Source organism: Zingiber officinale, chromosome 6B (assembly GCF_018446385.1).
Source record: "Zingiber officinale cultivar Zhangliang chromosome 6B, Zo_v1.1, whole genome shotgun sequence".
Lineage (NCBI taxonomy): Eukaryota > Viridiplantae > Streptophyta > Magnoliopsida > Zingiberales > Zingiberaceae > Zingiber > Zingiber officinale.
Window position 1 is genome coordinate 40179016 of NC_055996.1, and position 72089 is coordinate 40251104.

At 35.3% G+C, this 72089-nt stretch overlaps 1 protein-coding gene and 1 long non-coding RNA gene across 11 annotated transcripts; one reads left to right on the forward strand and one right to left on the reverse strand.

Moving 5' to 3' along the window:
- The first annotated feature begins 7389 nt into the window (after positions 1-7389).
- On the forward strand, positions 7390-14215 carry LOC121992369. 5 transcript variants are annotated; one of them, XR_006114864.1, is made up of 3 exons: positions 7390-9130; positions 9332-9983; positions 13841-14215. It is a non-coding gene; the product is annotated as an uncharacterized LOC121992369 (long non-coding RNA). The 5 variants fall into 5 exon arrangements; XR_006114862.1 differs by lacking the exon at positions 13841-14215 and adding an exon at positions 13291-13734; XR_006114863.1 differs by lacking the exon at positions 13841-14215 and having other exon boundaries at positions 7390-7921; positions 8975-9130; positions 9332-11346.
- A 10018-nt stretch (positions 14216-24233) lies between these two features.
- Positions 24234-49269, reverse strand: LOC121992370 (lysine-specific demethylase JMJ25-like). 6 transcript variants are annotated; one of them, XR_006114867.1, is made up of 16 exons: positions 48953-49269; positions 48651-48812; positions 48416-48549; positions 48050-48149; positions 47823-47955; positions 47683-47746; positions 46876-47599; positions 46159-46488; positions 45424-45702; positions 45271-45343; positions 45071-45156; positions 44833-44952; positions 44627-44727; positions 29549-29872; positions 29320-29446; positions 24234-24519 (listed from the first exon to the last, which is right to left on the reverse strand). XR_006114867.1 is itself a non-coding variant. In XM_042546688.1 (14 exons), the coding sequence occupies exons 1-13, from the start codon at positions 49181-49183 to the stop codon at positions 44662-44664; spliced, it is 2502 nt and encodes an 833-aa protein (XP_042402622.1). In that variant the 5' UTR covers positions 49184-49269; the 3' UTR covers positions 24234-24519; positions 44627-44661. The 6 variants fall into 6 exon arrangements, 2 of the variants coding, with proteins under 2 accessions (XP_042402622.1, XP_042402623.1); XR_006114865.1 differs by having other exon boundaries at positions 29549-31636; XR_006114866.1 differs by having other exon boundaries at positions 29320-29469; positions 29549-31636.
- Between the last annotated feature and the right edge of the window lie 22820 nt (positions 49270-72089).

Genomic DNA, 72089 nt, shown 5'->3' on the forward strand with positions numbered 1-72089 from the left:
CCTTCTTATATAAGTCAATCCAGGTGCCTCTATGCCATTGAGGTGCCTAGATTAGAGTTGATTTGATCCAAGCTAATGGCAGCTTATCTACTTCCAGGCACCTCTATCCCTTTGAGGCGCCTAGGTCACTAACGTGGGGAATGCTGAGTGGAGCTCCTCCTGGTGAACTCTATCTCATCCTAGGTGCCTCAATCCCTTTGAAGCGCCTGGCTTTGACCTACACTAATAGCTAGAAGCTTCCACCTCATCCTACTCTTTGCGCCTAGGTGATAGAGGTGCTTGAATACCTTTCAGGCGCCTATATCAGCTTGAGGTGCTTGGATCCTTCCAGGCACCTAGATCAGCATTTTCAAGCTAAGAGTATTCTACATCATAGAGTTAGCATCGAAAAATAATATAATATGAAATAATGTTATTTGACAACCATAGACTGTCTAGACCTGACATTAGGATTTTCCGTGAAATCCTAGGCCAGACTGATACCTACTATTCCCTCAATGGGGAACACGTTCTCAACTACTCCTCTCAGGAGAGTTTACCTGTTGCCAAATATTTGTTTCGACTTTTACTCAGCATCTGATCTTGACCTTCAGGACATCTGCAAGACATCTAATTCTCGACTCACCTAAACTTCTGTCTAGTGCGCGCAACCCATTAAAAGATTTCTATAATTAGGCTCTTTGACTATATTATATTCGTAATGCTTCAATTGCATCTCCAATTGCTCTTTTTTATCTCTTGTAAAATCTTGGGTATAAAACTTTCAATTAATTTACATATATATTACAACTCTAAAAACAAAAAAAAGTTGAATTCCTTTGAGGGGTGGTTACACGGAACGTCAATCCCTCAACCATGGAAAATTTGTCAAGGTGGCCTATCAATGTTAAGTTGGTTAGGTTAGATTCAGTAGGGGTAGTTTTCAGCATCAACTAGAGTAAAATTATTTTAATTGTTCATAATTTAAAGTAAGAATGATAAGATTATATTTCTTTATAATGTTATTATTTGATTTTTAAAAAAATAAGCTGAGAGATTTTATTATCTGTTGGAAATTTAATTCATTAGAGAAAAAGATGATAATGTTCACCCCAGGTGACCAGTATCGCTAGCCTGGAAATTTCATTCATGTAAGAAAAATAGGAGGATGACTCAAGTGCTTATGCTTAGAATAATTGCCATAGCAACATGTTCAATCGATCAAAAGCTCAAAGCAATGCATAGCACAACATCATTTAAGAGAGAGAGAGAGAAAAAAGGAACGAGTGAACAACCCCACTCTCTTCGCATCTCACACTCTATTCCCATCATCCTATAAACATGTTCACTTTATCGAGGGCGAGGAGCACCATCATGATTCATGTGCATTGTGCCCCATTCTCAACTTTTGCTGAGCTTTTTCCCTGGTGTATCTCTAGCGAAAATTGCATCTTGAGAATGACTACTTTGTTAGCAAGGCATTCCAAGGAAGGCACTACGCCATTGTTATTGTTATTTATAGCAGAGGATGTGGAACCATCTCTGCTTCCTGGGGTCATATCTCTTCCTTTGGCCCTGCTAGCAGAATCCACCACCATCAATGTTGATGTGCTTGTCTTGATTGTCTTCAAGGTTGATAAACTAGGGTCGTGGTCCCCCTGGTTGATGCCTAAATCCTCCCCTGACTTCACCTATGACACGCCACGTCGATGTCATGCTCACTTATTGCATATGTAGATTGAACATCTTTAGACTAGTACCTATTGAAATACATAATACAAAAGCACATAGACATAGGAAAGAAAGAATAGAGAGACAAGTAAAGAGATGACAATTGCTTTTTTTTTTTATGATTGTCGTAGGAAAATAAGCTTATTTATACATATTGCCATGATAATATATGAAAAATAAAAAGATAAACATGATAATATATTATCATAAATGTGGTAATATATTATCGTAAATATGTTAATAATAAATATAGAAATAATGATAAATATGGTTGAAATTGCAATCCAAACATGGTAAGTCATCAGTAATTGAAACCAATTCCTGATTAATATCCTCAACTGCTATTTTGTCATCATCACTATCTTTGTTGTCATCACCCCTTGACAAACTCAACAAGAAGATATTGAACGTTGAGTTTGGTTGCTAATTTACTAAAACATCTTCTCTGACTAAATGATGAATCAAATTCTCCAAAACAATTACCACCAATAGAGAAAGAGCAAGAGAAAGCTATATATTTGTTGCTGCTAAATTTTTGGAAGAGAGCGGTGAACTTGGTGACTTTGTAAAAAGAAAAGAGTCAAAATTGCAATTTTGGTGGCTGTGGAATATGCTGCAGCAGAGGAAAGGAAGAAAAATATGTTGTTGTGTGTTGAGCAAAACTTGGAAAAAAAAAAGCTTGCTATTTGGCCTGTATGAAGGAAAGACTTTTACAAAGAGGCTATTGTTGAAGAGGAGGAGAGGAGAAGGAGAAGAGATGGAGAGGAAGATAAAAAGAGGGATGAAGTTTGATGTCCTTAAAATTAAGAAGTAAAATGATGTTGCTCTTGCTATGTGAAAAAAACAATAAGAGAAAGAATAAAGATGATGGATTGAAGTTCACTTTTGTTGGATTTCTTGAGAGAAGGAAGAAGAAGATAGGAAGGAGAAGAAAAGAGGGAAGGAAGAGGGAGGGGCTTTAGAGCAACTTGTTGAGGAAGAGGAGAGAAGAGGATTGTTGCTGGATTTTTTTTTTTTTAGAAGAAAACTCATAAGAAAAAGAAAGAGGCGGCTAACAAGAAAAAATTGTTATAGGGTGGAAAAGAGGAAATAGGGAAAGGAGTATTTTTTTAAAAGAAAAATTAAAAAAAAAAGTAAGAAGGATTTTAATGTTTCCTCATATTAGAATTGGTCCCATTACGGAATCCTGAGCCAATGTCCTTTTGCATCATATCAGGTTCATGATATGACAAAGCTTCCATACAAATATCATACTCTGGTGGACTATGATGAATTACTCCAGAATCCGAGTGTCATCCTGGTTGGGGTTCCAGGAATAGATAAAAATGTATTAGGAGGAATGGAAAGAGAAAATGCTCCCAATTGAGATGATTGAGATGTAGATTGCCAAGAGAAGGGTGGAGATTGATTTGATAATGCAGTACCTCATGGAAATTTTGAATCAAACCTTTTATAACACTATTGAGCATAATAACCATAGTTGAGGCAAATCTGGCAACATCCTTGACCCCGGCCTCAGCCTCGACCCCAGCCTCGACCTTGACCTCTACTTCCTCCATTATGATTTTGATAATCATGTTGCTGATGAGACTAATTGTGATGATCAGATTGTGAGATTTGCTAGTCACGTGTGTCAACAATGATAGGATTTCTAACCTCCTTTGAGACTATATTTGTAGAAGTCTTTCATGAGAGGATAACATATTATGAAGTGTTTCAAGCGACACTTGATCCATGCTAGTTGTAACACTAGGAACAAAACTATAATATTGAAGATCTAACCCTACAAGAATATGCATTAATAGTTCTGGATCAGAGATCAAATGTCCAATTGTAGCTAAGTTGTTGGCGATGGTCTTGACTGATTGCATATAATCATTGATAGAGATATCTCCACGTTGAATAGGTTGTAGTTGTAGACGAAGTTGGAGAACTCGTGCTTGAGAGTGGGATGCAAAACTTGATGAGAGGTGTTGAGCCCCACAAGCATAGGAAGTGTAGACCAAGTAATTGATGAGATTAATAAAGTCAATAATAATTGATCCTTCTTAAACCACATAACATAAAATGGATCATCTTTTTCAGGTTGGGATGAAGTACCATCAACATGACCAAGTCATGAACATAAAGTATAAGAAGAAATTGTAATTTCCAAGGTAAATAGTTACCACGATCAAGTTTAACAAATAAAGAAGGAATCGTATAAATAGGAAAAGAAGTATTTTGCGATGGTGGAGGGATCTCAGTAGATTTTGAAAAAGACATATCGGACATTTTGTTTTAAAACAAAGTTGATGACAAACTCAATTTGGATCATGGCAGTTGATATTGAAGAAGACTTGCAGCTGCAAAAACTATGATTATGTCTTCTTGTTTGAAAATAATCAGGAGAAGTTGGCTCCTCGTGCCACTATTTCTTTTCCCACACCCAGAAATAGGTCCAAAGCTAACTCTTGGATATTGCAATACAGTGTCACGCCCCGAGGGTAAGGTTGTCCAATCAAAAATCAGACAACACCTCTCCTGTAACAGTAACAATTGGAACCAGTATACATCAACACTCAACATAAGAAAATAATCATCAGTCGATACAGTTGGAGTTACACACAACCACGTAGTTTATAAACAGCCCACACAGCTGGAAGTAAAACATAACCATGCAGTTTATAAATAGTTCGCACGGCTGGAAGTAAACACACCAGAAATCACAAAAAATACGAATATAAGACCAACAAAGTCATTAACCAAAATACATGCAACCACCAGACTAGACTCTAAACCCACATCAACTTATTAGAAAGCAAATACGCAAAATCAATAAACCACTCAAACAGTAATAAGACTAAAAGGAAAACTGTCCTCGAATGTGTAGTGGGACTGGCAGCCAGGACTCTCCAAGCATCCTTGATTCATCTACCTGCTACCTCGCGAAAGAAAAACCATCTTGTGGGGGTGGTGAGTGTTGGGACTCAGCGGGTAAAAGAAAGATAGTGCATAAACATAATATACAAATAGAGAGTGAGTCAACAGCATATATAATCTCATAAGGAAAATAGCAGATACTACAGTAAAATCACAATAAATGTTCGAACCTGTAACCATATCCTAGGCTAGTAATACAAAATCAGGAGTAATATAAATCAGCTACTGAACTATTTATCACTACGAAGGTATCATGTGAGGTAAAAATATTCTATCAATAAATAAACTGGGGTGAAGTACAAGCAATCCATATACCTATAGCTCCACAAGTATAAATGTAACACATGGCACAACGAACAACTATAGACACAAGGAAGCAACAACAAAGAAACAACAGCATAGGTAGGTTTAATAATAATAAAAGCGTATGCACTGATGGTCACTCCCTCCCACCCCTCTACACCATGATCCCTGTGTGGTCGAGAGGTTGGGTCAGTAATGAAACTGTACAAAACTCCAGCTACCACTCTCTCGAGTGGCCGAGTAGACAATTGCATAGTAGCTAACTAGCTACATCTGCGACAAGGGTCCCTGCTTCTCGCAACTTCAGCTTTCTCTACTCATGAGTGAGCGAGTGGGGCATAACAGGACAAGCAACATCTGCTCCAACTACCACTCTCTCGAGTGGTCGAGCGTGTGGCCCTAGTCAACGACTCTCTCGACCGCAAGGAAGAATTTGTCGTTGACATGCATGTAATGATATGATGTGCAAAATACAACAGTCATCATATACATATAAAAAGGAATCAAGTATGCTACATGAAGTCAACATGCTCAATACGATACATAAATAAACAACAAGCAAGGCATACAAGGTTGGTATCTAATATCTGCTACACATCATAGATGACAACAAGAGACTGTATGGATATAGAAATGAATATCTCAAAGGTTTGAGTGGAAGTATCAAGCACAGGAAATATTACGAGTGGAGTCAAGGTAAAGCAGTCCTTATCCAAAAATAGCTCATGCACCAAGTTTCAAAGAACTAAAGAGAGTCAAAGTAAGAAGTACCCGCCTTTAATATAGGTCGAGCGTCCAAACTTATCCACCCGTCAAGTGACTCGTTGTAAGTCAAAGTCCAGTAACAAAACATATAATTAAGCTATACCCCATGTATCCAATAATAATCTTGAACTCCTATTTAGGACCCAAATTCTGTCATTAACTCAATTAACTATAAGCCTCGGATCTAACCTAACCCTAGATTAAATCCAACATTTCATCTTAATCGTTTCAAACAACCACCTGGATTAATTATCCCTAATCATACTAGCAACAAATTCAGTTTTAGGCCAAAACACAAATCAAATCTCCAACATCTTACCCTTACTGTGAGGTCTCCCTTGTTGACCCACGACCGGGAAGAGTGGCTGCTGAAGAATACTTGCTAACCGGAGGTAACTCCTACCGAAGGTCTAGGGTCGGTGCCGCTGTGAATTCACTGCAAAACAATCCCTAGTTAGCGTACCCCTTGTTACTAGAATCTGAACACCAAATCACTACAACCCTAGGATCCAAAATGAAGTGCCTTACCAAATCTTGGTGTCCACAGCTTCCTCTTCGGCTGGAACCCACTTCAACGAAACCTAGTGACTGACGAAGGAAGAAATCGCCAGGGAACTCGGTATTAGGGCACGACAGAATGTGATGGAAAGGTGTCGCGTTGGCCGCTGGCTCGTTGTATCGGCGGTGGTGTGGAATCTCTGGTGCTCACGTGAGGAGGAGAGGTCGGCGGTGTCTGTGGTGCCCGTGCAAGGGAGCAGGGTCGGCGGCTATGGTGTTCGCGTGAGCAGAAGAGGCCGGCGGCTATGGTGCTCGCGTGAGGGAGCGAGATCGGCAGCTGGGGTGCGGGAACTCGCGAGAGGGAGAGGGAAGAATTGGCGATGAATTTGGGGAGAAAGGGTTCGGTGAAGGAGGAGAGGGCAGCTTCGCAAGAAGAGAAGGGAAGGAATTCAGCGATGTGTGAGCTTGGGCATGGACAATGCTTTTATAACTTAGGGATTTTTCTATTAAACTCTAGATCAATTTCTCAATCAACTCTCACATCCGGGTGCCCCAAATAGGTTTTTTCTCAAGCCAATAAATGCATCTTCTCAAAACACGTCACATGAGCTCCAATTAAATTCTAGAAAATTTTTAAAATTTCTAAAAATTTCGTTAAGACTATTTGTCTATTAAATCTTATTATTTAATTATTATATAATATGATATTTTACATGCAGTGGTGACCAAAATGTTGTTACATGATAACCATCATTTTGTCATGATAATTAGGCTCCTATATTTGTGCTTTTTTTATCTCTCTTGTACTTAAATTAGCGATTATATCATATTACATGAGTTAGATTCATTTCTGGGCTTAAATGCAATTTATCTCATATTCGTCATATTTTGTCTAAAGATTTGAATATGGTTTTGTAGGAGCTCAAGCCAAACCACGAACAGAATCAGATTGATTCAAATTGAGCTCAAAGCTAGGGCTAAAGATGAAAAATCATTATGGAGAGATCTAAGTAGTTCATTAAAAATCTGAAAAGATTTGAGTCATCCATCAAACTCAAAGGAGAATAGATCATCATCATCGATCAAGATCTAAAGCATTTGTTCCAGATTTGAAGTGATTCCAGTCGTTGATCTAGAGAGCTATTCTGGCTATTGATGTATATCTGATCAATCCTAGACTTTGTTTCAGATTTGAGATGATCAGATGGCTAAGATTCATTGAGAAGTTACACTAACCCATTTTGATAGCATAGCTTTGCCACTTCTCCCGATCGCGCTTCCTCCACAGCACCACCGACATCGACGCCGCACCTCCTCCACCATCGCCTCACCACCAACCGCTAGCAGCGCTATATCCACCCTCACCACCGCTGGCCAACGGCCACCATATCTCCATCGTCGGTACACCGAGGAAAGGGGCTTCCCTCCCTCCGGTCATCGCCAATCGCCTCATCCATCAAGGTAAGGGCCTTCCCTACCTAATCTTCTTCTCTCCATCTTCTTCTTCGCCAACCATCAGCTGCAATCCATCTGCTTCATCCACCTCCACATCGCCCCATCATCCACTAGAGAGGAGTGGGGCTTCCCTTCCTCAACTAGCGGCTTCTCCTCCACTGATCGGAAACTTTCCATCATCCATTCGAGTAGCTCACAACATCAAATCTGAAGCTCCAACAGATCATCTCACATTTGAACTCCATTATAGCCATCCAAAGCAAGATTGGTACATTTTGTTTAATGTTTCAGTTGATCATCTATTTCTTTGATGTATTTGATTACTTGCTTGAGTTCATGTTTTAATGCTGGTATAAATTCATTGTTGGTTGAATTGTAATAGATTTAACTCCACATGTTTCAGATTTCATATACATAAGGTTTGATTGGATGATGCTCACAAGATATTTGATGGAATGTTTCTTTAAGAAGTTATACTTTAGTTTGGAAATTCCTTTAGTTAGTCGTTTGCATTGTTTTGTTAGTTTTAAATCCATTATGTTTGTGTCCTTCATTTGAATACAATTAGGTTAGATTAGCTTAGGTTTTGCTATAGGTTCTAGGTTTCATTTCATAGATGTTTTCTTGATGTTACTTTTAATTCGTATGCAATTGTAGTTTAAGTTAGGTTAGGTTTTATTATTTGCATTGTCTTACATTCATTAGGATTATATTTCATTACTTGCATTGTTTTTCATTGCTTATTCTTAGAACCCAAAATCCAAACCCCCATTTAACATCAAAATACTAAGCAATAACATATGATCCTAGATTTGCCATACATTTGTCTACATTCCTTGTGAGAGACAACTTGAGTCATCTCTATACTATACTAGTGTAGAGGGGTTCGATATTCATTTGAATTGTAACTGTGTAGTATGACATACACGGTCTATCAATTTTGTCGTCGTTGCCGGGGAGTATAGTGGGATAATTTTAAGATTATTTTTTATTTTTACATAATTTTTTTTAAAAAAAATTTGTTGTTGAGTGCTTAAATGTTTAGATATCCATGTGTTTGATCTTATATATTCCTGTGTATCTTATTTGCTAGTGTTTCAGTGTAAGAAAGAAAATTTCTTTAACTATGGATTCATATTATCAGTATTTTAAAGGTAGGATTGAGAGTCAATACTATCAGCCTAAGCAACCTCATTATTATTAGCCTCAGACTCATTATTATCAGCCAAAACCTCAATACTATCCTCCTATGGAGCAGCAGAACAGCTGAGTCATTTTTAAATACATATAATTCTAATTGGATGGATAATTTATATTTCAGGTTTGAGGGTGTACAAAGCCAGTTCACTGAATCATATCCAGTATATCAGAGCCCATAGGGATTTCAAGATGATCCTATGCCTACTTGGTCATATTCAATCCAGCAGATCAAGCCAAGGAACATTTCAAGGGTTCAGTGAAGAAGTTCTGTAGGATCGTAAGGAATTTAGATATCTCCACAATTACATATTGTCAATTCCACTCAGAGACCATTCCTGATGGGATTGACATGCCTGAGGAGATGAATTGTAGAGATTGTAACATTCTGATGTTACTACTCTATAGGACTCCTCTAGTCTTTTATGTTGTGATGATATAGTTGTTGTTGATCCTAACTTTTCTAATATTGTTGTTGCAGATATTGTAAATGATGCATGCGTTGTTGATGATGAAAGTGTAGGGACTTGCACAGTGAAAGGAATGCCCCAAGAATCACCTCTTTTAGTTGCACCAACACCTGAACTAGATGTTGATGAGGAGAGTGTAGGGACTTGCGCTATAGAGGCAAAGACCCAAGAATCACTTCCTTCGGTTATACCAGCACCTGAGCCAAAGCCCTTACCTAACCAGAAGGAGTCCACAGTCAATATTTTAGAGATTCTAGGTACATTTCATCACGGCAAGGTTAATATCTCTTGTGATCTTTTAGAAAATTCTATGGAGGTTCCTAAGATTGATTGTATTGGATGTGACTCATTTCTCTATCCATTCTTTGTAGAGTCTATTGTGGTTCCATCTCTTTCTTATCTCACATGCGTGTGGGAGGTGTGTTCTTTCCCTAGCCTTGCAGGTTTTCATAGGCTCCCAGATTGGATACTTCTACTAAACTGCTTCCAACCGCTAGGAACTAAAGAGAAAATGGTAGAGGAAGCGACAATCACTTCAGCTCAGAATATTCCACAACCGAGTTGGATCTACACCTCAACCGACTCCAACTACTAGGAAGGACCATTCCACTGCCGGCGTGGCTCCTACTTTTGAATCTCTTACAACGTCGGGAATAAAGAGGAGTTCGTTCCTTTCTTTTCTTTTCCTTGCTTATCTTTATTTTTACACTTATACGGTTGTTTGCTTTCATACCTCATTTTCCTACTCTACATTTTTTTTTTGTTTTCCATTTAGGCACTTTGTTTGGTTTTGTTTTGAAATAATTCCCTATGCATTCCTATGTAATACCTTGAGAATCTTAAAAACTAATTAAATTTGATTGTCGAGTTGTGGCGATATTTTTTTCATGATTGAATCTTTTACTTGCATTTAGTAATTTGTATGTGATGGATTCTATTTTGATTGATTGATTGTAATTGACAAATTAACTAGTGAGGACCACTTTCAAACCTATTATTGATCTTTTCTTTTGTGTGATGGTACTCATGGCAAATAATACTCTAGAACTTGCTTTGTTTCTTTTTGAAACCATAGTAACATATGCCTACATGAAAACGATGAAAGATATTTTTCATTCTTGTTTCCTCTTAATTTCCAATTTCTTTCTCCACAAAACATTTCCATCTAGCATTCAAATCTTTGATCACCTTTGCTTGCTTTATTTCCTTGAGAGTTTGGATGATGACTTGACGAGTTATTTTGCTAAGACGGTCAAAAATTTAAGTGTGGGGGGAAGAAACGAGTGGTTCGCATTTGCTAGAAAATTTTGAGGATTTTGGAGGTTTTCATGAGTGCAGATTTCTGTTTTTTGAGACTACTGTTATCAGATGTGGCTGGAAGTAATCATTCACAGTAGCTTGCAATTGGAGAGTGATGGGGAAAAAAAGAGAAGAAAATAACCGAGAAAAAAAAACTGGAATTGTCAAAGATTGTTGATGAGTTGGGGAGTGTCAATGAGAAGTTGGTGTTGAGAAAAAAAAAATATTGAGAAGAGTTTAAAAGGAAGGATGGCTGGGTTTCTGCAGGACCTAATCCAATTCGTCATTTGTTGAAATTTTCAGAATGTTAGGGATTTGATGTAAGGCATTGAGTCCGGAAATTGCTAAATCTGAATTCTGGAATTGAAATGCAATAGTTCATGCCTCAAAACACTTGCATTGTGCCAATTTTAAATATTGATTATGCCCAGCAGTGACTCAAATTCAAACTCCTACTATTGCAGTGCTACATGAGCTTTTTGTCCGAACTAAATTCTTCATTGAAATAAAGTTGGAATTTCCGTGGATCTTCAATTCTGAAACTCTGAATTGGATTATGGATTACTGAATTGTAGTTCTTTGAGAATTGGATTGGAATATGATCTTAGAAGCTGCAGCTGAAGCAATGGTGATTTTTCTCTTTGTGTCCTGTTAGCCTAGTATCAGTTGATATCATCTTTAAAAACTTAACTCTTCATGACCTAGCTGTTGGAATAGAAGTTAGAAACTGAAATCTGAAAACCATAATTCAGGAAATCAGTTTCATTCCTGAATTTTCTATGGCATAATTTCTGAAGTTGGTTTCTTGAATTCATAAGTGCAAGATGAATTCAAATTTGGGAAGCTTCCATGCTGCTGTTGTCATCATCACTACAATGTTTAAAAAACAACAGGATAAGTAAACTGTAATGCAGAAATTGTTAGTTTTGATGTGTGTGAATTGTGAAAAGCAGAAAACTCTGCTTGTCAAAGCGTGAATCGGATTTCTGTGACTTCAGTGAAGCTAAATTCTGAAATGTATAGCTGCACATCTGAAATGGTTGAAGCTTTGATGGATTCTGAGAATTCCAGAACTTGACAAGGAAAAAACAAAATGTATGGAACTAATCTATTGCATGCCAAGTCCTTACATAGTTTTGCTCACAAGTGAAGTTTCTATCCTAATAGTTATTTGTTGTCCTCTTCTCACCATGTCCCATGCTATTCAGGAAGTGTCGAATACATAAATCCAAATTCTGAAACTGATGTCCAGGGAACTTAAAAGTCTGGTCAGTGAAAAAAAAAAATGGTTAATATCACTGGTACCTGATCAGAGTTTATGCAGAGGATTACATGAGAGAAACAAAAAAAATCTCAAGGAACTAGTTGGTGCCAAATTGTACTGGGATTTCTGGACAGCAACAATAAGAATTCAGCTCCCTATCATGACAGTACTAAAGGAGAGCCTTGGTTAAGCTGAAATTTTCATAACTTAAGCTGGAACTACCTTAACTCTTAATCCGAAACTTAAGTCCAAGGATCTGTTTTCTGCAAAGGCTGAGAAGAGTTGAGCTTTGCATCAATTTGAAAAAAACAATTGCTAACAGAAGAACAGGAGCAATTTCAGGAATTAAGTTTTCAGAATCTTATTCAGCACAATTGAAAGTCTAAACCTGATCTCTGGAATTCTGCCATCAAGTAAAGTTGTTGACAGCTTCAATGCTTTAAGATCCTACTGAATTTGAGTCTCTGAAATCAGAATTGACAGGAAATCAAGAACCAGAATTTAAACTTGTTGAAAACTGCCAGAAATCAGATGGTCAGGGAGTTTAAACTGTGGATCCGATTGGAATTTCTATGTGCCAAATCTGTTTCAAGGATTTGTGCCAAGAATCTGTGAAATGCAGGAACCAGAAAAAATAGGAACTAGTATGTGCCAAATCTAAATGGTGTGTCTGAACAACAGCAAATTTTGAAATGCAGAAATTTTGTTGAAACTAAATTCTGGAAATGTTTAGCTGGATTTAATACCTTGAGTTCGATACTTCACTGCACATTTTAACTAGAGATACTCAACTGCTGGAAATGATGAGACACATAACAATGGAATCAGATTATCTAAATAAGGAATAGGGAATTGATTTATTACTTGGCACACTATAGCTACACACTGGAACTCTAAAATCTGATCAGCTGCTTAATCTGAAATTTGAAGTAACAGGAGTTTAGAATTCAGCCCAATTCTGGAGTTCTTGTGTATGAGTTTTGAATTTATAAATTGCAGGACTGATCTCAAAATAATGGTAAGGAAGAGTATCAAATGGAAGAGGAGCTGACTTCTTTGCTTTTCAAGTGTTCCTGATCTACTAGGATTTATTCTTAGATGCACATTGAAGTGGATAACTCATCAAGTTTATTCTTCCAATACTCTCACTTTTACTTTTTGAATTTCTTTCTCCTAACATTTTGTTTGCTTCATTTCGATTCTCTTTAACTACATTTCGATTCACAATGGTAGAAAATGAGCAAGCTTATGGTAGTGAAGTATTGTGAGTAGCTTTTGAGTGGAACTCTATCTTTACACATATTTTTGAGAGCTAGAAATGAAATATTACCTTGTGAAGCTCTTTTCATGGTTAGTCTATTAAAGTTGTTTGATGTCACCATGCTTGTTGACTAGTGTAATGTTTAGATTCATTGTAGCAAAAGGTGGAATCTACTACCCCAACTGCCCCACACGGCCGACCATATGATCATTTGTGAGGAGATAAATCGGGAAGCTACAATTGGTCACTACGAGGAGGACATTTTTCTCTGCTTTGCCGAGATTCGACCTCTTGCCCATTGTAGCAATATCTACCCGCAGTAGCCAACTCAATCATGTCCCGAGGATAATAATGTTTGGATTCATGAATGTTTTGATCTGTGTAAATTTGATGGTCCTATGTAATTTACTTTTACTATCTTCATAGTATTGCTAGGGAATTGCATTGGAGATGATTTTTAGTTTGTTTCTTATTTATGTTTACTTGTCCGGGACATATAAGAATAAGTGTTGAGGATTTTGACAACCATCATTTTGTCATGATAATTAAGCTCCTATATTTGTGCCTTTTGATCTCTCTTGTTCTTAAATGAGCGATTATATCATATTACACGAGCTAGATTCATTTCTACGCTTAAATGCAATTTATCTCATATGGGTCATATTTTGTCAAAAAATTTGAAATATGATTTTGTAGGAGCTCAAGCCAAGCTATAGACCAAGTCAGATCGATTCAAATTGAGCTCAAAGCTAGGGCTAAGAAAGGAGAATCATTATGGAGTGATCTAGGCCGTTCATTCAAGATATGAGAAGATCTGAGTCATCCATCAAGATATGTTCCATCAACCTCAAGGGAGAGTAGATCATCATCATCGATCAAGATATGAAGCCTTGGATCCAAATTTGAAGTGATTCCAGTTGTTGATCTAGATCCGAAGTTATTCTAGCCATTGATGTAGATTTGATCAATCCTGGACTTTGATTCAGATATGAGACAATCAGACGGCTGAGATTCAATTGAGAAGTTACAGTAATCCATTTTGACGAAGCACAGTAGCTTCTTCTTTGCCACTTCTCTAATTTGCGCTTCCGCTACAACACCATCGACATCGACGCCACACCTCCACCATCGCCTCACCAACAATGGCTAGCGGCACCATATCCACCCTCACCACTGCCAGCCTAGCTTCATCTCACCTTATCTTTCCCGAAGCTCATCTCCGATCAGTTGGATGCCACCATTATCTCCATCATCGGCACGCCGAGGAAAGGGGCTTGATAGTAGAAGTCTAGGCAAGTTAAGGACTATGGATGATTAGCAAGTGTAAAAACCTTGGTAGGTCAAGGAGAGTTGATGATTAACAAATGTAGAAGTCAAGGTAGGTCAAGAGTAACTAGATCCTTAGTAGTGATGAAGTTCTGACAAGAAAAGATTGACGGGATGTTATATAAAGAGGAAGCCCAAAAGACTGGCCACTAGACAGATACATGAAAGTTGGTAGGTCAACTTTGACTTGTGTTTGGGCAAATGAAAGTTTTAGGGGATCAAGATTGATATGAGCTTGGGCAAAGGATGAATTCCCGAAGGCTAGACCTCTAGGCATCAAAAGTCCTTGTAAGTCAAGATCGACCAATAATTAGGAAATATATAAAGTCTCAAGAAAATGGTCTTTAGGTATAGGTATTAGAAGTCCTAATAATTTGTCGACTGATATAAGATATTGGTAAATATAAATTGTAAATGGAAACACGACTTATAGATTAATAGTTTCACATTGATTGAGTGACATTATGATTGATCGATTCTACAGAGGAGGTGTGAATCCAGAACCTTAATTACATTGACCCAAAAATACCACTGCACTCCTTTGACTGGTCAGGGTATGACATATCCACGTACATCAGTCAATATGTGCTACATTTCTCTTTTGCTTACCAGCCTAAAGCTTGTCACGTGGCATTGTATAAGCATCATGCTACTGGTCATTCCATGCAAAGCATGGCTGTGCATAGATGCCACTTGCATACCACCTGTCTTGCAGGAAGGAAGCTCACGTTGCATGCTTCCTCCACTTGCCTTCACATGAGCATGACACATGCTCAAGTGCCACAATGCAAGTTGCAAGGCAAGCCTATAAAGAGGAGTAGCAAGCAGTGAGTAGAGTAAGCTTAAATAAAAGCTGCATTTTCTTTCTTCATACTAAAGAGAAAAAGAATAGCAGAAGCAATTCTATGTGTGCAAGAGAGCTCCAATCCCTCAGTTATTTCTTGTCTTTTTGTGGAGTAATTTTTTCAGTAGATATGCATGATAACGCTCAGATATATGATGTACATAAATTATATATACTTTTATACATGTTCTAACGTATATCTATTTGTATATGAACATAATCTATATTTATTGCGCTATATTTCATTATAATATCATATTTCCATTCCTTTTATTTGGAGATATGCTCTTTGCTTATTTTGATTGACAAGATGTGATTTGGAGTGAAAACAGAGCAAAAGATGCACATTGGAGCAACTTGTAAAAATCCAGCTCAGGCAGTGTGACCCACACGGTCGTATGGCCTTACCCGTGCAAATCAAGCTTTGGTCATATGAACTCACACGACTGTGTCATACTCCAGAAGAGAAGCAACACACAGCCGTGTGAATCCACACGACCATGTGGCCGGACCAGATGAGGAGCAGCACACGGCTGTGTGATCCCACATGACTGTGTCATCCATCCAAAGACAAAGAGGAACACGTGAAACCACACGGCTGTGCCATCTGACTAGAGACCAAGAAGAACTTGGTCGTGTGGATTCCACATGGCCGTGTGGAGGAGAAGCCGAGGTCGTGTCACATTTCCAAAGAAGAAGCAGAGTTAGGCTGTGTCAATCCACATAGGTTATGTGGAAGCTCCAGAGAATAAGACCAAACCAGAGCCAAGGCAACACATGGTATTGTGAATTCACACGGTCGTGTCACGGCCCGTGCAAGGGTTGTGTCAAGTGCTATAAAAGGGGGTTTCTCTCCTTTTCATGAATCTTTTGGCTTAGGGCTTGCCCGCATTCCTTGTAGAAGGGTTCTCTCCCTTAGGGGAATCCTAGAAGTCTCATCTTCATTGATCTGTCCATCTCCGGAGCAAGGGAGAGTTTCTAAGGATGCTACGCTTCAAAAATAAGCATCCTCTTATCTCTCAATCCATGTTTTGAGTTGTAGATGTTATATTTATCATCTCTTGGTTGTAATTCCCTTGCAATGGAGTAAATCTCTAGATCTAGGATGTAGGAAGTAGTTATGATGTGATTGCGGATGTATGAACTATGTGTTTAGACATTTTCTTATTCAATGAAGTGTTTATGTCATGATTTATGTGTTTTGTGCCTTGTACATGTTTGACGAAATGTGTGTGTGGTAGATGCATGTGGATTGTGATGGATTTATCTCTATATTAAGGTTGCTACTAGACTGGATAATTAGGGGATCCTTAGTGACAAAGGATACTCATTCAACCGGACATATTATGCCCTTAGTGACAGAGGGCATCGATACTTATCCACTTTCTAGAGTCAAAAGATCTTAACATAGGGACTAATCCTTGTTAGGGCATTCCAATTGGAGTGGATACTTCGGTGCTACCATTGGGAAGTACATTAGATAACTCTAAAAACGTATGACCGGCACCCTGTGACAGAGGATAACCCTTTAACCGGACTTTCTAGAGTTGCTTTTTTACTTAATGGTATTAGGACTCGGGTAGACTCTCCAGTGCAACCTGTGCGGGATTGTGCCGGACTTTGATTAGAATCCCTACACAAATGTAAACATGGAGTTAAGGATATGAATAATGCATAAGGACATTAATTAGCATCATGGTGAAATCGAAATCCTAGTATCTATCCATCCCCAAATCCAACTCTCCCTCTTTCTCTACTCCTTACACTCTCTCTTTCCTTCTCTCTCTCCATCTCTTTATTCTTTCTCTTACTCTCTTTTCCAACCAACCTTACATTTGTCTAGATAATTCGCAGTACGAAATTAACTAGTACTTAATCAACAGTTCCTGTAGGTTCGATATCTTTTTGTCACTGACGACGAAACCGTGCATTTGCGGTTCATAACAATATACACTCAGTTCGCCACATCAACATGTGCTAGGTTGTGTTGTGGTTTCGTCGTTTTATCCTGGGAAACAAACATCCAAGCGTGATCTCTTAGCACCGCCAGAGGGGACGAATCTATTTTAAGGAGACTACCTCGCTGCAAGACTCGGCATCTTTTGTTCCTCGGGAGACACTCCTCACGTAACTCGAACACAGGCTCCGTGATTGTTCGACGTTCGTCTTGAGCTGTCGACAATAGCGTCCTCGACTTGACACTTGGAGAACTCACCAACACAGCATCGTGGCGATCGACCTACTCAGCCAAGCCAACAACTTGAGATTATCAGCTTAAGTCATCTTGACAAAGAAGTAAGTACTGTCCCTCCGACAGATTGTGGATAGAGTTCCAACACGCTGCTCCAACATAAGATAGATGAGGAAGTCCAAGAGACATAGGGTTTCTTGGCATGACATTGCTTCAATTTTAAAAGTGGCCAAACTCAGTATTAGGGGGCAAGAGTTTTTTATTAGACAAGTTTGTAATCAACAATTAAATTCTCAAATACTATAGTGAACTAGTCAACTGAATGGAATATTAGTTGACTTAAGTAGTCATTGTAGACCTAGGAAGTCAATTATATGCAGGTTCAGATAGCAGCATCCAATCAATTGAATTAAGTTAACAGTCAATTGATCAGGTGTATTCTAAAATACAATAAGTATCCTATAAAAATAGGAAAATTTAGGGATTTTGGCAACTGGATCAAATGGTAGTGCATTCCGGAGTTAGCTTGAGCAATCCAAAGCAAAAAGAAAACGAAAACAAGTTAATGCACAGTGTCATGGCAATTCATTTATATTGTATTCTTTTATTTTATCTTGTATTTTATATTCCTTGTATTGGATGTAAGTATTAAATATTGTAAAAGCTTTCTCTACTTTTGTAAGGAACCTGATAATGCTAAAATATGTCTCCGGAGTCATGGTGTCATGATAGGACATTCAGATTGTCTCTCATATATCCACGGTTCGAACTCCAACTACGATATATTTACAGGAATTTTTCCTCCAAATGGGAGACATAATCAAAGGATGCTGGGCTTCTAGGCTGGTCGTCGTGTGCACTTCTCAATTTACCCTGATGACTGATAGGAAACTTCCGTGGGATCAAACTGGTCACCTAGAGATAGTCAATGACACTAATTGGGATTATCAAATTTTTTTTTTTTTTTTTGAGAATGCTAAAATATAAAAACTTTCAAGAGTGGTCATGAAATAGGACCGGGATTGTCAAACCACATAAAATTGATTTATTTGTATTGTGTACTTGTATTTTTGTACTTCTTGTTTGTATTTTTTTCCCATTACATACTAATCATATGTAAACATGAGCATGATTCAAATGAGCATCTATTCACCTCTCTAGTCGCTTCTCCGATGTTCTAAGAAAACACACACATCAAATCAACATGCAAGATCCAACATAAACTCTTTGAATAAACATTGAAACTTAAAATTGAATGCAGCCACTTAATGCATCATTGCACCAACGCATGTGTCATGGAAAAGCATATGCTCACAAGGGACACTTTTTCGACTTGATAAAAGGGAAGAGCTTCATCTTAATAAAAGTTCAACTCAAGGATGCAATTCCATTCCCAAATAGCCCAAATCAAGAGGATTCGATGGTAACTAGCTTATATTGAGTGAACTCGAACCTAGTAGTTTGGATCAAGGAGATGTTATTAGATTTAAGGGAGTTTCATGCTCTTTAAATGAAAATAAGTTTTAAAGTTAAACCTTTTTTATTTTTTTATTTATCATATTTATTTATTTCTAACTTTTATATATATATATATATATATATATATATATACCCTTTTATAATTAAATGATAATTATATAAGTTTGATTTTAATTAATGTATTTAAATTAATTATTATTATTTGACAAACTCCGCCCATGACGACCGGTCATGGTGGGTCCCAAGCCCGGATAAAGGAGGAGAGTTGCGTTAGATTGCCAATCAGATTCAAAACTATGACAAATATTCAATGAATGGATCCATTAAACTATTGTGCTAATGCTAGGTTGTTCCTCGGAAGGAACGCATTGCAGGGTCCGACTGTAACATTTCGGCAAGGACCGCTACATTTCCAGAACTCGGGTGTAGTGTTAAATATGCAAGAGTTCGCGTTACAATGTCTGATTATAACGTCTCAGGAAGGACCGTTACATCTCCATGAGAACTTGGGTGTAGTATTAAATAGGTAAGAGTTCTCACACCATAGGTTGGATAAGAATAAATATGATAGGAAAACTAATAATCTAAGATTTGTAACATGGAACATAGGAACTCTCACTAGTAAATCAATGGAGGTAGTAGATATGATGATTAGGAGAAGAATTAGTATTTTGTGTCTACAAGAGACAAAATGGGCAGGCGAGAAGGCAAAGATGATAGAGACCTCAGGTTTTAAGTTATGGTACACTGGAAAAAGTAAAATAAGAAATGGAGTGAGTATTATTGTAGATAGTTTATCAAAGAATGAAGTTGTAAGAGTAGTTAGAAAAGGGGAAAGAATTATAGCTCTTAAGATAACAGTAGTGAAAGAAACTATGAACATAATTAGCGTATATGCATCACGGGTAAGATTAGATGAAGTTACCAAATCAAGATTTTGGGAAGACTTAGATGAAATATTACAAAATATTCTACCAAATGAAATGATTTTAATATAAGAAGATCTAAATGGGCATGTCAGAGTAAAAAATAAGGAATATGAGAGAGTACATGAGAGTTATGGGTTTGGAACGAGGAATGAGGAAGGGAAAACTATATTAGATTTTGTGATAACATATAACCTTATATTAACTAATACGTTTTTTTAAGAAAAGAGAAGAACACTTAGTCACATTCAAAAGTGGGAATAATAAATCATAAATTGGCTTTCTTATGGTTAGGAAGAAGGATAGAAAGATTTGTAAAGATTGCAAAGTCATCCCTAGAGAAAGCTTAACTACCCAACATAAGGTAGTAATGTTGGATATATGCCTTAAACATAGTATCAATAGAAAGAAAATATATATAATTCCTAGAATTAAGTGGTGGAAGTTAAAGGATGGGAAGCAAAATATATTTAAGGAGAAGGTAGAAGTACAAGCATTAGGTGAAATATACGATGACTCTAATACAACATGGGATAAGATGGTATCAAAGTTGAAAATAGTAGCTAAGAGTGTACTCAGTGAGTCAAAGGGACATGCACCACTAAGTAAAGAATCTTGGTGGTGGAATGAGAAAGTACAAGAGAAAGTGAAGGAAAAACGAATAGATTATAATGAATTATATATTTGTAAGACCGAGGAAAACTTTAAAAAATATACAATAACTAAGAAAGAAGCTAAGAAAGTAGTGAGTGAAATAAAAAATGAAACTTTTGAACGATTATATCAAAAATTAGATACAAAAGAAGGGGAAAGAGACATTTATAGAATAGCTTAAGTGAGAGAAAGGAAAACAAGAGATCTTAGCCAAATAAAATGTATTAAAGATGAATGTAATAGGGTATTAGTAAACGATGGAGAAATAAAAGAGCGGTGAAAGAGATATTTTCATCAACTTTTTAATGAAGGTTTAGGTGACCAACTTAACTTAGATAATTTAAGTAGGTCAAATGAGCATAGAATTTTATTTTTTTATTGTAGAATTCAAACTTTAGAAGTAAAACAAACTTTGAATGAGATTCACAATGGAAAAGTTGTTGGATCAGACGATATTCCGATAGAGGTATGGAAGTGCTTAGGGAAACAAGATATTGAATGACTTACAAAATTATTTAACATAATATTGAAAATGAAAAAAATGTCTGATCAATGGAGGATAAGTACTTTAGTTCCCTTATATAAGAACAAGGGAGACATACCAAATTGTGTAAATTATAGGGCTATTAAACTAATGAGTTATACTATGAAACTTTGGGAAAAAATAATAGAAAAAAGATTAAGGAGATCACAGTGACAATTAATCAATTTGGGTTCATGTCTGGAAGGTCGACAATAGAAGTTATACATCTTCTTAGACAATTAATTAAAAAATATCGGAAGCAAAAACAAGATCTACACATGATATTCATTGACTTAGAAAAAGTTTATGATAGAGTTTCAAGAGAAATTATATGAAGAATTTTAGAAAAGAGATGTGTTAGCGTAACATATATTGAACTAATTAAAGATATGCATAAGGATGTAACGACCAGAGTAAAGACTTCAGGCGGAGTAACTGAAGCATTTCCAATAAAGATTTACATCAAGGATCATCTCTAAGTCCCTATCTTTTTATACTAATTATGGATGAACTCACTGCGCACATTCAAAACACAGTACCGAAGTGCATGTTGTTTGCAGATGATATTATTTTGACAGTTGAAACATGTGAAGGAATAAATGCTAAAGTAGAATCTTGGAGGGAAACACTAGAAGGGAAAGGTTTTAAGCTTAGTAGATTAAAGACATAATATATATAATTTAAGTTTAGCAATATTAGAAGTAATGAAACAATTGTTAAAATAGGAGAGGACGACTTGCCCGGAACTGAGAGATTTAAATATTTAGGATTATTTTTGTAAAACGATGGAGGGATTTAGAGAGATGTCTTACATAGAATACAAGCAAGATGGGTGAAATGGAGAGCAGCGTCGAGTGTTTTATGTGATGGTAAAGTATCTCTTAAACTTAAAGGTAAGTTCTATAAAATCGCAGTTAGACCTGCTATGTTATATGGAACTAAATGTTAGGCTATGACTTGAGCATATGAGTAGAAGATGAGGATATTAAGGTGGATGTGTGGATATACGAGGATATGGACAAAATAAGAAATTAGAGCATTAGAGAGAAAGTCGGAGTTGCATCTATTGAGGAAAAACTCTGAGAGACACGTTTAAGATGGTACGGACATGTACTTAGACGAGTAATAAATGCTCCAGTTAGGCAATGTGAAACTATGATAAACATGCATATCAAAAGAGCAAGAGGAAGAATAAAAAAGACGTTGTTAGCAACAATAAAATAAGATAAAATTTATTTAAATATAGATGATGATATAATTGGAGATACAGCTCAATGGCGTAAAAAGATGTATGCAGTTGACCTCACATAGTAGGAAAAAGCTTGATTATTATTATTATTGTTGTAGTATTATTTGACAAGCTTGATGTTGAATGTGCAACGTTAGATTTTATTATCACACTCATAAGGATGTACTAGAGTTTGGTATGGGTTAGATGTGAATGAAATTGTGCCGAGTTGTCATTCCAATTATGAGCATATCAAGCATAGAGATTCATCACCATGCATTAAATTTTTTTTTTCAAAATCTTATTTAATAAAAAAAATACTTCTGTATTTTCTGAATTATTACCATAGATTTGCAATTGTGAACCATCTTATCTATCAAGGTAGAAAACCTTTAATTTCCATCACATTCAGCAAGTTTAACCAATTAACCATCTCATAGACTTTTTCTATAATCAATTCTAATCATCTGGCACCTCCTTTTATTATTGTGAGTCACCTTTTTACTCGTGCCACGCTAATTAACAATTTCACCAATTCAGTAGTAACAATCTGTCGTATAATTTAATTTTTAAGTGTTATGGACTGAAAATCATCTGCATCCATCTTCAATCTGATTTGCTCAATAAACACTCTCATTTTTCAGACTATTCTGTCACACGCACAAAAAAAAAAAAAAAAAAAATTCAAAATTCAAGGGGCGTTTGATTTAGGGGAATAGAAATGGGGAATGAGAATGTGAATTATTGATTGTCATTGTTAATGTTTTGATTATGAGAATAGGAATACAAATAAGAGAATGAATCCTTGAAATTAGGTAATAACTCATTCCCATGTACCTCCCCTTCAATGAGACATTACCCCATTTTCATCAATCAAAATATTCCCTTAACCTTGATCTAAAATTAAAATTTTCTCCCTTAATATCAAATATCAAAATTTATTTATTTATTTTTTCTTTCGTATCACTTCTCTTTCCTTGTTCTCTCTCATCATATTTTTTCTCTCATCATATTTTCTCTCTCGTCATTTTATCACACACTTTCTCTCTCCTTAATCTCTCCTATCACACTCTTTTTTTCTCATTACACTCTCTCTCATCATACTTTCTCTCTCCTCAATCTCTTCCATCGCACTTTCTTCCTTCTTTTTTTCTCATCATACTTTCTCACTCCTCAATCTCTCCCATCACACTCTCTTTTCTCTTTTTTTCTTATCACACTTTCACTCTCATCACATTTTCTCTCTCCTCAATCTCTCTTGTCATACTCCCTCCTTTTTTTCCTCAACACACTTTCGCTCTCATTATACTTTCTCTCTCCTCAATCTCTCCCATCACACTCACTGTTCTCTTTTTTCTCATCACACTTTCTCTCTCATCTTACTTTCTCTCACCATACTTTCTCTCTCCTCAATCTCTCTCATCACACTCTCTCTCCTCATTTTTTCTCATTACATTTTCTCTCTCTTCATCCTCACCCATCATACTTTTTCTTACATCATATTTTCTCTCTCATCTTCTCTCATCATATTCTCTCCTATCACACTCTCTTTTTTCATTTTTTTCATCACACTTTCTCTCTCTTCATTCATTGGCATCACACTTTCTCTCTTATCATACTTTCTCTCTCATCATTATCTTTCTTCATATTTTTCTCTCACATTCATCTCTCTCATATATAATTTTTTCTCTTATTTTCTTTTAAGGGTAAAAAAAAAATTTTAATTTATTCCGATAGAAAATATGCAACTAACCAAACATTACTTTTAAGAGTGATATTCATGCTCATACTCATTCCTATTCCACAATACAATGATTCTCATTCTGATTCTTATTCCTAGGAATGAACCAAACGTCCCCTCAATTTAGAATACGAGATTGTTGCTACATCAATTGGGGCAAATTCGATAGTTGATTCATTTGTTCTTGAACACTTCTACTGCAGAAGCAAAAGTAACCTTTCTGATATTAAGAAGAGCAACCTACTGCACCTGTACAAATTGTTTTGCTGAAGCAAAAGTAACCTTTCTGATATTAAGAAGTCCAAAATACAGAAATAGATCACCAAGTGGGCATTGAAAAAAATGCATTATTTTTAACCAAAAAACAAAAAGGGGAACAGGAGCCTTCCTCTTCAGTCTATTTATGTGGAGTTAAATTGCCCCGTCACAGTCCATCTTTGGATATCGGTTAACACGGTATTTCCTGAAACAAAGAACATATTACAGGATTATTTTCCCATTTTCTATTAATAAATATAGATGGCCTAAAACCATCTAAGCCTATGATTCCTTCTTCTTTTTTTAAAAAAAAAATTAAGATTAAGAATTCACAGTTTAATTTTCAAATACAATGATAGTAATGCAGCACAAGAAATCACACAATAAAAGCCTCAAACTCCCAAACAAAAAAGAAGATTAAAACTTAATTATTCCAAAATTCTCTAGCAAACCTTTTTTAAAAACTTAAACAAAAAAACAATTAAAATCTAAAAATTTTAAATAAGGTTTTAAAAAATTCTTAGTTTCCCCAACCAACAAGAATTCAACCCCAAACAAGTTGTTGGGACTTTATTTCATCATTATTTCTAACTATGAGTAGTGTTTGTCTCATGAAATTTGTGGAACATCTAGATGGTTTCGCCAGGGACTATTTTGCTTGGTGGCTAAATCATCCCTATTTGACAATCCTTTTAAAATACAATCTAATAGTTGCAAAAGTGATTGCGTTCATCCCACACCCTTTACAGTCCATCCTCAAGTGATATGAAGAGAGGTAAATTACGAAATCAACTTATAACCGGTCGCCAAGTGACTAGGAAATGGGAGGAGTTTTTTCTCGAAGACCATGCGCCTATCAGAAATTGATCATCTCATTATAGCAATTCTATCAACCTCTAGAGCACCTCATGGGGATTTTAAAATACAATCTACGTAAACCCCCTTACATGGTTCAAGTCTCAAGAAAAAAAATTAATTATTTCAAATTGTTGTTTATTATTATTTTTTGATACCTAAATAATATTTAGGAACCAAATGGAAAATGTGCAACTTAAGAGTTGAAAGATCTAAACACATGCCTTTGGGTCTTTTATGAATATCCTATCAAGATTCGGCATACCGCATCAGTTCCTACCTACCTTGCCAGATAAGGAACACCATGCTTGACATAATCGACACCCTTGCCTTGGTGATAGTCATTGCCTCTGACCTCTCTTTTGAAGAGTCATAACATTCGCCTCACCGTGCCCATCTCCTGCCACATGCCTAACCAAGTTCATACTCAAGTCCACAATTCCCTATTGATTATAAATCTGAAAAAAAAAATAATCCTGTATCTCATCCTCCTGACATAAGGAGCATGTCTTGCATTGCACATGAGGTAGTTTGTCCTTGGCTGTCCTTTGTCAGTAACCTCCCATGAGCATTAGCCAAAGCACAAAGCAGTGCTTGGGCATGATGACCAGCTTCCAAACAATGGAACACCATACCTACTGCCCACCTCTCGGTCTGAAAGTAATAGGCCTGCATAGGACCTTGTTGGCTCTGTATATACCAGAAGCTGAGTGGGGAATTGTTTGCGTGTTTGATTGACTCAGAATGACATCCCGAACCTGCTATAGACAATTGATAAGAGAAGAGTCTCGTGCCTTGGCCTACCATGTCTAGATATCGGATTAGCCCATTATGTACGTTGAACCCACCATACCCAGGGGGTCTCCTTCTACTGTATGTTCCACAAGGCTTTGGTAAGCAATGCTGAATTCCATGATTGAAGATCTCTAAATCCATGCACCAGGAGTAATGTTGGTGCAGTTAGCACCAATGATTAAATTTAAGTTTTGATAAATAAGTATTGTATAATCTAACCTTTCTACCAAGTGTGCAGAACTTGACGGGTCTCATACCAAGCTAAAATTCACTAAGTCTGGAGGACCTGATAACTGGTGTAGAAGTCCAGATAAGTCAAAAAGTAACATAATATCTGACGGGAAGTCCAGCTAGGTCCACGGGACCTAATAACTGGCGAGAAGACATAGTGGGCCGAAATGGAGTCGAGCGATTCTGCATGGTAAGTAAGGTAAATCATTGGAGGAGAGTGTTCCAGTGAGGGCGAGTCTCAATTAAGGACTTTATGCGCAGGTTCTGTTTAGGTCCATTTTGAAAACCTAAATTAAGACCATGACTAGATCGTGATCTCGATGAAATAGGATCTAACATAAATCTATATAAACTATTCATGCATATATTTTTCTAACTCTATGCCGTAGAGACAAATGTAAACCTTCAAATTCTGCACGCTAGCAACTGACAATGCTTGATTTCGAGTTCAGAGTAAAAAAAAAAATATGACCTCCAGAAGATTGTTGTATCGAACCAGCAAATTTAAGGCGTCTCGGATGGATTGGAGGCGCCTCGAATAGGTTGGAGGCGCAAAGGCGCCTCAGATGGATGGGAGGCGCCCTGTTGAGCGCTGGAGGCGCCCTGGAGAGCATGGAAGACACCTTCAAGTGGATAGAAGCTACAGTTTGTGCTCCTTATCATGACCGAAGCTAAACGGATCCGTTTTAGTGATTAGAGACGCCTTCAAGGGGGTTGGAGGCGCCCTAGACACTACTTAAAAGGTTTGTTCAACCAGCAAGGATGTACAAGTGATTTAGAACTACTATATACGATCTTTCGAGATTCCGACTGCTCCGACTTCGTCCTCCTGCTATGCTACGACGCTGCTACATCCTACTACTACTGAGAAGTCATCCAACACCGAGCTCGAGCCAATAATCTTCAAGTGTTAGGTAACGAAATTTAAATTAAGTTCTTAATTATTGCATAAAGGAAAGTGTAAGTTGTTACACATTGTCCTTAAATTTATTGTTGTTACATAATATGACAAGCAAAATAACATCATGATAAAATTAATAAAAAGTTTCAAACTTTTAAATTTCAACTTTCTAATCTAAACTAACAAAGTTCATCAAAATAAGCGTAATAAGTCAAATTAATCATCAAGCTTAAGATCATCCTTATTGTATTCTTCTTCTTCTTTATCATCTTCAAATTCAATTTCTTCTTCTTCTTCATCATCTCTAAGTCTTAGAGATGAGTGAGAGAAAGATGTATTTTCCTTCTCGACTTGTTTAGGCCTAGTATGTGAACTAGAAACCATGGATACAATATTTTTTTCTTTTAATACAATATTTAGGCTCTTCAACTCCACTGGTCCTCGCACCGACATCCCATGTCAAGTCATCATCTTCAAAAACCAACTTATCTTCTTCATTATCACTTTTTCCATCCATTCTACTTATCAACCATTCATTACTGTCATCAATATCTGTCAAAGAGATGGGTATCACATGCATCATACCGAACTTTTAAGATACGATTGTTTCACAAATACTAAATGATTTAAGCAATGCTGAGCTAGCCTATTCCTTTTTTTGTTGTGAATCTATAAAATATCGAAAAAAAAACACAATAAGTATAATAAAATAACAAAGAATATTTTTTACTTATAAAAGCAACATACTAATAGTATTATACATTTATAGTTATTACATACCTGCTCAAATACACTCCAATTGTGCTCACAGCCAGAAACACTACAAGTCAGGCTAAGCACTTTAATAGCAAACTTTTGCAATTCTAGGGTATTTACTCCGTAGCATTCCCATCATTCTGTCGGAGATAATGTTCTTCTATGACTAATTGTCACATTCCTCCCAAATAGTCTTTCTGCCTTTCGATATATAAAGAGCTAGGTAGTGATTTTATCTTGCTCAGCAACACTTGAAATCAATCTCTCCATAGTTTCAAGCAAACCATTCACCACTTCTCCATATATATTTGAATCCGTGTATGAATAAAAATATTCTGGATTCAAATAATGTCCTATAACATAAAGGCCGATGAAGTTGGCATTCCCCTCTCTTATCAATGATCTCAAACACTTCTTTGTATTTCTCTTCTTTCTCCTCAAAGGCCTTCATAATTATTTCTTTTGCTCTATCCATAGCCTCATAAATATAGCTCATTGCAGGGTTTTTTTCGCCATCAACCAGTAAAACACGGACTAAAAGGTCATATATCTTTAAAATATGCACAACACTGCTCCAATAAAAGGAGTTGCCGCATTATACATCCACTCAATTATGATCATACAAGCTTTTTCCCTCGTTTCTTTCTTGTATGCCTCATTTATCATAGTTTGTCTCTCTTTACCCTTTCTACTTTTAACATTTTTTTGCACATTAGAAGTAAAATATGTATCCATTAGGCCGATTTGTCTTAGCTTTTTTTTGCATATTCACTGATCTAGAACTTGTACTTATAGGCGACATAACTTTAGCTCCAATATCATCCATATCAATATCACCAAGAGGGTCTACATCCTCAAAGTCCAATGTCGTAAGTTTAGAAATATTACTTTTCTCTATCTTTTGCAAGTCATAATATTTTGAAACCCTCCAACAAGATGTTTTGCACAATAGATACCCCTTTTGTAACTTTTTGATAAAAGTGACAAATCAAATCATTTTTGTTATCTGGATTAACCCTTTGAAAATAATTCATGCTGGATCTTTTGATGTATATGTTGGAGCACCACTACTATCTTTCATGATAATTGAATAAGAAAATAACCTAAGAAATAAAAAACAAAATAAAATCAATATGTTTATAATATACTTCAATATGTAAAAAGAAATTATTAGGCAAGAAGAACACATACCAGCAAGAAAAACAAAAACAAAACAAAAAATAGAAAAATAGGACAGCGGCAAGAACATGTACCAACAACTTAGTAAGAAGAAGCAGAAAAAAAAAAGAAGAAAATTAGATACCAGAAGAAAAAAAAAGATACTAGAAGAGAAAAAAAAAGATACTAGAAGAGAAAAAAAAAAGAAGAAAAGAAGATACTAAAAGAAAAGGAAAAAAAAATGAAAACGAAGAAAAGAAGATAACAGAAGAAAAAGAACATAAAAACAAAAAAAGAAAAAACACATACCAGTTGATGGGTACGTCAATGCGAGTCAAGCAACGACAATGAAAGCCGAAAATGCTCCGGGGAGGCTCGGGTTTAGGTGAATCTTGCGTTCGTTTTCTTCTTCCCTTTTATCTTTTTACTTTGTGCCCTAATTCCAAACCAGATGAAACACTTTTTGGGTAAAGAAAAATAGGTTAAAAACATTTTTTCAAAAGAAAAAAAAAATCCAAAAGATGTTCAAGAGGCGCACCTCGTTCGCGCCTCAGGTGAGGTGCAAAAGCATGCCTAGGCATGTCCAGGCGCGTGACTGAATGACAACGCCCGCCTCGCTTTCCCAAAGGCGTTGGCTGTTGCGCCTTGTGCACCCAGGTCATAAGTTGTCTGAAGGTCTACCTTATGGACACACATCGGAGAGACTCGCTTCCTTGCATATTTCTAGAGCAGCTCCTATGGAGGTGGATGTCATTTGCAATGGATCTCCCTTGGATGAAGGCTAAATGAGCAAGGCTTGGTATACTGCCAATAACTCCCACCATTTGTGTAGTCGAGATCTTAGAGATGATTTTGTAGACAACTGCAACACGAGATAGGTTCCACGGCTTAAGTTTCGCCCAAAGTGAAGAACTCTATGACAACTCACTGCAAATCCGATCCAACTTTCCTATGCTGCCTTATAGAATTTTGCTCAATATTCATCTGGTCCAAGGGCCTTGTCATCCCCAATATCAAATAATGACTTGTTGACTTCTTCGGATGCAACTGATTGAATCAAGTTTTGGTGTTGCTCGACACTGAGAACCAACCCCTTGCTGCCAACATCAACCGCTAGGCTATCACACGACATTTGTGCCTAATAGCTTCTCATAATAACTAACAAACTCAACAACTACCTCCTCCATGCTTGTGGTGTATTCGCCCGATTCCTTCGCAGCTGCCACAATAGTATTCCATTGGTTGTTGTGTTTGACAAGGTCTTGGAAGAATTTGGTACTACGATCACTACTATTGAGGTAGGCGCACTTGGCGCACTATTGTTAGAATAATCGCTCCACCTCTGCTAGGAAGATAGAGCTTTTAGTTGGCCAGAATCTGCAATTGGGAGCCCACCTCCCAACACCTCGCGTCAAGCTATCCTCCTTGGCACGTCTAGATTGCCGTGAAGTATGCTGAAAATGTTGTCGATTCAGAGTTTGCAGCTTGCTCTTCAACTTGTTCAACTTCTGCTTGAGGCTGAATTGTGTTGCGCCCTTTACTATTTCTGCCTACACTTGAGTCTGAAGTCCTTGTACAAGGTCCACATATTATAGAACTTGAAAGTTCTCATAGGTCTTTGCTCATCTAGCATCACCGAGACAACACAACATGAGTGGTCCGAGAACCACCCCGATGGTAGGAATTCTACATAACCACTGAAGTCTTAGACCAACCAATGATGATTCATCATTGCTCGATCCAATTTGCAAGAAAATCTACCATTTATCCATATGAACCGACATCCAACTGACAGCAAATCCGTGTGATTACTTCTATAGATAAATTCTTCAAGGTCATAAATAATGTGTCCTCGACATCCCACCATTCTTGTCCTCCACCATCATCACATTGAAATCCCCAACAATCAACCAAGCTCCATGATAGCCTCTCCCAAATGCTTCAAAGCATTCCATGAAGGCCATAGACAAACATGACAACTACCATGCGTCGGATGAGTTTGGAAAGACTCCGCAATAAATGAATCGGGTGTCAATGTCTAGAACCTCCACCTCAACTTATTGCATGTCCCACAATACCAAAAAAGTTATGAGCCACTATCATACACGAAAATCATTGTTGGAGAACTATATTTAGTGTCCCTTCGGTCAATTTTGTCTCTAGGAGGCCTATTATTTCAATTCTATGCTTCTAAAAGAGGTGTTGCCCCCCTTTTGCTTAAGGAGCTTACAAAAGCACCTTATGTTCTAGCTAGAGATCTTCATCTGCATGTCAGGGCAGAGTTCCTCCACCCCTTGCATCGTGTTGTCCCTATCATTACGGTATGCATGTTACCCCCATCCTTCAGTATTGATGAAGCTAAGTTAAAGCTGGTATCCTCGGTGCTAGAGCATTAGGAAGAACCCTCCGTAGATAGGGATGAATTAGCGTCTGGTTCCCAACTGAGCTACGCTCCTAGTCACTTTGGTGCTCCATAGATAGGGCGGAGATCGTCACTTTGATACTCAGTATGCCTTGCTAAACTTTGGTGCTCTGCTCTGTGTTGGCTCCCTGCTCCACCCATGCATGTCATTCCTTGGGCAATATTGTGTTTGTTGGTGATGGTTATCAAGTGTGTAGGTGCATCCTTGACAAGTTAGAATAAGTGCATTGAATGACAGAAGTTCAAGTAGGTTAAAGATGACCTATTCTTGACGATTGGAGTTCAACAAATATTAGAAGATAAGTCCAATAGATGTTAGCAAAGGATAAGTCTAATAGGCATTAGCAAAAAGAAGACCAACATATATTGCCAAAGGAGAAGTCTAAGAAGATTTTGACAAAGAAGTCCAAGTAGGTAAAGGGTTATATGATACTCATGAAAAACAATAAAGACCCCAAAGTGAAACCCCTTGTAGACAAGAAAGACCCAAAACACGTGAGAAAGACCCAAAGGCAAGGCCTCTTGGTAGATGAGTATGACCCAAAAGTGAAACCTTTTGACAGATAAACTCAAGTGAATTGTGAGAGTTTAGGAGTGACCTTTATTTTGGATTTGCATAGACTTTGACTTAGGTGAGGATTCAACCATAATTTGGTTGTGGTCAATATCTAGTCGACTAGAGGGATTAGAGGTTAGTACCAATAAGGTGTTAGGTCATTTAGGGAATCAAACTTTAGATGTTTTACTTGCAAAGGTTTCATTTGATGAGTCTATTAAATGTAACTTCATTCAACTATTATGGTCTTAGTCAATTGGACAGTCAACTGAAAGTCTTTTTCAAGAAAATGGTTGCTCTCTATTTGAGAGTCAACTAGGGAAATCCACAAAAGTGAGTTCAGTTAACTAGGAAGGCGACTAAATATCTAACTAAAGTTGGAATTGTTGGTGTTGTTCTATCCTAAGTGATCTATGTACCTTCGATCTTGATGTTTGAGCAAAAGATTTAAGTTAGGTCTTGCCTATTGTATTTAATATGTGTGAATGTGCAGTGATTTGCAAAAACACACATGGAGTTTGGATAGTTGATAGCTCAATGAGTTCGAGTGTATGGATGTTAGCCTAGCGTGGCCAAAGTGGCATGCTCAGTTGCTTGGAGGTTCGAAGAGATCGAAGACGAATGCTATGGGACATTCAAAAGACTACAACATGAGTCCTGAGGTGGTATTGGAGTATCTCTAGTGCAAGAATAGATCGTTGATTCAACAGAGGAAGGTAACAACTCTTAGATAGTTTATGTGATCAAACAGATTAGTTGCAGAACCAAAGTGAGTAGAAGGCTGACTTTACATGATCAAATAGATTAGTCGACTTGAATCAAAGTGAGTAAGAAGGCTGACACAATCACAAAATCAGTCGATTGGAAAAAAGACTGAGTTGTCTACAATTGCGCAGAACAACATATTGAGACTTCTTTGATGGCAACATTGAGACTATAAAGGGGCAAAGGGAATTCATCAAGGATGGCAAATAGTATTTAACATTTATATTCTTTTGCCCTTATTGTTCAATTTGTAGCCCTTGTCTAATTTGAGGTAAAGGTCTCTACCTTGAATTTCTATTGTGTACAAAGCTATGATTTGTTTTATACTTAAAGAAGTTTCTGTAAGAGGTTTTCTACCTTTATAAAAGAAAATATATATATATATAGTGGAATTCAATGGATGACTCTCTTTCCAAGTCATAGATGGTGAAGTAGAAACTTAAGAATCACATTAATGGAATCATATTAATTGTGTTTCTCTTCAGTATTATTTACCTTGTTTCCACTATGTAATTAGATTAAGTTTAAGATTGTCGATTTAGATTTGACTATAAATTATTAAATTTCATATTTAGTTATGATTTTCATTTTCTTAATTGTATATGTATATAAAATATTAATTAGTTGTGAAATATAAAATATTTATTGTTGTGTTTAATGAGTATTAGTTAATTATGATTTGTTTATTTGTGATTGCAACTTATTTTAATTAAGGAAACAATTGTTACATTTATTCATTAATAATCCTCATTCTTAATTTAATCCACTCCTATTTCATATTCATATTATTTAAATATCGACCATTAGACCTTCATATAGGCACCCACCTACTACCTAAACAGCAACGCTATATAGTGGGATGACTTTTTACTGTTAGATCACATGATGCAGCTAAAGGGGATGAATAGACATTCTCAATTATGTTCGTATTTACCAACGATCAGATTAAGTAGCAGAAAACATTAACAATATAAAAAATAAAAAAAAAACACATACGACTAACCAAGTTTATGTGGTTTGGTAATTCCTTGGCTCCTACTCCATACCCTATGATCCATCGGTAGATCACTTCATGGTTTAAAGTACCGTGCCGAAACGGTTGAAACGGGCGAACCGTCTCGTTCCGCTCGACGACCGGCACCGGCACGACCCTGGCACCAGACCCATGACAGGTGCGACGTGTTGCGCGCCCCCATGGTAGGGGTCGCTCGACCCTGCAACAGTAGCGGAGAGGTCGCATAACCCTTCCGCTACCACCGTGAAAGCATCGTGCGACCCTGCGGTCACTGCAGAGGGGTCGTACGACCAACGTGGTCGCGCCGAAGGAGTCATGCAATCCCTGCGGCCATGGCTAGTCGCGCAACCCTGCGACAGCACCGAAGTCGTGCGGGCTTGCAAGTGGTGTCGGATTTCAGATTGTTTATAATTAAACTTAGGTTAATTTTTTTAATCAACTCCTAGTTATGGTAGAGATAATCTAAAGAGACTTAATTAAACCCTAATAAAATTATCTAATTAATTTTATATTTCATTTATTTTAATTTAAAAATTATAATAAATTTTTTATTTATTTATTTATCTATTTTCATATCTTTTCCTTTTTTAAAAGATTATTTTTTTATCTTGTTTATTTTTTAAATATTTATGTTAAATATTTTGATTTTTAATTAATATATTTTATATTTAAAAAATACCGAAACTATATCGGCATGGCATGATACGGTACCGAAACCATATCGTTCCGATCCAGAACCGAAACTTCGGCAGAGGTCGAAATTTTAAACCTTGGATCACTTTAATCCTTTATTTTTTTTTCTCCTTTACGGATATCTTCTATTGACAGAGAAACCTCTTAGAGTTCTATTTTGTTATTGTGGATTGCTTACACTGACCCTAGAATGTAGCTCTCCTTGTAGCTGATGATGAATCTTGTAAAAATCTTCAAGTCTTCTTCTTTTTATAATCGATTGTTTAATGAAATTAACCTTATCAAACTCGACTATTTGATTATCAATCAATTACCCGGAATCTCTTTTCGGATTGACTGTCATTCTTTATCAGTCGATTCTAGCTCCACACGTTATCCACTTCCTCCTTTTATAATTAATTGTTGTTTTTTTAAATTTGTCTTATTGGTTGACTCGACTATTTGGCTATCAGTCGACTACTTGAAATCCTATTATCTTTTCTCCTTTTCAAGTCGGCTGTCATTCTTCATCAATCGACTCTAGCTTAACATGTTATCATCCACTTCACTTAGATCTGGATTGATTCTTCTGCTATGCCATCGTATAACTCTGAATTAAATTATGACTAAATCCCTTGAATCACAAATGCATCATTTGATAATTAAGTATCCAATTAACCTCAATCTACCACAACTTTCAATGCCTAAAGATTGTTTCTCTAAAGACTTCGTCAATTGCCCAATACCACTCACTCTTAACTCACTAGGACTTCCAATTTCCCAACCATCGGTCAAAGATTTATTCTTGCCTAGCCTCATATCCATCTTGATCCACTAAGATTTCCACTTGCATAGCCTTAGTCCTCCATATCTGACATGACATTGAGTAGCTATTAGGACTTCCATTATCAACACTAGTTGGACCTCTTCAATAAGTACCTAATTTAGCTTGGACTTCCCATCAACCAAGTGTACGATCAACCTTAATCCATTTGAACTTCATTCAATGTTAAGTATCTAATCAACCATGACCTACCTAAAATAGTCCAATATATTCCTTAGCGGCCCCCCTAATGTCGACCCCACAGATATGGAAGGAGGTACATGAAAGTACACAGACCATAGGCGCATGGTGGGATAAATCCCATATCGTCAGTTCCTGAGAATCAACCCCTGACCATTACACCAGATGTCATGCACCTACGCCCTAAGGGCTAAAATAATCCAATATATTTATTTTGCACATCATGAGACTCGAACATGCAGCCACAGAATTGAGAAGTCTTGCATTCTACTGAGTTAGACAATATATTACTTAAATACATTTTTCAAATACAACATATCTTTTAACCAGATTGCTCAAACATCAAATCATTAAACCATAGTCAACCTTGACTAGAAACTGATTGCACCAACATTTACCACCTAACATTGTCTTTTAATACCTTGTCAACTCAATCCTTCTCTTAGTATCAATATGTGTTTGTCTTGTACACAATAGGACTACGGGTTTAGTGAATAGTAGGAAAAAAACAATAAATATGTTAACGAGCTTAAAGCTCCAAAGTTACATTAATTAAACATATAATATTTACTAGAACTAGTATAGTAATTTGATCATTCTTCATGCCTACCTTATTCTTTTGTTTTTTTAATTTAATTGATTCTTTTGAGTAGTGCAACAATTATAAGCTTGGATCAAAGGGTTTTATAGAAGATTCAAGCAAAAGATAGTGTGTCTCTTTAAAAGGATAAGTAAAATATTGACGAGGGGGGTTTTAGAAGGTTCAAGTGAATCAACAAAGTACTCTTTTGAAGGCTTATGTAGGCTCATGTAAAAGATCAATAAGGGAGTTCTTTAAGAGGCTTAAGTAGAAGATTATTAAAGGGCTCAAGAGAAGACATGAGCCAAGGATCATTAGGGGTTGTTTAGGAGGCTAAGGATTGTTAGCGAGCTCTTGAGAAGAATCGAGCAAAAGATTATCTAGGTGCTCTTTAAAAGGCTTAAGTACATTAGGGAAGACTCAAGAATAGCATCGTGAGGTTCTTTAACTGGTACAATAAAGAATTATTGGTCTTGGGATAGAGTGACCTAATGTGGTAAGAATTTTAATAGTTATATGATTGGTATCATATTGGGTACACTCTAAAAAGGGCAATTTATGAAGGAGCTCTTTTGGAGTTGAGCATTGGTGTTTGCTTAGAAGTTCTTGCACCTTATTGATTTTAATAGCATGTTGAGACCACTTAATGAAAGTCCACTGTACTCTTTATTCAACTAATGGTTAAGGTTTAATTAGAATGAGAATTATTTTGTAACTTTTTTACAATCAAGTTTGTATTCAATTTCTTTAATTTTAATAGGCATCCTTTTACTAAAGTAAATGAAAATGAGTTTATTCCCTTTGAATTTCTTATTGAATTGTTAATGAATTGAAGAAGGGTCACTAATATCACAATGAATGTAAAAATTTTGAAATTATAATGAATACTCTGATTCTTTAGCTGTAGTTCATCATCAAAAAATTTTAAGAATCATATGTTTTTATTTAAGTTTACTTTTTGATTTAAGGTCAATATTCCATAGGCAATTTTCCAACAACAACAACAACAACAACAACCAAACCTTATCCCACTAGGTGGGGTCGGCTATATGAATCTTTTTACGTCATTAAGCTCTACCTCCTACTGTATCATCATCTACACTTAAATAAATTTTTTCTTATTTTATTATTGCTAATCAAGTCTTTTTTGGTCTTCCTCTTCCTCGTTTGATATGCGTGTTTGTCATAGTTTCATATCACCTAACTGGAGCATTTATTAGTCGTCTAAATATATGCTCGTATCATCTTAAACGTATCTCTCGGAATTTTCCCTCAATAAATGTAACTCCAACTTTCTCTCTAATGCTCTCATTTCTTATTTTGTCCATCCTCGTATGTCCACACATCCACCTTAACATCCTCTCATCTCTGCAACTCTCATCTTCAGCTCATGTGCTCGAGTCATAGCCCAACATTCAGCTCCATATAACATAGCAGGTTTAACTGCGATTTTATAGAACTTTCATTTAAATTTTAGAGGTACTTTACGGTCATATAAAACATACGACGCTCTCCTCTATTTCAACCATCCTGCTTATATTCTATGTAAGACATCTCTCTCAATCCCTCAATCGTTTTAAAAAAAAAAATCCTAAATATTTAAAGCTCTCAGTTCCGGATAATTCGTCCTCTCCTATCTTAACAATTATCTCATTACTTCTAATATTGCTAAACTTAAATTCTATATATTCTGTTTTTAATCTACTAAGCCTAAAAATTTTTTCTTCTAGTGTTTCTAATCAAGATTCTAGTTTAACATTTACTCCTTTACGTGTTTCATCTATCAAAACAATATCATCTGCAAACAACATATACCACAGTATTGTGTCTTGAATGTACGCAGTGATTTCGTCCATAATTAGTATAAAAAGATTGGGACTTAGAGCTGATCCTTGATGTAACCTTATCTATTTGAAATGCTTCAATTATTCCGCCTGAAGTCTTTACTCTGGTTGTTACATCCTCGTACATATCCTTAATTAGTTCAATATATATTATGTTAAAACCTCTCTTTTCTAAAATTCTCCATATAATTTCTCTTGGGACTCTATCATAAGTTTTTTCTAAGTCAATGAATACTATGTATAGATCTTGTTTTTATTCTCGATATTTTTCAATTAATTGTCTAAGAAGATGTATAGTTTCTATTATCGACCTTTCAGGCATGAACCCAAATTGGCTTTCAGTCAATGTGGTCTCCTTCCTTAATCTTTTTTTTATTATTTTTTCCAAAAGTTTCATAGTATGACTCATTAGTTTAATATCCCTATAGTTTGCATAATTTTCTACGTCTCTCTTGTTCTTATATAAGGAAACTAAAGTACTTATCCTCCATTGATCAAGTATTTTTTTATTTTCAATATTATGTTAAATAATTTTATAAGTCATTAAATACCTTGTTTCCCTAGGCACTTATATACCTCTATCGGAATATCTTCTGGTCCAACGGCTTTTCTATTGTGCATCCTATTTAAAGTTTGTTCTAATTCTGAAATTTGAATTATACGATAAAAATTTAAATTTCTATGCTCATTTGACCTACTTAAATTACCTAAGTTAAGTTGGTCACCTAAATGTTCATTAAAAAATTGATAAAAATACCTTTCACCGCTCTTTTATTTCTCCATCCTTTACTAATATCATGTTACATTTATCTTTAATACATTTTATTTAGATAGGATCTCTTGTCTTCCTTTCTATCACTTTAACTATTCTATAAATATCTCTTTCTCCTTCTTTTGTATCCAATTTTTGATATAATTGCTCAACAATTTCATTCTTTGCTTCACTCACTACTTTCTTAACTTCTTTCTTTGCTATTGTATATTTTTTTAAGTTTTTCTCGTTCTTGCAAATATATAATTCCTTATAAGCTATTCGTGTTTCCTTCACTTTCTCTTATGCTTTCTCGTTCTACCACCAAGATTCCTTACTTAGTGGTGCATGTCCCTTTGACTCACCGAGTACACTCTTAACTACTATTTTCAACTTTGATACCATCTTATCCCATATTGTATTAGAGTCATCGTATATTTCACCTAATGCTTATACTTCTACCTTCTCCTTAAATATATTTTGCTTCTCATCCTTTAACTTCCACCACTTAATTATAGGAGTCGTATATATTTTCTTTCTATTGATATTATATTTGAGGCCTATATCCAATACTACTAACCTATGTTGGGTAGTTAAGCTTTCTCCAGAGCTGACTTTACAATCTTTATAAATCTTTCTATCATTCTTCCTAATCATAAAAAAGTCAATTTGTGATTTATTATTGACTAAATATTCTTCTCTTTTCTTAAAAAATGTAAGATCATATGCTATCGCAAAATCTAATATAGTTTTCCCTTCCTCATTTCTCGTTTCAAACTCACAACTCCCATGTACCCTCTCATATTCCTCATTTTTCACTCTAACATGCCCATTGAGATCACCACCTATTAAAATCATTTCATTTGATGGAATATTTTATAATATTTCATCTAAGTCATCCTAAAATTTGGTAGCTTCATCTAATTCTACTTGCGGTGCATATAAGCTAATTATATTCATAGTTTCTTTCGCCGCTATTATCTTAAGGGATATAATTCTATCCTCTTTTCTAACTACTTCTACAACTTCATCTTTTAATGAACTATCTACAATAATACTCACTCCATTTCTTGCTCTACTCTTTCCAATGTACCATAACTTAAAACTCGAGTTCTATATCATCTTTACTTTCTCGCCTACCCATTTTATCTCTTATACACAGAAAATACCAATTCTTCTTATAATCATCGTATCTACTACCTCCATTGAGGATTCTTATGTTTCATGTTCCAAATCTTAGATTATTAGTTTTCCTACCATATTTGTTCTTATTCAACTTATGATGTGAAAACTCTTGCCTATTTAACACTACACCCAAGTTCTTATGGAAATGTAGTGGTCCTTGCTGATACGTTACAGTCAGACCTGTAACGCGAACTCTTGTATATTTAACACTACAGCTGAGTTCTAGAGATATAGCAGTCCTTCTCAAGACGTTACAGTCGGACCCTGCAACGCGTTCCTTCCGAGGAATAACCTAGAATTAGCATAATAGTTTAATGGATTCATTCATTGAATATTTGCCACAATTTTAACACTGGTTGGCAACCTAACGCAACCCTCCTTTATCCGGACTTGGGACCCGCTATGACCGGTCGTCATGGGCGGAGTTATAATTAATTTATAATTGCCCATGACGACCGTCGTCATGGGCAATTTTCCAAATTAGTTCAAATTAGCTTGAATGCTTTTACTAAAATTTCTTAGCAGTTCTAATATGTTTGAATCTAGCAAGAGTTATTCCATGATAATCAAAGAAATCTTCAATTTTAATTAACAAATTCTTAGCGTTTATTCTTCTATTAAAAGTATAAATATCTACATCACTTTCTTTAGACTTATACGGGTTATTATTTTTAATGTAATTTTTTGTTTTTTGTTTTTTTTTTGCTAGATATGGAGTAATTTGATTGTAGACAAAGATTAATCCATAAGGCTCATGCTTCTCAACATTATGATCCATTGTAATTCTAAGCTCATCTTGTATTTTGATTTTGTTTTTGCAATTAACATTTGTATATCTAGAGAATGTTACCCTACATAACCATCCATGAGCACATAGTGTTAATTTTTTTAAAAAAATTAAGTTTAGAGTATCGTATTTAGGCAAAAGGAAATGAAAAAAACAAAAAATAGCACTAAATGCTCACGGGGTGCTTACAAATGGATGTGCAGGGTAACAAAAGACTATGTCTCATCTCTATATTTATCTCTTTCATAATAATTATGATTTTCTCTGTCTTCATGTTAATTTAAGGTTATTGGTAAATAATGATGCTTATAGAACAAAAACAAGGACATATGTCTCATCTCTATATTTATCTCTTTCATAATAATTATGATTTTCTCTGTCTTCATGTTAATTTAAGGTTATTGGTAAATAATGATGCTTATAGAACAAAAACAAGGACATATGTTTTATTTTTTTAAAATGATGGATAACTAAATTAAATAAAACAACTTATATAATTTGTTTACCGATGATAATTAAACTAGTGCAAAAGGATAACTCATCATTGTATTTCATATTTTTTAAAGATCTACAATATATGCAAAGAATTAAAATTTTATAAGAAATTTCGAAGGGGAGCCTTGGCGCAACGGTAAAATTATTACTTTATAACCAAAAGATCACGGGTTCGAATCCTTGGAAACAGCCTCTTGCAAAAAGCAGAGTAAGGCTACATACAATGGATCCTTCCCAGGACCCCGCATAACGAGAGCTTCATGCACCGAGCTGTCTTTTTATAAGAAATTTTAAATTACTAACTAAATAATCAAAAGATTTTAAAAAAAATAACATTCATTACTAAATTCAAAACTTATACTAGATCCAAATGTTTTATAGGTCTAAATGTTGTACTGAATCCTATAAGTGATGTGTCCATCACTTTGGATTTTTTATTTGGATGTTATAATAGATAATTAAATAACCAAGGCAAAACCTTTTAACTTCTCTAATTCAACCAATTTCTTTTTTGGAAACAATAAGTCATAATATAACTGTTATAGAAAGATTTGTAAAGATCATCCTTCAAAAAATTTAATTATCCAATATAGATTAGTAGTGTTAGATATACGCCTCACATATAATATCAATAAAAGAAAAACATGCATAGTTCTAGAATTAAATGGTGGAAGTTAAAGGACGGAAAACAAAAAAAATATATTTAAGACAAAATATAGGCACAAGTATTAGGAAAAATACATGGCAACTCAAATACGATATGAGATAAAATGATATTAAATTTAAAAATGACGATCAAAAACATACTCAGTGAGTCAAAAGGACGTGCACCACTAAATAAAAAAAAAATCTTAAGGGTGGAATAAGAAAATTTAGGAGAAAGTGAAGCAAAACGAACAACTTATAAGTTATTATAAACTTTTAAAAAGAAGAAAATTTTAAAAAGTATCCAATAGCCAAGAAAGCAGTGAGTCGAGCCAAAATAAAATTTTTGAACGCTTATGGGAAGTACCGTACCTAGGGAAATAGAATATTGAATGACTTATGAAATTATTCAACGTAGTATTGAAAATGAAAAAAGTGAAGCGAAAGGTAAGTACAAGATTTAAAATCTCAAGTCATGCTGAAGTTTTGGTCCTTGATGAAATGATATTGTTCCAATATCATATTGATATTTCGATACATAGCGTCGATAATGGATTGGGGTTGAAAAAAGAGATGAAATATAGGAAGGAGACATTGTCTGTGTCGAGCATGCTTTTAAATCTTGTACCATGCCAAGAGAAACAGTCACGACAAATCATTTTGCAAAATTATCAAAACTCAATACCGCATTGCACAAATAATGTCTCGTTTCTTTCCTCCATCTTCTTTTTCTTTTAATCTCTAATCTATCATCAACATGCACCTAAGTGTAAGCATGACTAGTCAAAGACAGAAACTATGGTACTTGAGATTTTGAACCTTAGTGTCGAGTGGTATAGAGTTTCGGTGATTTACCGAAATGATACGTTTCAACCGGCACGATACGAGATTTCAAACCATAGGTAAGCACTCTGATCCCTTGTATAAAAATCAAAGAGACATACAAAACTATATAAATTATAAGAGCATTAACATAATGAATCATATCATACAACTTTAAGAAAGAGTGATAGAAAAAAGACCGAGATTACGATAACTAAAAATCAATTTGGATTCATATTTAAAAGGTCAACAATAGAAGCTACAAGACTTACACATAGTACTCATTGACATAAAAAAATTTATAACAATCCCAAGGGAAATTATGTGGACAATTCTAGAAAAGTGTTAGTATAGCATATATTATAATAATTAAGGATACGATGATGTAACGACAAGAGTGAACTCCAGGTTGATTAACCAAAATGTTTTATATAAACATAGGGTTATATTAAGGATCTACTCTAACTCTCTATCTGTTTACACTAATTATGAATAAACTCACTGGACGCATCCAAGATATGTTAGTGCATGTTATTTGCAGATGATATTGTTTAGGTAGATAGACAAGTGGAGTAAATACTAAGTTCAAATCTTAGTAGTAAACATTAAAAGTTAAAAGAGGAATTTAAGTATGACAACATTAGACGTAATAAGACAACGAGTTACCAATAACTAAAAATTTTAAGTATTTAGGATATTTTTACAAAATGATGTAGAGGTTAAGAGATGTCTTACATAGTATACAAATTAAATAGTTAAAATGGAAAAGAGCGTTAAGTGCTCGTGATTTTAGAGTACCTCTAAAATTAAAAGAGAAGTTTCACAAAACGACAATTAGACCTGCTATGTTATATGAAACTGAATGTTAATTAATGACTCGAGCATAAAAGCATAAATGAAAGTCATATAAATAAGGAAGTTAAGGTGAATGTGCGGATATAAAAGGATAAATAGGATAAGAAATAAGAACATTAGATGAAAAGTTGTGCAGTGAAATTTTGAAAGATGCATGTAAAATGGTACGAATGTATATAGACGATCAATAAATACTTGAATTAAGTAATGTGAAACTAGGACAAATACACACATCAAACGAGAGAGAGATCAAAGAAGACTTGATTAGAAATGATAAAATAAGATAAAATTTATTTAAATATAAATAATGATATAGTAGAGATAGAGTCTAATGGCGTAAGAGGATCTATATAGCTAACTCTACCTAGTAGGATAAGACTTAGTTGTTTTTTGAGGAAACGTGCAACAATGATTATAGGAGTTGGTGATTGATGGTGGGAGGTGACCAAAGAGTTAGTTTCACTCAACGTTGAAATCAAGAAGCACATGGTGATTGCACACAATAAACACAGAAGTTAGAGTAACAAGAAGTGGTGCTTAGGAGAGCTTTGCAGCAAGTAGCAATGTAGAGGGTCAACACGAGAGTAGAAACAAAGTGGTTGAGTTGCAACTAGTAAAGACAATGAAAGAGCTTGTAGGCTTTGGCAAATTAGTAATCAGCAATTCAATGCCACGAAGCAATTATAGTGATATTTGAGAGCTAGAGATGATGATGCAAGGGCTAGCATGTGGAAGAGAAAATTGAAAGGGAATGTCAACAATCAAATAAAGAAATTTGAGAGACTACTATTCATGAATCATGAGAATGATGAAATCTCGCATTGGAAGGAATTACAGGACCTCAAACAAAAATAACTCCACAAAAGAAACTCAAACTTATACTGAAATAGAAAATATTAACTGAAATATGATATAATACTCGAAAGCCTCCCCTTTTATAGACTTATAATAACCCAATTGCTTATAAAAATATGACCTTGTTATCCCAATAGTACTAAAAATTTTCTAAAAAAAAAAATCTAAACTTCAGATGTTAAAGAAAATAAAATTTAAAAGATTAAAAATTTTAAAATGAATTTTAAAGGGTTTAAATTGTGACCGTGGTAGAAAGATTCCACTCTGAATTCTCATAGTTTACTCAAGACTATTGATTGAAAGAATGCTGGACATAACACCACAAAAGCAAAATTAACATTACCATGTGCAAGCGACAATGTCATTTTAGAACCTTCTTTATGGATTAAATTCTTTGAATTCCTTCACCACCTGATTCAGAGTATGCAAAGCCATTTTCTTTATCTGGACAGTTTAATGAAAATAGTTCAAAAGCTAAGAGATCAGAAAGATAATAGCAATTACAGGACATGGTAACAAAATAACTGGAAAGGTTGAATATAAGAGGACCTCGAGTTTATCTTCCTTAGCTCTGTGCTCTTCAGGAAGAGTACGATATTCTTCAGTGAGGTGAATGCACTCGCGGATGTTTTCAGGAGAGACAAAATCTAATGCCACCTTTATGCATGACTGTTGTTTGGCAGAAAACAGGAAACAATTCAGTAGTTGGATTTACTAATATCGGATGAGAAAAAAATCAGTCTTAGAGACATAATTATCACACAAAGTCATCAATGAAAATAACAACCTTCAGATTTCTGACTTGGTGGGGGCATCCAGCAGGGATAAAGACAGCTTCACCAAGTTTTTGCACGAATGTCCAAGGTTCAATTCCTACATAAACCCAGATATGGCATAGCTTGTAAATGTTATAACGATATTCAAGGATATATTACAATTTGCATTTACAAAAAAATATTAAATTTAGACATAAATAATATTGCTTGCCATATTCGGCCTTGAGCTTTCTTTTATGCTCGATTGTCAAGTAGAAAGACTGGTCATGGATCGGATGAATCACCTAAATGGGAGAGAACATTTAATTTCCATTTCAACTAGAAAGAAACTATTCAGCATCCAAACGACCAGAATAGTATCTACCTGTTCTACAGAGGAACAGTAGGTATGCCTAAACTCCCTAGAATGCCTTCTAAGATATTCTTGCAGCTTCTCAGAATCTTCTCTTCGGAAAATGTCCCATAGAGCACCTCCATCTAGAAGTTCATGCTCTGACTTATCAACAGATGCAAATAGTGTCATATCAACAGTATACAATTCTTCTTTTATATCTTGCTCCAAATGTTGCTTTTTCAACTTTTTTATGGCAGAAAGCTGACTATCAAGAAGAGCTACTTCTGCTGTATGTGTCAGAACATTAACCTGAAATTCAGATTCAGACAATGCATATAAGAGTTCATATTTGAGATGGATTCAGTGTCTAATTGATCCTAAGGAATAGTGAGAAAAATTAGTGAGGTTAAGAAGGCAGTAGCATAATCTATTCAGATATAAGCACAATTTCAGCATAGGATTTAAACACATCAATCAGTTAGATTGGTGAACAGCTGAAATTTCAAACTATATAAACAAAAATATTTACCATTAGTACATAGTGAAACAATTGTCCCATTCGAATGAATAATGACAGAAAATGATCAATGCCAAGAAAAATACAGCTTCAAGAATAAAGAAACAAAAATATTTCAATTGAACTCTTAATGAACAGGCAAAAACAAGATGTTTAGACTTGATAAACAAATGGCAACAAAAATGGCCAATTTTATGGGGGAAAAAAAGGTACAAGCATCATATCCGTCAAATGATTGAAGAACTTACAGCATCAGACATGTCACAGTGAAGCTTGGTGACAGAATCACCTCTTCCCAATTCTTCATTGACTCCATAGGCTATGTACGTTTTGGGACCTAAATCAGGCTTGATCACATCCATTGGCAGCTTTGTAGCAAGATTAAGATAGCCAACTGTAGGATCTGTATATTCAGGAAACGGCAAGGCTGAAATAAATTCAGCACCATGACGTGGCAAGCGTTCCTCAAAGGAATTAGCTGGAGGCCAATCCTTAAGTTTGAGCATCTCAGGCCACCCATTTTTGTGTTTGCGACCTTTAGTATAACCGGTGAAGAATTGGTGGATATTAATCTCCACCTGCAAAATATACAATTCAACATTCAGATTGCTTGTATGACAAACAAAAAAAATCTCAGAGAGAAGATTATTTATGCAGTATTAGCAAGTAACTAATTGTGACAAGAATAACTAAAAACTATTTCTAAGCAATGCATTTGAGACTACATGTAAAAGAAGGATTTACAAACTCTGGCGACCATTTAGGTAAGATGGTGAGAATAAAAGAATTCATTGCTTCTCAGTCTACAAATAAAATATGTAGGTTGTAAAATAATTCACTTTTTAGAAGCAATCAAATAGCAAAATGATCACTAAGGCATTAGGTTCATTTTTTATTTAAGAATCAAAGATCAGATAAAATAATTTCCTTGACTAAAAATATCAGGAATGGGAATTTGAACTGACCTCACATAAATCCAAGCAGTCAATTGCCTTCACAGTAAGTCTCTCAGAAGCCCTCTTAGATAGTTTTTTTTCTCGTAATGCTCGCCACATGACCATAGGCTCCCAGCTCAATCCAGATGTGATCCCAAGCACATCTCTGACAATAACAGGCTGACCTTTAAGCCAGTGCTTCTGGAAATGCTCTAGTTCACCTTGTTGAGTAACACTTGCTGGAGGGCAGTACAAGTAGTTATCATCTGAGCTCTCACGACTTGCTGCTTTTCGCAGCAACCCACTGCTAGAACTAATCTGTCCAGGTGCTTTGAAACATAAGCACTGACAGGAATTATCATGGGATTCTGCAAAGTGACTGCAAAGAATCGCCTTAACTTTTTTCTCAAGAACACTAAGGAAATTTTCCTGAAACAAACACTTCAGCTGCAAATGGACAGAACCACAACCTCCAAATTCTTTAGGTGGGCAAGGAATGCTGCCATCCTTGTTTGGCGTCCATTCTTTTACAGATTGATTGTCTTTAGAGGATTTTTTTCTGCTTGAAAAACTTCCACTCATTTTGCCACCATGGATGTAAGCACTGCCTCTATCCTGATAGGGCAAAATGATTTTTCCAAGACCACCAGGAAGATAACCATCACGAAGTTCTCGACAGCAGCTAAGGCATAGGTCCAGCAAACAGTTTGAACAGCTTCTATGGAAATCAACTATTGATGTCCTGCAGATGTTACTGTTCAAGACAACACATATGAACGGATTTTAAGAGCCTGACTTCAAAGAGAATCTAATTTTGACTATGGTACAAGTTTCTACCAGAACATGCGTTCATCCTTTGCACACTTGGTCCTTTGTACCTTTATTTCATTTGGCAAAGAATCTGGTCAAAACTCCATAAATGTTACGAAAACTATTTTTATTGGAGAAACAACTAAAGTATAATAAAACAGTACTACCTTGAATCTTAGCTTCAATTTCTTTCTCTACATCTTGCTCTTGAAGCATCTCTTTCAACCATGGAAGCAATAAATGCAGAGTGTAGAGTTGAAATTTGATTTTATCAGCCTCATTGATCACATTTCTTGTAGGCTGCAGCATTTAACAGAAAATTAAGATACTATAGAAGAACAAATTGCAAAAGCAAAAGCTACTGCTAGAGAAAGTACAGCCACCAGAAGCAAACCTTGGTTAGACTTATCATTCGCAAGCATGCCTTGCAGTTGCAATTTCCACGACAAAATGGACACTCAGCTGCAATATCGGCCTCTGTCAAATGGGGATACCTATACATCACAAACAGAATGCAAAAATTAAGAGAAATAATTAAAATGTTGCTCAGCTGCAACATTGGCCTCTATCAAATGGGGATACCTATACATCACAAACCAAATGCAGAAATTAAGAGAGCTAAGTGAAATGTTGTTCTGAATTTTCACGCTGCTACCAAAGATGTAAGCCAGTCAAGTACTATGAATTAAAGTTCACAAATCCTACGAAAGACTGCAGAATTGCTTTTTTATTTAAACAACAAAAAGTCACAGACACCCACCAGTGGCTAATGCAAGGTATGCAGAATCGCTTCTTGTCGCATGAAGTGCACCATACAACTCTGCCTTTATCATTCCTTTGGCATTGATGGCACATAAGTGCATCGCTGCCAATTAATTTCTTCTTTTTGATGCCCTGACAAAAAAGAAATCAATAAGACTTTTTTTGTCACAAAAAGGTGAATATATATGAGAAGACAACGAGAAAAAAATAGGGTTTGCTTAAGAACAAATTGCCTCTAGATAATTCTCATTTTGTACAACCCTCCTGGAGTTGGATTTACTGATGGTATCCTCCATCTCGGTTTTCCTGCTAAGTTTTTTCTCCTTGTTCATGTTTGTTCTCTTTCGTTTGTTTCCAGTATTCAATCGCTTTTCTTCGCAATATTCATCCTCCTCCTGTGTTCGAAGACAGAAATCAGAGAAAAATATATTATTTATCTTTCAAAAACCAAAAATGAAAGCAAAAAAAAGGACAGGGCACCATGAGCATAAACTGTACAATCAAACTCAGAAGCAATTACGCTAAAGAATCTCACTTCCGAGGCATCCTCCGCATAATTAACATCCCTATCCAGCTTCCGCGATTGGATCTCACTCGACCCACTGCAAGACGACGGCTCAAAGGCCCGGCCGACCTCCGGCTCCTTCGGCTTCTTGGAGGAGTGGGTGGGGTTCGAGTCACCGCCCATCTTATAGTCGTTATGCTGCCCACAGTGGTCGGAGCAACCAGACGTCCGCGGATGGCCTGGCGACTCCTCCGCGCCCATAGCCGGTGGCACAGTATTGGCCGCCGAGCGGGAAGAGAGACGATTGCGGGAAAAAGTGACCTAGCGGTCGACGTCGACCACCGCGAACGTAACAATTTTGGCAGGAAATACAAATACTTTCTCCCACTCTCTCTTGGGCTGGGGCTTGGGCTTGGGCTTGGGATTGGGCTTGGACCTTTGTGCGATAGCCTTTTTAAATCTCGTCTGATCGAATTGAGATTTGGACAAACAGGTAAAAATTTGCAGGTGCCGCCCTTTCAAGGTAAGGTTAGATCAACATAAAAATTGTTAATATTAATATGTAAATATAATATAATTTATTATTTTAATATTTTAATTTAGAAAACATCTAATATAACACATATAGTATTTTAAACTTTACGACTTATTTACGTGGAACTCGGGATATCTTACAAAATTTGGTATTGAGTCTTGAGACCCTAAAAGACCTAAGCAACTCATATGAAAAAAATATAATTCAAAAATATCCATTATGAGGAAGTTCTTGATTTCTCTTAATAATTTTCTAAAACAAATGACAATGATTACTGTAACGATACACTAGTTAGTTGACCAAATATTAATACAACAAAATAATATCATATTAACATTACTTACATCTTTACATTATAAAATTACCATTAGAAACTCTACTTAGAAACTCAACTCCTTATAATTGAAAATCATATTCACAAAAATAATCAAACTAACAATATCAAAAAAAAACATTAGGAAATTTAAAAAAGACCTTAGTAAACTCTCTTTTGGAAAAAAAAAAAAAAATTCCTAGACAATCACCTATTACCTATAAATTTCTCACATACATAAATCAAGAGAAAGATTTCTCTACTAATGGATCTACATCCGCACACACAAACACAAATTGAAGTATTTACAGGATCATTACAAATTTTAAGACAACCAAATAGAACTTTATCAATGATACCTAGGAAATTATCAACCATATTGCTACTTATCAATTAGAAGAATTTATAGATATTGAATAAAATTTAGATACTTTTTTAAATAAATAATTAAATACCTTAAATTCAAGAAGAATATACAATCAAGGAATCCTTGTTATTCTTTTCTACTGTACTTTATAGACATCATAGAACAAAACCACTTCATTTACCAGATGAAGGTGAAGAACATTTCACACATATGATCGAAGACTCAGCAAGAACATTTTTACAATGGAAACATAATTACATTCATCTAGGACTAATTACGTTTGGTCTAAGAAGACTCACTAGAAAAAGCATATGAGCTAAAGTTTTTTTAGTCCTTTATGATCTTGACTATGGAGATTTTCAACTTCATAATATCTAAAATTGACATAATTTTTCTAGAAAAAACAATGACTAATATTAATAATAGTTTTAAAGTTCAAATAAACAATATTATTAAAACACTTACTGCAAAAGGAATTTGTTTTCTTAAACTTAAAAATTCTTTTATCTAATCTACTAGTCGGGTTAGACTAGACTCTTAATCTAGAACTTAGTATTAAACCATAAACTTTACAATCAAGGGAATCTATTATATATAAAGATAGACATAATAGTTCTATGGTAAGATTTAATAATTATAAACCCTCAACATCACAAGAAGAGGATCATGAGGATAACCAGACTAATATGAACCTAATAAACATAATATATATATATATATATATATATATATATATATATATATACACACATTATCTTGGTCGTCCAATTTGGACAATCAAGGTGGGCGACCCTCTTAGCTCGAGGTGCCTGGACCTAGTCCAGGCACCCTAAGTGTTTTGCCCTACCCTAGTTGCCCAAATTGGAAGCCTAGCCTCACTCATCTATGAATGCCAACTAATGTTAAATTATATAGATTTGTTACCTTACTCATCCATATATGGGTAACCCATGGACACCTAGTATTAATATTTTGTAAGATTTAATATTTATGCTAAAGGAAGTTTTTTTTCAAAAATGATAACATTAGATGCCAATAGATTATCTATAAATATATATATTTGTTTGGCTCTTACAACTAATAGTTTTGAGTGTAAGGTATTTATTGTAAATTTATAATAGGGATGTTTTTTTCCTATTAGCATTGTGTTATTTACTTTAGTTGGTAAACTATCATGTGGTATCAATTAGCTTTATAAGAATAAAAATCGCATAGAATTTTAGTAGGATATATGTTAATGTGGTAAAATGATGATTCAAAAAATGATTAAGTAGGTTGGATAATGTTGAATCTCAAATAATCGGTTAGATCTCACGAAAATTTCTCACCAACTACTAAGATAAATTAGGAAGCACATGCGGCAAGAGGCTCAAAAGTCCAGTATCCCTTAGTTACACGTCTCATTTAGAGAAAAAATCTTTATAAATACATAGTAGCTAGGAATTAAATTGTGAATATTTAGGAGACAAATAAACTTCCTTATCGTAATCTAAGGATAGTAGGATATATGTTAATACACTTTGTAAAAGTTTGATAAAATGTTAAATTAGATTTAAGTAAATATCAAAATATTATACTAGATTCATGAGTTATTTTTGTTATTTTTATTATTTTATATAGTAAATTATTGTATTAATTCAAATTAATATGTGTATGGATCCATACATAAAGTTTACAAAGACAATTTACTAGACGGTTGGGTTGGGTTGGGTCACAAGATTACAAATAAAGTTTTACATTGAAAATACATGAAAAAAAATTATGGATTTATAAGGGAATGATATCTCTATTGGTAAGGTCTTTTGGGTAGAGTAAAAAAAAAAAATCATGAGGACTTAGGCCTAAAGTGGACAATATCATGTCATTGTGGAGATATCTAAATTCATTTTGATCATAACAATTGGTATTAGAGCATGGACTGTCAGAAGGTCTAACCGTCAATTATACACAAGAGTTATGGTATAATTGAATCATGTGAGTAAAATGTTGACCTCGAATAAAGGAAATTGGGGCTTCTGTGTTCAAATCAAGAGAACCAGATACCAGGTAGGAAGTCTTAGTTGCAGATAGGCAAGGAAGTCTTTATAGGTCGAGTGGACCGACGGACAGGAAGACATAGTGGGCCGAGGATCAAACAGAACTTGTGGTCCTTCATTTGAGAGGGGGATTGCTGGATTGCAAGGTTGCAAATAAAGTTCCATATTGAAAATACATGAGAAAAATCATGTGCTTATAAGGGATTGATATCTCTATTGGTATAATGTCTTTTTGGGATAGAGCCTAAAATAAAACTATGAGGACTTAGACTCAAAGTGGATAATATCATGTCATTATGGAGATATCTAAATCCTTTTGGTCCTAACAGGTTGCACCCAAAGTAATGGTAAAGTGAGTTTCAGCGAATCAATAGATGAATTTTTCTTAATGGATGTTTTTCAATTTACTTTAGTAATTGGTGGAAAACTTCTATGATACTAAATTGATTATCCTCATAATTAATCAGTATAAACGGAATATTTAGTATCAACTAAAAACTAAAAACTAAAAACGAAAAACTAAAAACTAAAAATAAAAAATAAAAAACAAAGACAACTTACTAAGCAAACTTGAGAAAGAAGATTGGAATAGGAGGAAGTATCTACTTGGAATGAATGAACAATTAAATGTCTCCGAGGGTGTGAGAGGTGAAATTTTCACCATAAGAAAAACTCAAAAAAGGTTGAGTGTTTTTACGGGAGAAGTGAAGTCCTTAAGTTTGGTATAAGGGATGAAGTCTTGAGTTGATGGATGATTAATAGCCCTAATTAAAAAAAACCTCAAGATTGAGTTTTCAGACTTTTGAGGGGAGTTCTCAATAAAGGAAGGATGCTTTTATATGTCTCAAGCAGAGCGACGTGAGGGGTTTAAATTATAAACTATCACATATAAAGGGAAATATTATGAATTAATATGAAATCTTTTTAGAAGTGTTATTCATCCATTTTTATACTCATTATCCTTCATTTTATCTATCTTGTTACGATTATATTGCTTTTATGATTTTTTTAAAGAATTAATTTAAATTGATTGTTAAACATCAAAGGAAAGATGGTTTGTGCAATTATATCCTAATATTTGTTTCCATGTGATTTTGATATTTGGATAATAATTAAATTTTGCAATGTGGTTAATCTCACATGTATCTCAAGTGTGCAAGTGTATGCAAGTTTAGCATAAGTTCTAGATGCAACAACAAAAGCCTAGGAAAGCTCTAGGCAATGAAAAGTTCATGTGAATATTTAGAATGAAGGAAGTCCCAACTGGTTGATATTAAATAGATGCACAACTTAGAAAGTCTTGGCAAGTCAACAAGGATTAGATGCCAAGCATGTTGGACATTGAGGAGACAAAAGGACACCTCTTCCCCTTCGACTTTCTCATTAATACAAACGTTAAGGAGATAAAGGAGCACCCCTTCCCCTTCGTCTTCCTCAATCCTTCTATAAAAGGGCATCCAAGTTCCAAGATCAAGAGGGATTTGGTTTGTGAAATTTCAGAGAAAGTTCCAAGATGGTGATCTTCTCGGCAATAGTGAACTTCACAACAACAACATCTATTCCTAGTTCTCCTTCAAAAGATCACTGCAAGTCTTTATTGTTTAGTATAATAGATTAACAATGGTATCAGAGTACAGTTCAGAAGAACCGGATAATCACGATCCATGATTTTTCTAAAGAAAGTTGCATGTCTGCAACTATTTATCGAGTCGGCGTCGGCGCACCAGTGACTGCATCGTGGGCAGAGCCACATTGCAGGGGCACACTGGCGATGACATTTCAAGGCTGGTGAAGGCATCCTGGGAGGCCGCAACACGTCTGTGGCCGGCGACGCATTAAAGGCCGACCAACACCCTCTTGCATTTTTTTGTGTTGTGTGTGCTGAAGACCACGTCGGGCCATCGATGACCAGTATTTGACACCGGAGAACACCGATGACTACTTCTAGGGACTAACGATCGACAGTCGCTCCAGTTGCCATGTTTATTGCGACAGAGGAAGTGAGAATAGAGGCGGAGAAGAACGAAGAATAGTAACTTTGCTCGTCAAAATTACTGTTTAAGGAAAAATTTAATTTTAAAAAATCAAAAAGAAAAAAAATTAAGAAAATGTGAGAAGTTTTTTCATGTGAAGAGAGAGAGAGAGAGAGAAGTAGAAAACTTTCTCATGTGAATAAACACACATCAAGAAAAAAAAAAGGGTAAGTAAGTTTTTTTTTCTTCTTTAACTAGTTTAGTTCAAACCAACTTAGTTTGAACCAGTTTGGTTTAAGTAAATTTAGCCTAATTTAAATTATTACTTGATTTAACTATACTAGTTTGGTCCAAACCAAAACTGATCCAGCTATAATTAATCAAATGAGTCTTGCTTTGATCAATAAGTCCAAATCAGACTTTAATGGGGTTAGGTTAAATATAACAACTGAACATCCTAATTAGATTAGTTCTAATGAGGGAAGGGGACTTAGGATCTACTTACCTAATCGACTAATCCAGTGTGTTAGTCAACTGGAGCTCGTCAAATAAAGAAAATTTATTTTTCTTATTTGCTTAATTATTCTGTGTATTTGTTCTATGCATTGTGTGAATTGAAATGAGTCGGTTTTGTCACTGGGTTGATGATTTTGTACTAATATTATTATTTTCAATTTCAGATATCGAGGATGATATATATGATGACCCATCGTGAAGTGCGACAGAATGAACTAAGGGAGGAGATTGAGGAGACTAAGTATGATCCCGCTTATGGAGTCAGAGGACACATTGAATGACTTGATTGACTATTTTGGAAGCTCGAGTAGGAAGAGTTTCCCATCCTCGACAATTATAGGATTTGGGCTATGATTCATTCATTGCCAGGAAATCCAAAGGTGGTAGCACACCATATATGGGGGTGCTTTGAAGGGTGTATCTCATATGCAGAATTGTATGTAGAACTTCACCATGAGTTCCTAAAAGAGGATCTTGAAGAGTTTGAGGAGGATCTTGAAGAGTCTAAAAAGGATCCAAAAGAGTTTGAGGAGGATCTCAAAGAGTCCGAGGAGGATCCAGAGGAGGATTCTAATATGGAGCAATTAGATAATTCTGAAATTGATTTGCCTAAGATTGCCTGAGCTGGACCTAGAAAGATAGGACTTGTATTGATTATTGCTGCGCTAGTGGCTTTCCTAGTGGGAGTAGTAATGCCCTATTAAATACAACCACTAGTGTTAGTCTTAATGGGAGTGGTGTTAGCTTATCTAGCAAAGTAGAGTTCAGTTGTTATTACTGTCATTATGTATAGATAATATAAAGCTCATATCAACAAAATCATGTAATAGAAACTATTGTTATGTACAAACAATGTTATTTTAATAAAAAAGTTATGTTATGTGTTAACAAACTTGAAAAAAAAAAAGAATTTTATGTATTAACAATCTTAATAGAATGATTAGTTCATTTTATTATACGTTCATTGAATGACTACTTTATTTAATGATTAGTTCATTTGATGGGTGTATGTAATAGAATTGATTAATGTTGATTAGATTGAATCATATGAATGATGAGTGGAAATATAGTTACCACTTAATTTTCTAAACCGATTTTAATTTACACTTAGTCATTCATTAGTTACATGATATAAATTACACTGAAATATTAAATAATGTGTTTATTTATGGTAGATTATGACAACTAAGAACATCATAGCTGAACTCAATAAGGAGAAAAACTATATGGGGATAACTATAAAATATGGTATCTCAAGATACAATATGTTCTTGAGGAACAAGAAGTTTTAGAGATCGTAAATTAGTTTATGGAAGAACCTACTTATGGTTCTATAGCACAACATAAATGTGATCTTGATGCCTATGAGGTGTGGGAAAAAAAGGACTCCACTTCTAAGGGGATATTAATTAGTTCAATGGTAAACAACCTAGTATTTGAATATGAGTCATTACCATCGACTATGTTGTATGGGTAGCCTTTAGAGAGAAGTATAGTGGAGTAAGTCTAAGTAAGCTTCGTTAGCTGACAATTAAGTTTGACAAGTACAAAAGGTGCCCGAGTGTTCTCATGGCCCAACATCTGAGAGAATTAGCAAATATGATTCGGGACATAAAGACTGTCAGTCATGAGTTGACTGATGAACAATAAGTTCAAGTAGTAATCCATTCCCTTTTTTATTCTTGGGAAATGAGGAAACATAATCTGACTCACAGTGAAAGTATCAAAACTTTCACTGATGTCTCATGCCATGTTGAACTAGAGGCGAAGAGAATAGAATCCACAAGGATTTTTTGACAAGCTTTTGTAGCTAAAGGTTCTAGATCCAAGAATAAGAAAAAATGATTTAAGAAATGAAAGGGAAAGGAAAAAGAAGTTGGTGTTGCTGCTGGGAAAGACCCAATCAAGAAGAAAGAAAAGAAGTATGGACAAAAACCTAAAAGAAGTTGACTTGCTATAACTATGGCAAGAAGGGACACTTTGCTTAGGAATGCACTGAACCAAAAAAGGTAGATCTATGTTATTTTCTTTTCATGAGCATTATGTTGCTAATTCATTGTTGTTAGCCGATTCTTATCCTTTGTGGATCATAGATTCAAGAGCAACAAACCATGTAGCGCCTGATCGAGCTACATACATGGATTATTATTAGATACCAGCTAGCAACAAATGGATATATGTGAGAAATAATGCAAGAATTGAAGTCAAAGGAATTGACACTTGTAAACTCAACCTACGTGGTGGACGTACCTTGTTTCTACATGATTTCATGTATACTCCTGAGATTTGATGAAATCTGATTTCCATTACTAATCTTCTTAATTTAAGTTATTGTGTAAACTTTTGTAGTCATTGCGTGGAACTTCAAATTAACTTTATGTTAATTGGATATGGTTATGTAACAAATAGTTTCATGGTTCTTGATATAGAACCAAATAATAATTATGGAAATAATGATTGTTTTTCAAATATTACTCTTACTAGTGATGCTGATATTAATGATAAAGTTTGGCATGCTAGATTAGGACATATAAGACAAAAACAAATAAATAGATTAGCTAAAGAAGATCTATTAGGTGCTCATGTTAAAGTTAATTTATCTATATGTGAACATTGTACTCCACAGTAAAATGAGATTGTTGAAAGAAGAAATTGAACTCTTCTATATATGGTTAGGTCTATGATGACTCAAGCTAATTTGCTAATTTTCTATTGGGAAGATGTATTATTAGCTACAACCTATATACTTAACTGAGTGCCTTCTAAATATATTACATTCACTCTATATGAACATTGGACAGATAGAAAACTATATTTAAATAATCTTAGACCTTAGAGATCAACAACCTACATTCATGATAAGACTCATAAATATAAAAAATTATGACATAGAGGTAAGAAGTGTATTTTATAAGGTATTTTGAAACTTCTAATGGTTATGTCTTCATTGGTGAGCAACAAGATAGAAGCATCTCTGAAATAGAGTCAAGAGATGCTACTTTTCTCGAAACTGAGTTCCCAACACAAGGTCTAGTTGATAAGATGATTCCTCTATTTATAATAGAGGAGGATAATGTTCTTTTATCAACAAATTATGTATCACGAGAGATGTCTGAATCTTGTCAACCTAGTGGGAGTGATTTACTGATGAATAAGTCAGTTTCTCAACGGTCTAACCTATGAAGTAGTTGTTAAATTATTTTTCAGAGAAGGTTTGACATTGAGAATGAGTCATTAATGATTCTCTCAGTTGACGATGAGAAACCTTAAACGGTTGAGGAAGTTTTGAGATGCTTAGTTAGAGAAGAATGGGAAATTACAAGGGATGATGAAATAAAGTCTATAAGAAAGAATCAAATTTGAGATTTAATCGATTTTCCTCGGGGTCGATGGGATATTGGGAATAAATAGATTCTTAAAATTAAGAGGAAAGTAGATGAATCGATTAATCAATACAAAGCTTATTTAGTTACAAAAGGTTATACCTAAATGAAGAGTATTGATTTTGAAGAGACATTCTCTCCAGTTATGAAATTTGTGTCGATTCATGTCATCCTAGCTGTAGTAGCATATTTTGACATAAAATTACATCAGATGGATATAAAAATGACTTTCCTTAATGATAATCTTGACCAAAAAATCTATATGACACAGCTAAAAAATTATATTGCTCATGACCAAGAGAATAGAGTATGTAGACTTAAGAAGTCTATATATGGGTTAAAGGAAGTGTCAAGACAATAGAACATAAGATTTAATGAAGTTATTTTATCTTATGATTTTGAAATGATCAATGAGGATCATTGTATTTATCTAAGAAAGGGAAAAGAAAAGTTTGTCATCTTATTATTATATGTTGATGATATGCTAATAGCTAGAAATGACATAAAGTGTGTGATAAAAGTCAAATCGTGGCTTTCCTCACAATTTGACATAATAGATAAGGGAGAAGATGAGTACATCTTAGGAGTGAAGATCAGTAGAGATAGATCAAAAAGGCTTTTGGGTTTGTCTCAAGAGGCTGATATCACTAAGATGTTACACCACTTCAATATGTCAGAATCAATATAGAACAAACACCTATAGCGAAAGATATTGTTCTAAGTAAAAGTATGTATCCCAAGACTCCTGAACACATAACCAAAATAAAGAAAAAATTATATGTTAGTGTCATTAGTAGTTTAATGTACACTATATTTTATACACATCTTGATATAAGTTATATTTCTAGTTTAGTTTAGTTAATCATTTCTAGTTAAACCCAAGATTGAGATACTGGAAAGAAGTGAAGATATCTCAAAGGGACTTCAACTTATTATCTCTATTTTCAAGAATCAATTATGAGTTTGAGGGGCTACACAGATGCAGATTGGGCGGGATACCTTGATGACAGAAAATCCACATCTGCTTTACTTTCTTGCTAAATGGTGGCATCATTTCATGGAACAACAAGAAACAGGCTTGTGTAGTGCTGTCGATAATGGAAGTTGAGCATGTGGCTTATATTGGTGCAATCGACCTTTAGGGTTTTGATATTTGTTTAACAATATATTTAATGGAGACTAGTCAGGTCAAGGTTGACCTAATGAGTAGTAAGAGGAACCCCTTAGGGGAGGTAACTCTAGGTACCTAGGAGGAGGTAACCTTAGGTAAAGAGAAAAATCCTAGGTAAAGATGAAAACTCTAGGAGAGATAGCCTTAGGTTTTGATGAGTGAAGCCAGATGGTGAAAATCATAGATGGAGGTAACCCTAGGTCCTGGTGAGTAAAGCAAGTGGTGAAAATCCTAAGGGGAGGTAATCTTAGGTAATGAAAAGTATTGGAAGAGTAAACTCTAAGTAAGGTTGATCGAAAGGTTTCCGGTCGACCGTGCATGATTGACCAACCAGCTGATCTTGGTAAAGCTAAGTTTAGTTTACCATAGTATTTTTACATTATTATTATTATTATTGACTAATTTAGTATTATAGAAAAAGTCTTAGTGGATCAGATGATCAAAAACTAAGCAAAGAAAGTTCAAATAGGTCTGGAGGACCAAATGTTTGGAAGATAGGTTGAGGTTAGTAACTGGAGTATAGCAATGGGGAGGTCATGTCTCAGGAAGGGATAAATCCTAGGCCGCTGATCTAACTGAAGAAATAGAGAAGTTTTCAAGTTAAGATTAAGACAAGTGTTACTATCTTTTCTATGCAATATTATACTATTATGTTAACTTTGTGTTGCAAAGATACTTTTATAATGGGGAACTAACTCTATTTTACAAAATCTGAAGGGATCTATAGATCGAATAGGAGGTTCGGTCGATCGAACCTAGCTGATGTGGCAGGGTTTAGATTACGTAGAGCAAACTTAGAAGTCAGGCAGATTAGACGATCAAACCCAAAGATTAGTCAACCAAACCCAATTTAGAAACATAGTTGGAAGATCGAATCTCAACAAAGAAGGAAATTAGTTGAATCAGTCAACCGAACATAGGGATCAGTTGACCGAACATTAAATGTCATTAATGACGCGAAGATCAGATCTTGGCAAAGAAGGAAAGCTGCATGATCAGTCAACCGATAGGGATAGGGAGATCGGTCGACCGAAAGGATCAGTTAACCGAAGGCTTTTTTGGTCGATCGAACGTAGCTATATAAGTCCACCTTGAGCTCCAAGCCAAGACAACTAGTGTGCAACCATCTAATCTTCTTCCTCTCTGTTTATGCTACTATTGCTCTATGCTTATACTCTGTGTGCAAGCTACGACACCAAAGAACTCCGACGATCTTCATCTTATATCTTAATAGTTTTGGAAAGAGGAATTTAGTGGACTACCTAATGATGCGATCAAGGGTCGCGAGTCTTGGAGTAGGAATCAACACAGGCTCCAAACCAAGTAATCAACTGTGTCTCTATGTGTATTATTTTTAATTTTACTGTTATACTTTAATTTTGTCTTAATAGGAAAAAGAAAAGATTTGTAATGGGTGATATTCACCCCCCTCTATCGCTATTCTAATCCTTCAGCTTGTGCAACGACTATGCAAGAAACTGTCTAGTTGAAGGTTTCTAAAGCATCTGAAAATTGTTCAGAATGGTGAGAGTCCTATCCTAGTGTGCTGTGATAGTCAAGCTGCTATAGTTTTTTCTAAGGATCCCAAATATCACAATAAAGGTAAGTACATAGAAATTAAGTATAATTTTATAAGGGATATTATGAATAAAAAAAAATAATTCTTGAGTATATCCCTACACGTGTTATGCTTGTAGATCCTTTTATTAAAAAATTGACTAAAGAGTTATTTCAAGGATATGTGAAGTCTTTGGTACTTCAAAAAATGTAACATATTGTAAAGATAATTAGTATATGAAAATGTCATGATCTATTCAATGTATATATCTTTGTTATATTTGAATAAAGTCTCGATAAGCATATTGGCATATTGAGATAGGTCCACTCATATGGGCAATCATCTTTATTTGTTGAGTATAAATAGAGGTAAGATCGTTACTTATGAGACAACTTATGTAACTGTGAATGGAGATATATTCATAAGTTAAGGCCACCTTGATAATTATATCAAGATGAGATTATTTATGTAATGATCTGAGTAAATGAACCTGCATTTACTGCATCTGCTTAAGGCTAGATTGAAATTCATATGTTGAATTTAGGATTAACATTAGGTATATCTAGATCAAAATCTGTATGATGTTAAATTTAAAAAAAGAATGCACTCTTTTTGATAAAGAGAAAAATATCGTAACATGTGATTCATATTACATGTACTATGATGACAATAAGGGTAGTAGGAGAATGAATCTCTGCTTCTCTACTATGTGAGACACTTGAGATAATAAGTTAATCTCAATCATACCCCAAGTGACTATTTAGCTATTTACTTGAAGTTCTTATCGGTGTATGTTACTTCAATATGTTTCCTATTGGCTATGGGTGATTCGATCCATGGAGCATAACTAGGAAGGCGACTGATTATAATGAATAGATTCTAACTAAAAAGAAAGATTAACATTAATTTACATCTTTGACATTTATTCACTGATACCAGTTATAGTTTTTGTTGAGTACCTAAAATATAGTTATGAATAATTATATTGATTGAAGATGTTGAATATGCTCTTGACATAATAGTCATTGTGAGAGATTAGAGATGTTCATAATGATATAAATAATTTAATCTGGGATAAAAGTAAGATATTGATATCTCATATTCGTTCTATAAAGTATAATAACTTTATTAGTAGTAATTATTTGCTATCACACAAACCATTTTTCCTGACGTATAAATTTTGATGTTGGCCTTTTGCATGTCACGTGGTACTTTAAAATTAATAAAGATTGAAATTCATTGAAACAAAGATAAGAATTATAGTAAGGAATTCTAAGTCGTATTTTTCCAAGGATAACTAGTAAGTATGTGCTTGATTTAGATGTGAAACTCTAATTAATACTAATTAACAACTTAACAATTAACACAAATTTACTCCTAACATAAACCAAACTAACTTGCACTAAAAGAACAACACATAAACTAAACTGAACTGTGCTGAACTTAAAGTTAATCAATCAAATTAGATCAGTTTTACACTAATAAATGGATCCATTGCAAAAAATAAGACTTGTAGGAATTAAATCCTCACAAAATTGAGTTCAGAAATCAGAAAGTGAAACTAAGCCATGACTTGAATTTAACTAAACTTTTAACACTGATCGAATTAGATGCAATTGAGAACTGCTTAGCCAAGTTAACTACTCCTCTAATCAACTATCAACTCCCTAGATGTTTAGCTAAAATCAGGACTGGGAAATTGGAATTTAAGACTCAAATTGCAAAACAAGTTTTGCTGTAACTAGATAAAGAATTCATTGCATCAATTAAGCTAACTAGACATGAATAAAAACCTAATTACAGCATTAAACTATGAAACAACTAGATTGCGAATTTGAAATGAAATCCGAAGCAAATTCCTAATTTCAACCACTGATCAGTGGCAAATTCAAATCTGGTTGTGTTTTCATGGATAAAGAAAGCAAAGCTAAACATAAGATCTAATAATTAAATCTAAGTTCTAAATATCATAGTTCTAATCCCATCTCTCTGTTGAAACACAAAGAAGCTCCTGGAAACTCCCTTTAAGCAATTGACGGGTAGATCCAAACTTCCAGCTAACAAAGAAGATACACACAGCTCCTGGGTAACTCCTTTAAGCTCGTGATCACCTGGGAAGCTCGATGCTCGAAGAACAAAGGAAATAAATCTAAATCATGAGCTCCAATCGATTGATCTGATCGATTACAGAGTCATGAGCAGATCTGAAGATGAATTGGATGTAGAAACTCTGGGAAAACTCCTCTGAACCTTCTGTTGTTTGGTAGAACTCACAGATCAGGGAAACTCCCTCGGATCTGAGCTCGTCTGTGGCGTGCAGAATGCAAGAGTCACGGATAGGAGAATCACCCTCTGTCCCGCGCTGTTCTTCGGACATTGATTGTCAGATGCTTGAAAACTCACCATCAACGATGGAACTCGATTGCTGATCTGGAAGTGAATGGAGCTTGCGTCCCGTGCATGTGAGGAAGAAGGTGGTGGCACGGTGAACAGTTACCCGATGTTCACTGTGCCGAAACTGGGTTTTTAAATTCAACTTGAACTGGGTTTAGTGGCTTGGATCTAGTTTAGGTTTAACAATAACTGGCTCATTTAGTGCAACTGCTCACTTGATCAAACGAGTTCAACAGTGCTTAGCTCGGGTCAAGTCCAGATCCAAGCTAACTAACTTGAGTGCACCCAAATGTAACCAATGTGTCAAAAATCTTCACCTACAACCAAGATTAAAATATACTAGGCACAAATCATGAATTAAAAGTAATGAATTAGATTGACTCAAGATGCAATTTGCTTAATAAAAACTAACTCACAAATTAATTTCCCAATCAAATTAATCTCCACAACCAAACCATTCCAATCAAAATATAATACCACCTAAACGCATCATCAGAGACGTTGAACATGCTCTGACATAATAGTCATTGTGAGAAATTAGAGATATTTATAATGATATAAATGATTTAATCTGGGGTAAAAGTAGGATATTGATGTCTTATATTCGTTCTATAAATAGCTAAGTTAAGTGTAATAACTTTATTAGTAGTAATTATTTGTTGTCGCACAAATCATTTTTCCTGACATATAAATTGAATGTTCTTACATAGTCTTTGTGATTATATGTCCTTTATTGATTGACTTGGATAAGTGAGAGATGTTGGACATTGAGGAGACAAAGGGACGCATCTTCCCCTTCGACTTCCTCATTGATGCATATGTTAAGGAGATAAAGGGGTGCCCCTTCCCTTTGTCTTCCTCAACCCTCCTATAAAAGGGCGTCCAAGTTCCTTACAAGTAGGGGTGGGGGAACAAATCAAGAGGGATTTAGTTTATAAACTTTCTCAGAAGGTTCCAAGGTGGTGATCTTCTCAATGATAGTGAGCTTAACAACAACAACGTCTTTTCCAAGTTCTCCTCCAAAAGGTCACTTTAAGTCTTTAATGTTTAGTACAATAGAATAACAAAGCAAGTATAAGAAGCCCCAACAAATTGATATTAATCAGATGCACAACCTAGAAAGACTTGGTGAGTCGACAAGGATTAGATGCTAAGCAAGTGTAAGAGGTCCCAACAAATCAGCGAGGACTAGATGTTATAAAAGTATAAGAAGTTTCATTGGGTGGGTGAGGACTAGACACTAGGCACTAGGAGGAAGTCTAAAAAACAAGGAGCTATTTGGTATAGAAGAAGTCCTACAGGCATGGAAATCCTCTTGGAACCAAGGTTAAGCCAAAAAAGAAGTGATAACACCTTAAAGAAGAAAGGACAATGCAAACTTAAAATGAAAGGGCGAGAAAGAATGTGTTAGTCAATAAAAAGTATCAACCAATTGGAGGTAAAGTTGATTAGTTCAATTAGACAAAAATCTTTATATTCACTTGAGTTTAGAGGTAGCCAACTAGTGTAGTTAACTACTAGTCATTAGTTGACTAATGAACCTTCAATAATCAATTAATGATCCCAACAATAACAACCCAATTTATCATTGCTATCGGGAACTAAATAAAGTAACCATCAAATTGTGTTAGTGGTCGATTAATGGTGTCTAAACAACTAACTGCTTGCCAGGGGGAAAAAATTTATTGTGGGAAGAGAAAAGAAAGTTGATGGTTTGATTATGAAAATGTCTCAAGGTAGGTTAAGAAGGCATGAGGTAATTACTTATTGTTGAATCTCTATCTTTCTAAGTGCTCAAATCTCTCAATCTTATTTTCTTTGTAATTGCTCTTCCTTCTAAGAATTCCTTGTACTCAATTTCTTCTAACTTGTAAGAAGGAAAGTTTAAGAATGTTTTTGATACGAACTCCACCAATAAATATGATGAAACCTGAGACAACGATGGATAGAACTCTAGGAACTAGAAGACAAGAGTGTGAGTCTTGATCCATAATCAAGAACCGACACAAACCAATCTACGAAGGAAAAGAAAACACCACACCCAAAGGTGATAAGTTTTGATGGGTCAAATGGCACGAGAGTAAACTTGATAAGTTTTGAAGTTCTTTCAAGAAGTAAGAGAGCACACAAATCTCACCAAAACCAACTTGGTTATCATATTTAGATTTACCTCCCTTATATAATAAGAGTGAACAAGGAAGAATACAAAATGAATGCATGCAACAAGTAAAGTCCCAATGTCGCATGTCTCATGCAAACAATCTAGGAACTCAAAACAAAATGAATGCATACAACACTTAGAGTACCAATGTAGCATGCAAGCAATTAACAACTTATGAACCACAAATACTCAAGTCTTCATGTATAAATGAGTTCCCATACTTATTAGTGTTCTTCCATTATGTGTAGCTGAGTAAATGCCCGATTACATGGATTAGGCCATGACCAACACTTGGGATTATCTTAGTCTCTCCTTGCTCATAATCAGCTAAATGTTCTTTGAGTAGCCCATATAGCGCTTCCTTGAAACGCTTTGCCTGAAGTCTTATAATTGGGTCTTTTGGAAGTGACAAATGATCTTCTGTAGCTTTAACCTTTAGGCATACATCATTCTCCCCTTCTTGAAAAGGATTTACCCTCAAATCATCACCTGCATCAAATGAGGAAAGATCAACAACATTAAAAGTAAAATGTACACCATACTCACCTGATAATTCAAGTTTATAGGCGTTATCATTGATGTGCTCCAATACTTAAAATGGGTCATCACTTCGAGGTTGAAGTTTAGAACAACGTCTTTCCAAGAATCGTTCTTTTCGGAGGTGCAACCAAACTCATTCTTCCGGGTCAAACACAATTTTCTTACACCCCTTGTTAGCTTGTTACATGTATTGCTAGGTTTTTTTTTTTTCAATATCCAGTTGTGCTTACTTGTGAATCTTCTTTACGAATTCAGTTTTTTACTTACCATCTAAGTTTATATGCTTACTTACACTAAAGGAATCAAATCTAATGGTGACAAGGGATTGAATCCATAAACAATTTCAAATGGAGAAAATTGAATCATAGAATGTACACCTATTGTAAGCAAATTCAACATGAGGTAGACAATCTTCCCATATTCTCAAATTCTTGTTAATGACCGTATGGTGTAAAAAGGACAAAGTCTAATTGACTAATTCAGTTTATCTATCGGTTTGGGGTGACAAGTAGTAGAGAACAACAATTTAGTTCCCAATTTCTCCCATAAAGTTTTCCAAAAATAACTCAAAAACTTTGTATCCCTATCAGAGATAATGGTCTTAGACATGCCATGCAACCTAATAACCTCTCTAAAGAATAATTCAGTTATATGCAATGCATCATCAATTTTATGACATGAAATGAAATGCATCATTTTAGAAAACCTATCTACTATATATGACAAAAATAGAATCTCTCCCCCTCTTGGTCCTGTGTAATTCCAAAATAAAGTTCATTGAAATATCAATCCAAGGTCCACTAGGTATAGACAAAGGAGTATACAAGTCATGGGGTATAAATTTAGATTTAACTTGTTTGCAAGTGATGCACTTCTCACAAATCCTCTCCATGTCACATGTTATATAAGGCCAAAAGAAATGATCTTATAAAATCCCTAAAGTCTTAGTAACACCAAAATACCCCCATCAAGCTATCACTATGGGCTTCCCTTGTAAACAATTCATGCAATGAACATATAGGCACACACAATCTGTTTTCATGAAATAAAAATGCATCATGCCTATAAGACTTACCTAATGCAACCTTTTCATATACTTTGAACACTTCCAAAAAATCAACATCAATAGCATATAAATCCTTGATATATTCAAATCCATGTAATTTCGTATCTAAAATGGAAATTAAAGCATACCTTCGAGATAGTGCAACAATGAGCACATTCTCTTTACCTTGCTTGTATCAAATCACATAAGGAAATGTCTCAATGAACTCCACCCATTTAGCATTACATCAGTTCAATTTACGTTGGCCCTTCAAATGCTTTAGAGACTGATGATCTGTATGAATGATAAATTATTTTGGCCATAAGTAATGCTACTATGTCTCCAATGCCCTCACCAATGTATACATCTCTTTGTCATATGTGGAATAGTTGAGGGTTGCTCTAGTCAACTTCTCACTGAAGTAAGCAATCAATCTCATTTCTTGCATAAGTACATCACCTATACCTACACTAGAAGCATCACATTCGATTTCAAATGCTTTATAAAAATCAGGTAAGATTAGTAAAAGGGCGGAACTTAGCTTTTCCTTTAAGGTGTTCAATGCATTCTCTTGCTCTTCTCCTCACTTAAATGTCTCATTCTTCTTGATAACATCTGTAAGAGGAGCTGCAATATTATTGAAATTATGAACAAACTGTCTATAGAAGCTGGCTAAACCATGGAAACTCCTCTCTTGGCTGTTTGTGGTTGGTGTTGGCCACTCTTGAAATACTTTCACTTTTTTCTTATCCATCTCAACACCTTTAGCACTAACTACAAAACTAAGGGAAACAACCCTTTTTTTTTTTGTACAAAAGGAGCATTTCTTAAGGTTAGCAAAAAGCTGTTCTTCTTTTAACATGCTCATAATAGACCTTAAATGGGTGACATGATCTTCTAAGTTTTTGCTATAAATCAAAATATCATCGAAACACACAATGACAAATCTTCCTAAGAAAGCATGCAAAACATGGTTCATCAAGCGCATAAAAGTGCTAGGAGCATTAGTTAAACTAAAAGACATTACTAACCATTCATAAAAGTCATGCTTGGTCTTAAAACCAGTTTTCCATTCATCGCCTTCCATTATTCTAATATGATGATATTTACTCTTAAGATCAATTTTTGTGAACACACAAGAACCATGCAACTCATCAAGCATATCATCAAGCCTAGGAATGGGGTGGCAATAATTTACCATTATGTTGTTGATGGTTCGGTAATCAGCAAACATCCTCCATATTCCATCCTTCTTAAGGACTAGTAACACAGACACGACGCAAGGGCTCATTCTTTCTTGAACATACCCCTTCTTTAGTAATTCATTAGCTTAGCTCTGAAGTTCCTTTGCTTCCTTCGGATTGCTTCTATAGGCAGGTCAATTTGGAATAGATGCACAGGGTATGAAGTCGATTTGATGCTCAATTCCTTTAATCAGAGGTAAACCATGCGGAACCTCTTCAGGAAAGACCACCTTGAATTCCAATAAGAGCAAAACAATAACACTAGGCAAGGAATCGTTAAAATCATTAGTGCTCAAGAGTGCCTCCTTATACAAAAGGATAAGGAGCAACTGATTTAAAAACAAAACTCGTTTGATCTCACTTTATTTTTTTTACATAAAAGCTATTTTTCTTTCTCTCTCATGTTTTTCCTTTCCCACTCCTTTTGGTTCTTTCCTCCTAACTATTGAATTATTGCACTAGGGAGGGGGTGAATAACACTCGTGACTTTCACTTTCACTTTCGTTTACTTGGTTCGGAGTTTGTGATGACTCCTACTCTAAGGCTCGCACTCGTTGAGTATTTTCGATGAGCAATCACTAATTAATCGTAAAGAATTATAATATGATTTAAGTACATGCAATTTCAAATGAAAATAATACCAATGACTTAAAGAATCAAATCTTTAGCACAATCATTGTCAGATCGAAACCTTCTTTTATAGCCCACTCTGGTACCTAGAACCTCCCCTAGATGCCCCCACAGGGCTGATGTGGCATGCTCTTGTCAAAACCAGATCAATCGGAAATTATCCACCTCCGGGCACTCGGACCACCCTTGGGCACCTGAACTGTGACATAGGTCCTCCAATCAGCGTGCTCTATCTTACTGTACAGATAGATTTTTAATCGTCCAGGTGCTTGGAGCAACTCCGGGCACCCAAATCGTGAAGGTGCTTGGCAGGCACCCTGGTGCTCGATGAAGGCATCCCGGGCACGTAGAGTAGTTCTCGGCGCCCGAACTCCCTTTGGGTGCCTGGACCACCATTTTCCGCCAATTTCTTTTTCTGCAAAATAAGGTTAGTCCCAGCAAATAATATATAAAAGATGATAAAATTTTACAGCTTTTGAGTTGTCCAGTTCTGACTTTAAGTTCCATTGAAACTCTAGGTCGGACTGGCGCCTACTATTCCCTTTTTAGGGAACGTGTCCTCACCTACTCCTATTAGGGAAAACTACCTTTTGTTAGACCGGTCCTCCAAACTATCTAAACTTTTGCTCAGTGTCTGAGACTTCAGGTCATCATGTTGAATATCCGATCCACGACTTGTCCAGTCTTCCACCTAGTGTTTGTGACCCCTAGGATTTTCACCTAGAGTTCTTAACTATAGGATTTCACCTAAAGTTCTCGACCCACCAAGACTTCGCCTAGTCCCCCGGACTAGAACTTTGTTGCCTAACTATAGCTAGGACTTTCCTGCATACTTAATTCAACTTGTTAGATAATAAGACAGCTTAACTTTGAACCCTTTGCCATAATCAAAACTTAAGTTCGATCATATAGAGCTTTATTGGTAGGAAGGAAAGGGAAATTGTAGTTAAGGGTAGGGATGGTGAAGGGACACCTTTCTCCCTTCACTTAGAAGAAAAGTTTATCTTTTCTTTCTCCTCTTCACTTAGCATGAAGAGTTCATCTTCCCTTCTCCCTTCATTAGAATAAATAAAGGGAAGAATGAAAAGGTGTTTTCCCTTCTCCCTTTCATGGAGAATAAATAGAAGAAAGGGAAAGAAAAGCTATTCTTTTCCTTCTTCCTCCCTCTTCTTCCTTCACCGAATTTCCCCTCTCCCATTTTCGAACCCAAGCTAAAGGTTTTCTTCCTAGGAAAACTTCACAAAGAGAGGTCCTTAAAACACACTTCTTCTTGTAAGAAAAATAATGAAAAGGGGAGTTCTAGAAGCGAAAAAGGGTTTCTTCTTCTTCACCAAGGGTATTCTCTTAGTAAACCAAGCAAGAGGATGTAAGTATTCCCCTCACCTGCAGTACAAGTAGTTTTTCTTTGTTGTGGTTTTTATGTTGCTTAACAAAAACCTAGGAACCTACTCTTGAAGTTTCGGCCAAGAAGGATTAAAAGACCTAGGGAAGTTTAAACTCAAATTTGTCGAGCTTATGTTTTCTCTCGTTATACCTAATATGTGATGTGATGTTATCAAAATGTTATTCATGATTTATGTAGCTTAAAACCCTAGAAACATGCCTTGAAATTTCGGCCAAGAAGGATTAAAAGACCTAGAGAAGTTTAAACTCAAATTTGTCTAGCTTATGTTTTCTCTCATGATACCTAATATGTGATGTGATGTTATCAAAATGTTATTCATGATTTATGTAGCTTAAAACCCTAGAAACATGCCTTGAAGTTTCGGCCAAGAAGGATTAAAAGGCCTAGAGAAGTTTAAACTCAAATTTGTGTAGCTTATATTTTCTCTCATGATACCTAATATGTGATGTGATGTTATCAAAATGTTATTCATGATTTATGTAGCTTAAAACCCTAGAGATATGCCTTGAAGTTTCGACCAAAATGAAATAAAAGGCTTAGGGAAATTTAAACTCAAATTTGTCTAGCTTATGTTTTCTCTCATGATACCTAATATGTGATGTGATGTTATCAAAATGTTATTCATGATTTATGTAGCTTAAACCCCTAGAAACATGCCTTGAAGTTTCGGCCAAGAAGGATTAAAAGGCCTAGAGAAGTTTAAACTCAAATTTGTCTAGCTTATGTTTTCTCTCATGATACCTAATATGTGATATGATGTTATTAAGATGTTATTCATGATTTATGTAGCTCAAAACCCTAGAGACATGCCTAGAAGTTTCGGCCAAGATGAATAAAAAGGCCTAGAGAAGTTTAAACTCAAATTTGTCTAGCTTATGTTTTCCCTCATGATACCTAATATGTGATATGATATTATTAAGATGTTATAATGATTTATGTAGCTTAAAACCCTAAAGACATGCCTTGTAAGTTTCGGCTAAGAAGGAAATGAAAAAGGGCCTAGGGAAGTTTAAATTCTAACTAGACTTGCTTATGTTTTCTTCTATGCTATGCCATGTACCATGTGATACTAGTTCAAAGTTTCATGCTTAATGTGCTTAAAAGAAACCTAGATTCATGCTCTATAGGTTTTGGCCAAGACTTGAAATTAGGGTTAGAAACTCATTCATGCTTGCTAAAAGTCTCACTTACTATGCCATGTATCATGTGATGTTAGTTTATAGTTTCATGCTTAAAGTTGCTTAAAAGAAACCTAGAATCATGCTTCATAGGTTTCGGCCAAGACATGGAATTAGGGTTTGTAGAAAGTTTAAAACCCCAACTATGCATGATTATGATTCTCTATGATATGTTATGTGATATGTGAATCTTATGTCACCATGTTATGCTTATGCAAGGATTATGTATGATGAAATGCCTAAGAGTTGTTTCCCTATAAGTTGGGACTAAGAGCACTCTTCATGATATGACAAGAAACATGATATGCTATTTTACTTTTGTATGGCTTGTATCGGACCCTAAGAATGGTCTATGGGATGGGCTCCTAAGTTGCCCCTAGGTCGAAGCATGGGCCTAGTTCCTAGTAGGTTCGAGATTAGCTACCTCGGATTTATTTAGGATGCGCGCAATTCATGTATGTGGTACAATGCCGGGCCCTCATGTTGAGATTTATGTTTAAATACCTATATGATATATGCTTTCAAAAGAACATCTTGCATATACTTGTTTCATGCTATATTATTTTGATACATGTTTTCAAGAGAACATCTTTCATATACTTATTTCATGTTATATGATTATTATGCTTTAGGAGGATGCTCTCTTGAGATATGTCTATGATACATAGAAGAACATGCTACTACTTTATGCTTATGCTCTCTTATACTATGTTATGAT

Bases quoted from the DNA above. Each gene is read 5' to 3' on its own strand.
- LOC121992370 (XM_042546688.1), bottom strand. From the start codon at position 49,183: ATGGGCGCGGAGGAGTCGCCAGGCCATCCGCGGACGTCTGGTTGCTCC. The intron at 45,703-46,158 runs GTAAGTTCTTCA...TCTGAATTTCAG, and splicing joins ACTGTGACATGTCTGATGCT to GTTAATGTTCTGACACATAC. The intron at 45,344-45,423 runs GTAGATACTATT...TCTCCCATTTAG, and splicing joins ACTGTTCCTCTGTAGAACAG to GTGATTCATCCGATCCATGA.